Consider the following 68723-nt stretch of genomic DNA (forward strand, 5'->3'; position numbering starts at 1 on the left):
CGGCCTGGCAGCTAGAGCGCTACCAAGCAGACGACGACACCCTGTTGGCCCCAAAGATTGGCGCCCCTTTCGGTATTTCTTTATTCTTATTATACTTGAGACAAACCTGTAAACTTCTACAAGCTGTCTCACTTTTATCGGGCTGAAATTCCTCTACTCCAACCCAATTTCGGCAACATAACCACAGTAGGAGTCTCCACAGACAAAATCCCAAGCAAACATTGACTTTCCACGCACTTAAAAGCTCTTTGCAAAACCTCGCGAGAAATTGCAGCTCGCTGAATTCTCTATTTTGCGCTCCGATCCACGTGCCGATCACTTTTCTGGGTGGCCCTCGAGCTCTCGCACCTATAGGGTCACTTGCCCCTTGAATTAGACGAGATTCCTCGCAGAAACTCTCTATAAATTGTCATGTACAAGCACCCAATGTTTCCCGAGGCTCCCCTAGCAATTAAACGATCCGAACACCTGCACCTAACCGTCACCAAGCTGTCCAAACCTGTCCATGGCTGTAATTGCAGGTTTTTGACCCAATTTCGCTAACATAACGGCGCAAATATCCCTGTAGGTCAAAAGTACACGTCAAGGACACTTTCCCTTGCGGAATGGAAGCTTTCCAGTGAGCTGTAGGTCAATTTTAGCATGCTGTAATTTTCTGTTTTGCCACTGTTTGGTGCCTACTGCCCTATACAGGCATCCCAAGGCCTTTCCGAGGCTCCCTTGGCAATTCCCTGCAGTTTAGGTGCAAAACCCTAAACCTGCAAAAAAACGCAGCAGGCTGTAATTCTCTGTTTTGGACCGTTTCGGGCGGAGCGAGCACGCCTACGCGTGTGTCAGGTGCTCCCGCACGCAATGGTACAGTTCCCCTGTAAATCGGACGAGTTTTCACACGAGAAAACTCTCCGTTCTCGCATTCCTTCGCGATGGAACTATGCGTACTTGAAGGGGATTAGCAATTAGCTAATCCGGTTCCTATACAGAAGGCTCTTGCCTTGGCAAACGCGCATAAACCCCCCGAACTGTACATGGTCATCTTAGAAGCCCAACTAGTGGGGCATTACCATACGTGCAAAAGGGGAGAAAGAGATGCGCGAGAGCAAATCGTCGCGCTACATAGAGCAAGGGAGAAGGCGAGCTTTCCATAAAAGCTGTGATCACCTACACCCACTACTCACACACACTATAGCACTCCCTTACGAGGTCAAATCAGCCCCCTCTCCTGAAAAGGGCGCCCCCTCTTCATGCAAATCTGGCAAATCAGCCTAGAGCCGCCATATGTCCCTTATGCCTCTTCTGAGTTAATTTCCTAGTACCCACCAACTTATAAGTGTCGCAAGGGGCTTAAATGACTTTGAATTGGGCCTAGACACCCTTTTACTGCTCAGATTCCAGTGTCGATTAGCCCGACCAACTCGTGGTGACCTGCCCTTCCCGACAGCGGGTGAAACTCTCGGCCATCGGCCGTTTCACACTGGCCACGCAATGTCCAGTCATTTGCAACTTCAAAAAGAGGGTCCCAAAAAGTAAACAAAAATTGTTGCTAAATTGGCTTTATCTGACAGAAAATTAATTCTAAATGAATTATTGGATTTATAAGTGAGAGGGTTTTCTCGCTTGGTTACACCAAGGAAAAATAATTCTAAATGAATTATTGGAATTTTAAGTGAGAGGGAGGAACGGGTACTTCTGATGCGTCACATCGGATGGGTGACAGAGAGCATCAAGAAGAAGTATCCGACCATCCAGGAACGGACATCTCTGATGCGTCATAGGATGGGTGACATAGAGCATTGCGAAGGAGATTGTACCGTAAGTTCAGTAGGAAAGGACTAGGTGATGGGTATTCTTGATGCGTCACAAGGTGGGTGACGGGTGCATCCAAAAGGGAAATTTCATAGTCAAGAGGAAATTCCGAACTGTGTTAGAATTGTGCACAAGGAAAAGCAAGCACTTGAATGAAGATGTGTTCAAAGGAAACTTTGAGGAAAAAACAAATGCTTTCTAAGAAAGCGGAATTGCTTTTCGGGAAAGCAAATGCTTTCCCGCGAGGAAGTCTGTGTCTGCATTGCAATTGTGCATGTGATTGGATCCAGGACGCCTGGGAAGTGCTGTGAAAGCATTGTTTTTAACTTATAAGGTTTTATTAAGTTTTTAGGCAGATTCAAACTATTTTAAAATACGCCAGCAGCACACTTAATAAGTGGGCAGCCATCTGATAAATAAGGTAGCTAATCAGCCAACGTTTTCTCTCTCTTTTTCTGGCAGAACAGCGCAAAGAAGGGGGGGCGAAAAAAAAATGGCCGCGATCTCTACATGAGCAAGCAGCTATTCGTGCCCGTGGCCAAGAGCTATAAAAGCATCAAATGCCCTCACTCAGAGAGGAGGATCAGTTTTTGCAAGAAGGAGATGCTGCTGCAGAGTTCACCCGCAAAGAAGACGTTTGCCGGTGATGCCCATGACTGTCCCAAGTGTACCCGATGTCGCCAAGACACAATGCGCGAGTTCCCTCGCTAAGAAGTGCCTACGGAGCGTGTTTCCATCACGACAAGTTGCTGTTTTTCTCTGTTTTCAGCCCATAAACGTTGTAAACGGGGCTGATTTACGAGAAGAAACCCGAGAACACACCTCTTTTGTGTGTAGAATTGGAAGAGAGGATTTTCTATGAAGAGATCTCTTCCGGAGAATTGCTTTTCGAGAACTGAGCTGCGTTTCGAGCGTCGAGATTGTGAAGGTAACGATTTTCATGTTATGATCTCTGAGTATTTGATTGCAGGTGTACTTCCTCTTCGTGAGGGAGTAGGAGCAGAGGAAGGCACGAGCCTCAGCAATATAAAAGCGCTCTGAGGAACTAGAGCCAGATCAGCCCAAGGGTTTCGTACCCGAGTTTGGGAAGTAGATCCACGGATCCGAGAGTGGTAGACCCTCAAGATGTGATCCGGAAGTTGAAATTCCCAAGGGAAGGACTTCATGTCCGGGAAAGCAGAGTTATTCTACAGGAACAGGTCTCTGGGAACAGAGTCAGAAAAGAGTTGCAGGGATGCCATGCCCCGAGTCTAGAAGGTGAGATCCAGAGGCGAGAACCTTGATTCTCGAGGAATTGGAATAAGGAACGGAAGTTCCTTGGAATAGGGTTTTGCCCTAGGAATCGGAAGCTGAGGCTTCCAGGAACCATCGTCTTATTCTAGAACGAACGTGGTAATACGTTCGGTTCAAGTGCTTGCATAGGCTTCTCCTCAATAATAAAGATACTATTACGGGAGGGGGGACCAAACCATCTTCTGGTCCCTAGTACTATGTCGATCTTTTCTCTCTCTCTCTCTCTCTCTCTCTCTCTCTCTCTCTCTCTCTCTCTCTCTCTCTCTCTCTTTATCTATTTCTCTCTATATACTCTGGCTTCAGTATTAAGTGATAAATTCTATTTATCCGGATGTATTTTATATTGTTATGCGCTCCCGTTTGTGACAGTGGTATCAAAGCATGGTCTCCTCTCTTTCTCTGTAAAGGACGACAACTCTGGGAAGATACGCGAAGAAGCCATGACAAGCCAAGAGAGAAGTAAGCAGGCGGAAACCTAAGTCCTGCAGGAAAAGCTTGCAAAGTTGGGGGAAAAAAAAATCTCTCTGCAAGAAGTCGACACAAGACTTGGGATTCTTTGAAAAGGCGACAAGAGCATGATTCTCAAGAACCTAGAGAATCCAAGGAGTGGAATTCTCAAGTTCGTTCAGAACCCAGAAGATATCCATGAACATCAATCCAGAACCATAGCCAAGAAATCCCGTCATCTCGGGAAGGATATGAAGAAGGTCTCTAGACCTAAGAACACTCCAGTCAAGTTTGATACTTTTGACGGAAGGGAACATGTCCTGAAAGCTACTGCTTTCATTCGACAGTTTGAAGTTGCCTTTGCAAACAGCAATTTCTGAGAAGTGTCGAAGGTGAGGCATGTGACCAAACACCTCAAGGGGGATTGCAAGTACTGGGTGGTATACGAAAGCTCTGCAAGGAACTTAACAATTCAAGGCTGAATTTTCCGACAAATTTTTTTCCTCTACGCTTTGAGGAAGGCATTCAAGAAGATTGGGATTGGTTTGCCCAATAGGAACACGAGCGAGTCAAAGCAAGTAGTCACTCTTGCCAAGGTAGCTCCATTCTTGATCCTCTCTGAGGAAGGAAAGATGAACAAATTTAACGAAGGACTTTTGCCCGAATTTTGTAAACGCATCTGCAAGATACTTTGCAGCAGATGGTGGAGTCAGCAATAAAAGTTGAAAGTGTACACCTTAGTGTACATAGAATACAATCCCCCCAGTGGGACAAGAACCATTGAACACAGAAACAACCAATTTTTGTTACCTCTCCTCAAAGGATACATTGCTATCCGGAGAAAGTTTGGAGTAAGGGAATTCAATCTAACTCCTGAGTTTTTGAATAGAAGAACCTCAAACTTTAAGTGAGAGGGCAGGTCTTTGATCAAAGTTAAATCTTTGAGGAACTCATCAATTGCGTATTGCTTTTTTGCACGAGATATGCACGTGTCTAACCAGGACAATCACTCTCGAGTGTTTATGAGAGTAAGGTTGAGTCAGAACATTGTTTTATACGATGAACTGCTTTGCTTAACCATCCAGAAGGTCCATGATTGATCTAGTATCCGATAGTTCTCCAACAAATTACCTGCTATTGCGGGTAGGAAATTATGAAGGAACCATTCTGAGCTTTCAAGCAAAGAAAAGCTTTCATGAAGCTTGAGTACTCTTTAAGCCCACACCCCCTACCCGGTAAGGGAAGATATGGTAGTGCTTTTCGCACAATTGAAGGAATACTCTCTTTACGAGGGAAGGAACAAGCGACGACTACAGCCTGTGATTGAGGAATCCAAGGATTGAAATCCTAGTTTATTTGATGGGCGGGTTTTGCTCTAAGATTGAGCCAAGGGATCGTCAGGTTGTGCGTCTTCGCTCTAAGGATCTTACGAAGGGAAGTTAATTTTCCAGGCTCACTGAAACTTATGTACACCTTTAAATACATGGATAACACACGAAGATGCAAACCTATGCTAAGGAGGGTCATCTACCGATCGAATTTTTTCTGCTGAACGGAATGAGATGAACCAACTTCCTTTTTAAGATCTCGACGGGAGTTTGTTATACTCTCTTGAGCGCCTTTTTGCGTGCAAGGATATTCCGACACGAGAATCTCTATTTGAGATGTGTTCGGTAGAAGGAATTTGAGTTTCTCTACGGAGAAGAGGTTTTCTGATGGTCGTTGATCATTGAGTACGCTATGTGCCTTTACCATTACAGTAGCAACTTTTGGTTGCGGTATATGTTTCTCCACGAAGAGGTCAAGTAGCATTTACACACTGCTGGAATAAATTCGAACTATTATGTTCGTAAGAATATAGTTCACCAACTGTTTCAAAATGGTAAGAATTCCATATGGGAGAACATCCTTGAGAATCAAAGAGGGTTCGCTCTATTGTGAACCAAGTTTGAACGTACGTTCAAAAAATGCTATAGCTAGAATCCTATCTGCCTGAGATTTTGCAAGTCGTCATTGATGCTCGCAAGGTGAATCATTTTTTATGATTTTGTAAAGAAGAGACGCTAATGGGCGTCGGGAACACACTGCTGGTAGTAATAACTCGCAAGAGGAAAAGATTGGAAGGAAGTGCCGCCGTGCACAAAGAATCTTTTGATGGGAACCGTCCGCCTACGTTGAGCGACGGCCCGGAACAAGAACCTTCTTTAAGGTGAGCAAACTTTGTTTGTGAAAGAAAGACATTGAGCTTAATGCTCTATGACTTGGGCATTCCCTATGTGGGAGGACACAAGAGGTTTAATATCCTCTGGGCTAATAGCGCAAGATTATGCGCAAGGACAGATACCTAGATTGATTTCTAGGAAGATTATTCTTCTCGAATTTAAAAAGACGGAATCAAGTTAACAGATTCTCGGAAAGACGTGAATGATGAGTTCTTACGTGGCTCGTTAGTTTGATGAATGGTGAAGGATATCCTCGAAGTACTAGAGGAACGACATAAACCGGTAAGGTAAGTATTGAATTACTAAATTTTTGTTTAATTTAATTTTTAAGTTCTCTTTTAAGAAAGGACTAGCTCAACTCACCATTGAGCAAGATTTGGAATTTTTCCGGTCTCTCCTCGGCAGTTCAGTTGGACCTCTACAATTGAGGACAACTATTTATAAGTGAGAAGGATGTTGCTAAATTGGCTGTATCTGACAGAAAAATAATTCTAAATGAATTATTGGATTTATAAGTGAGAGGGTTTTCTCGCTTGGTTACACCAAGGAAAAATAATTATAAATGAACTATTGGAATTTTAAGTGAGAGGGTTTTTCTCACTTGAAACATCTGAGTACAAAGTATTCCTAGTACGTCGTTCAAAGTAATGACGGGAGCGGGAGCACTGAGAACGGGAATATCTGTAAGGCCACCAGGAACGGGTACTTCTGGAACAGGAACATCGGGAAGAAGTATCCGACCATCCGAGAACGGACATCTTTGATGCCTCATAGGATGGGTGACATAAAGCATCGCAAAGGAGATTGTACCGTAAGTTCGGTAGGAAAGGACTAGGTGATGGGTATTCCTGCTGCGTCACAAGGTGGGTGACAGGTGCATCCGAAAGGGAATATCCATAGTCAAGAGGAAATTCCGAATTGTATTAGAATTGTGCACAAGGAAAAGCAAGCACTTGAATGAAGATGGATTCAAAGGAAACTTTGAGGAAAAAACAGATGCTTTCTAAGGAAGCGGAATTGCTTTTCCGGAATGCAGATGATTTCCCGCAAGGAGATCTATGTCTGCATTGCAACTGAGCATGTGATTGCATCCAAGGACGCCTGGGAAGTGCTGTGAAAGCATTGTTTTTAACTTATAAGGTTTTATTGAGTTTTTGGGCAGCTTCAGACTATTTTTAAAAACGTCGGCCGCCCACTTAATAAGTGGGCAGCCATCTGATAAATAAAGCAACAGATCAGCTTGCGTTTTCTCTCTCTTTTTCTGGCAGAACAGCGCAAAGAAGGGGGGGCCCAAAAAAAAAATGGCCGCGATCTCTACGCGAGCGAGCAACTATTCGTACCCATGGCCAGGAGCTATAAAAGCATCACATGCCCTCACTCAGAGAGGAGGATCAGTTTTTGCAAGAAGGAGATGCTACTGCATAGTTCACCCGCAAAGAAGGCGTTTGCCGGCGATGCCCATGACGGTCCCAAGTGTACCCGATGTCACCAAGACCCAGTGCGCGAGTTCCCTCGCGAAGAAGTGCCTACGGAGCGTGTTTCCATCACGACAAGTTGCTGTTTTTCTCTGTTTTCAGCCCATAAACGTTGTAAACGGGGCTGATTTACGAGAAGGAACCCAATAACACACCTCTTTTGTGTGTAGGATTGGAAGAGAGGATTTTCTATGTAGAGATCTCTTCCGGGGAATTGCTTTTCGAGAACTGAGCTGCGTTTCGAGCGTCAAGATTGTGAAGGTAACGATTTTCATGTTATGATCTCTGAGTATTTGATTGCAGGTGTACTTCCTCTTCGTGAGGGAGTAGGAGCAGAGGAAGGCACGAGCCTCTGCAGTAGAAAAGCGCTCTGAGGAACTAGAGCCAGATCAGCCCAAGGGTTTCGTACTCGAGTTTGGGAAGTAGATCCACGGATCCGAGAGTGGTAGACCCTCAAGATGTGATCCGGAAGTTGAAATTCCCAAGGGAAGGACTTCATGTCCGGGAAAGCAGAGTTATTCTGCAGGAACAGGTCTCTGGGAACAGAGTCGGAAAAGAGTTGCAGGGATGCCATGCCCCGAGTCTGGAAGGTGAGATCCAAAGGCGAGAACCTTGATTCTCTAGGAATTGGAATAAGGAACGGAAGTTCCTTGGAATAGGGTTTTACCCTAGGAATCGGAAGCTGAGGCTTCCAGGAACCATCAAGTCTTATTCTAGAACGAACGTGGTAATACGTTCGGTTCAAGTGCTTGTATAGACTTCTCCTAAATAATAAAGATACTATTACGGGGGGGGGACCAGCCCATCTTCTGGTCCCCAATACTGTGTCGATCTTCTCTCTCTCTCTCTCTCTCCCTTTATCTATTTCTCTCTATATACTCTGGCTTCAGTATTAAGCGATAAATTCTATTTATCCGAATGTATTTTATCTTGTTATGCGCTCTCGTTTGTGACAAAAATCATCGGAAAGAAACCAACAACTCAAGTTAGCAATTGCCACGTCCTCGTGACATACCACCCTCTTAAAATCGCAAACGTCCTCAATTGTGTGCCATATATACATGCCATAGATGATCTTGTGTGGTAAGCACCCTTTTATCACCGCATGTATCCGCAAGAAAGACTGTCAAAACATGTGTACAAATGACTTAATGAGACCCTCATACTTTTGTCAAACTGTACACTGCTATTGATAATTGCACTGAATCCATGAGTACATTTAATGTGCTAGCTCTATCATTACCCCTCCTAAGCAGACGTTGCGTTGGGGCATACATAGGTTGTAACCCAAAGGCCTCAAGGTAAAGCTGCAATACATTTGGTGACTCTGATAGTTCATGCTCTTCCATCCACTTTGCATCCACAGGTGGATAGTTCTTGAACTTTACCAAGTAGCATCTTTGCAACCTATCCCTTAACTTTTACGTGTGCAAAAGGCTCTTGCCTCTGCAAACGAGCATAAGTCCACAACCTGTGACCTACCACCCACGACCAAGTAAGCTCAAATTTCAAGATGATTTACTAATGCGTCATAGAATCCAAGCAATCGCCTCAGAGAATCGGCGAGCAGCATGCCACCTGGCAGACCCACATGGAGGAGATCTAGTGGCCAATCTACCACCGTGAGACCTCTCCCTATCCCATCTTGGTTCATACTTGCATACCCTAAAAACGCAGCAAAAAATTAGCCCTAATTTGACCACTTTTTGACAGGGCGAACATGCAGAATTTCCTGTCTGTCGTGTGAAGAGGAACCCTCTTCCCTAGTGTCATATGTCTTGTCAAGCATAGTGTAATTCCAAGTTCCTGTACTCTCTGTCTTTACCCAAAACAACCGAGGCTCACTTATTGAGGAAAAAGTGATTGATATCCCAGCAATGGAACCATGAAACCGGCCCGAGGGGCGGTAGGCTTTGACTTTCACCCGAAATTCTTTACTTTAAACTTCACGACACAAAGGAACTTCACGAATAAGCCTGTGACTGGAATTCAACACTTCAAGACAAACCACAGCCTGGCAGCTAGAGCGCTACCAAGCAGACAACGACACCCTATTGGCCCCAAAGACTGGCGCCCCTTTTGGTATTTCTTTATTCTTATTATACTTGAGAAAAACATGTAAACTTCAACAAGTTGTCCCACTTTTATCGAGCTGAAATTCCTCTACTCCAACGCAATTTCGGTAACGTAACCATAGTAGAAGTCTCCACGGACAAAATCCCAAGCAAACATTGACTTTCCACGCACTTTAGAGCTCTTTGCAAAACCTGGCGAGAAATTGCAGTTCGCTGAATTATCTGTTTTGCGCTCCGATCCGCGTGCCGATCACTTTTCTGGGTGGCCCTCGAGCTCTCGCGCCTGTAGGGTCACTTGCCCCTTGAAATAGACGAGATTCCTCGCAAGAACTCTCTCTAAATTGTCTTGTACAAGCACCCAATGTTTCCCGAGGCTCCCCTAGCAATTAAACGATCCGAACACCTGCACCTAACCCTCACCAAGCTGTCCAAACCTGTCCATGGCTGTAATTGCAGGTTTTTGACCCAATTTCACCAACATAACAACGCAAATATCCCTGTAGGTCAAAAGTACACGTCAAGGACACTTTCCCTTGCGGAATGGAAGCTTTCCAGTGGCTGTAGGTCAATAATTTCAGCATGCTGTAATTTTCTGTTTTGCCACTGTTTGGTGCCTACTGCCTTGTACACGCATCCCAGTGCCTTTCCGAGGCTCTCCTGGCAACTCCCTGCAGTTTAGGTGCAAAATCCTAAACCTGCAGAAAAACACAGCAGACTGTAATTCTCTGTTTTGGACCGTTTCGGGCGGAGCGAGCACGCCTACGCATGTCTCAAGTGCTCGCGCACGCAATGGGACAGTTCCCCTATAAATCGGATGGGTTTTCACGCGAGAAAACTCTCCGTTTTCGCATTCCTTCGCGATGGAACTGTGCGTACTCGAAGAGGATTAGCAATTAGCTAATCCGGTTCCTGTACAGAAGGCTCTTGCCCTGGCAAACGCGCATAAACCCCCAGAAGTGTACATGGTCATCTAAGAAGCCCCACTAGTGGGGCATTACCATATGTGCAAAAGGGGAGAAAGAGATGCACGAGAGCAAATCATCGCGCTACATAGAGCAAGGGAGAAGGCAAGCTTTCCATTAAAGATGTGATCACCTGCACCCACTACTCACACACACTGTAGCACTCCCTTATGAGGTCAAATTAGCCCCCTCTCTTGATAAGGGGGGCCCCTCTTCATGCAGATCTGGCACATCAACATGGAGCCGCCATGTGTCCCTTATGCCTCTATTGAGTTAATTTCCTAGTACCCACCAACTTATAAGTGTCACGAGGGGCCTAAATGACTTTGAACTGAGCCTAGACGCCCTTTTACTGCTCAAATTCCAGTGCCGATTAGCCCAACCAACTCGTGGTGACCTGCCCTTCCCGACTGCGGATGAAACCCTCGGCCATCAACCATTTCAGACTGGCCATGCAATGTCCGGTCATTTGTAACTTCAAAAAGAGGGTCCCAAAAATCAAACAAAAATCATCGGAAAGAAATCAACAACTCAAGTTAGCAATTGCCACGTCCTCGTGACACCACGTGCCAATAGAAAAGAACAGACTGAACAGACTTTTAGCACTTCATTAACAGTTGAACTGAAAGAGAGAGAGAGAGAGAGAGAGAGAGAGAGAGAGACGACACGTGACACGGAGTGGCGGAATTCCACCCCAGAGAGTAATGGCCCCAAACCTTGGCACCCCTTTCGGTATTTCTTTAAATTGCATCACCATAGTACAAGTCGGTACTCCAGACTCTGCACCTTCTCCAGGAAGCATGCCAGAGAATGAGCCCTAAGCTCATATTTAAAGGCCCTTGGCCTGAAAAGCAGTTAAAGTGAAAAGCCTTCAAAACTCAAAAGCTTCTGGTCCATAAAGCAAAGCCAAAAGCTGCCAGCGTCATTTACGGAAATCCGTATAGCCTGCCACGTCATCAACCAACGCAAAATACGAAAATTCGTACAACCTGCCACGTCATCATGCCAACGCAATTTTGGAAAATTTGCCATGTCATCAACAGCTACACAATTTTCAGAAATCTGTTGCTGTCTATGCTTCTGCTTCTTCTAGGGTTTAGGCCCCTCGGCCCATATCTGCAAGTTGGCTCCATTCTTTAGGCTTTGACACGTCAACAGTTTGTGACAGTAAGAACGGTAAGAATGGTAACTCTTCTAACCAATCTTCCTCTAGTCTCTCAGAAAAGAACTCACACAATGAATCTAAGGGTAAAGCTAACACACTTGCTAAACCTAAGCTCACCCCAGATGAAAAAGCAGCACAAGGAATTTTAGGAGGATACATCACGTTAGAAGAACAAGTCATTTATTCTAAGGAAGGTCGATGTTATCATTGTCACATCAAGAGTCATATAAAGAAAACATGTCCTAAGATTGAATCTAACGAATCTAAAGAACCCACATCCTCGGTCAATGCCATAAATGAGCACACTAGTTTGTCCCAAGTTTCTCATGATCCTCCCATTGATGAGTCTCTCATTAAGTGTTATGGTCATGTGAAGGGTCAACGTTTTGTCATATTGTTTGATCCAGGTAGTATGCATGATGTGATTAGTGAATCTCTTGTCGAAAGAGCCCGCTTAAAGATTAGCAAGACATCTCTTTCGAAGTGTCGTGCTTCGCTCCCGGTATGGACTCTCTCATCACAGGAGAGTGCCTTTTTCTTTGCAATCTTGTGCTCTTAGTGTTGTCTCAGTATGAAATTTGCAAAGAACTAGTGTTTTTAAAGCACGTCCCCTGTCGCGTCCCCCGTCCACTGTTTTGCCAGGTCCCCGTCCCCGTCTTCATCCATGAGACCCATCCCCGTCCCCATGTGACTATGATTGGGGTACTGACGATACTAATGGTTACTGGGTCAACGACGAGGTATTGATGGGGTCTATGTCGATGACGATGATGTCGACAACGAGGTACTTATGGGGTCTATGTTTACGACGATGATGTCCGCGACGAGGTATTGATGGGTCTATGTCGACAACGACAAGGTACTGTTGAGGTCTATGTCGACGACGATGATGTTGACGACTAGGTACTGTTGGATTCTATATCGACGATGATGATGTCGACGACAGGGTACTGATGGGTTCTATGTCTAACGACGATGATGTGGACGAGGGGTACTGATGGGTCTATGTCAACGACGATGATGTGGACGAGGGGGTACTATTGGGTTCTATGTCGACGACGGTGTGCTGATGGATTCTATGTCGACGACGATGAGGTTCAAGATGCTGACGACGATGACGACGACAATGAGGTTCTATGGATCCCTATGCTGAGCCAAGACACAAGGGGTATTAGGTGTTGGGGTACTATGTCGACAACGACAACGCTATGACTGAATGCCGGAATTTGCTAGCGGTGTCGATGGTAAGGGGTCTGCAACCACGATGAGGCTAGACTGAGGTCTGTTGGCGCTTCACAACTGAAAACGCTGGCTATCTTGGCTGAAAACGATGTTCATGCTGGCTGAAAACGCTTGTCATCATGCTTGAGAAAATGCTAGAGAGGCTGAGGTGACTGCAAGTCTGCTTGTGCTTCTGGCTCCCTCTAGGTCTTCTGCCTTCTCTAAGCGCCCAAAGCTACCCTTTATAGGTGACTTAGTCTGGGTCGAGCACGGACAAATGAGACCCCACGATCATGCAAAAAATAGGCTGAAATGACTTATTAATAAATAACGTGATAAGAGGTGGTTCACACGCGGTAGAAAATGCTCGTGCTGAAATGACTATACTGTGCAAGAGAGGGTATGCAACTATGACCGGCCTGGACATGCACATCTTGCTAGAGGCTCACAAAGGTGCCCAGCTCAGTCCTAAGCTAATGACTTATGCTAGATTGTAGCAGAAGCATATCCACATAGAGCAAGTGAAGTGCGCAAGTGACACAAGGACACTTTGCAACCTAACCACAATGCGATGCATGGGTGGCCAGCGGGTAGCACGCCAGCCAATACAAGTTTTCCCTAATCCTAGATGAAGGAGCAAAGTGGTGAAACTCTACCAGAAGGCGTAAGCCAATCCTTGCTCCTCCCTTTGAAGTGAGATAATAGGATCATCCAATCAAGGAGGGCCCCCCTTGTACATACTCTACGTGATGGGCCTTTGAGCATCGAAGGGGTTTAAATCCACTTATAAGCACTTTTAGATAAAAGTGCTTGCAGGCAGGGACTGAGCACCGAACATCTTTTGGCTTAGTGGTTGAGCATTCGAGTTTGACCTGCGTTCAATCTCTTGCATGCTTAATCACCTTTTGGTTTAAGCATTTCCCCCACCCAAAGTTGACCGGCAACCGGGGACTCTAGATAGTGCAACATCCCCTAGCGTCCGATATTTGGAAAGAACCGATTAGGTTGAACCATACTTCAAATCTGACAGAAATTGCGGTTTTGAGAAATGCAAAGATCACAAAATAAACAGCTTACCGTCGAACAAGATGATGGGGTGCGAGTCTGTAACAAAGTAAGCATCGGCTCGCTCTCTTTGTGAAAGCTCGACGCTGCTGCACAACACTCGGCACCTCTGAGTCCCTCTGCTTAGCACGGCGACGTGGCGCCGATTGTTAAGGCCGAGGGAGCATCTGTGTAAGGTGGGCACCACTTTCGGGGAAACAAGGGAGCTGGCCACCAGCATGCTCGCCATCCCTGCTAATAAGCACTGAGTGAAGCATAAGGCCGCATAAGGCGCTTTCAGTCGTGGTTTGGCGGCATAAGGCCGCTCGGCGCTTTCATACACGCGCGCCCGGACAGGCCTAAGGGCTATTTAGTGCAAGCTTTGCATGGACAATGTGTCCAATCCAATGATGAACTCTCGTGCGCCAATGGGGTAACTTTTGTTGTCACGTACAAACATTATGACTAATCGTTTTGCACGAGCTCAAACTCACATAGGTCTGAGCGCAAGTGTGTGGCAGGGGCCTAAGCTTTGTGGTATCAGCAACACTAGTGGTCTAGATTGGCCTACCCCTCAACAAATTGTTGATAGAAAGGAAAAACAGGAGAGAAGCATGAGCTTGCACCCCCCACCCCTCCCCCTCACCCACCCCTGAAAAGACATCCACACACATGGATTCCCCTCATCGTTTCCTTCCTTCTTCTTGGCTAAGCTACTATCGGTATGTTCAGCAGGTGACACACTTTTATTGAAGCTACCACTACACTCCCTAAGAATTATCAATTCGAGCCATGACCACATATATTCCATTGAAGAATGATAGTTAACTCTTAAAATGTCGTGGACCTGACGGTAAGAGTTATCCACTTCCATTCGTTAGAGGTTCTGTTTTTTCCAATCCCTTGGATAATTACCTTGCTAGCTGGATGATCTCTGCATAGATGGCTCCCGAGAGATCCTGGGTGAACACACGGCCATTCCTGGCCTTCCAAATATGGTGAAAATAGAAGAATCTAACCACCTGAGTACATAAGAGGATCGGCGAGCTTTCAATCTCGTTCCCTTCAAAGAGCAGATCATTCTTGGAGAACCCAATCTTCCAAGTCCTTTGGGTCATTTTGTATACCTTCCCTGTCAGCCCTCTAACTCCCGGACATTCCAATAACAAGTGGGGTTGGTCCTCCTTAGCAGTTCTGTAGCCCAAACACCTATCGGGCCGATACCTCGAGCTAATACCTTGACACATGTTGGCAGGGCCCCCCATAAAACCTTCCACAAAAAGATCTTCATGGACAAGGGAAGCTGAGGGTTCCATATGTTCTTGATAGACGCCAGCCACCGAGCCTTTGGCCACTGCTTGCCCCACTGTTTATTAAGGGACTCAAACTAGTCGGCCCTATGCATTAGGCCTAAGTAAATGCCCTTGGTGTGTGGTTTAAGAAAGTGGTTCCTATGTGGCCATCCCCATGCTTTCCACTCAAAGTTAGGAGCGCTTATGGGCTTTATTAGACTACCCAAGGTATCCAAAACTTTGTTAATCAGCAGCCTCTTCGTGCCATTAAGGTGGAGCTGAGTAGCCACCAGGTCTACCTTTGTCTAGTTCAAACTGATGTCGTCCCATAAGTAGGTAAGATGTTGAACTCCTTTGTTGTTCACCTTTCTAGTGATTTTCCTCCAATAAGGGTTCAAAAGTAGCCCAGCTACCTGTGAGAGCCAAGGGAATCATAGTGATATAGAGTTCTGGAAGTATCTAGTATTCTCTCCCCACTCCAAGACCTTCATTGCCCTGTTGCACTTGTGCACCATCTCTCCCGTAGTGCCACTCATCTTCAAGTGAGTCCACTATGAATCTTAATAATTCCTTTTGTTATCTATTGTCTACTCAATTCATACTCCAAAAAAAGCTATCATACTTATTAGTATCGACGACATCGTAAATGGAAAACATGGAATCTCTCTCTCTCTCTCTCTCTCTCTCTCTCACACACACACACACACACACACACACACACACGACATCATTCCCTCTAAAGGAGGTGCCGTGGATATAAAGTCTCCAACAAAATTTTCGCTAGCTCGTTTCAAGTAACGAAAAAAGCCCCTTACAAAAGGTGCATTGTGCTTAAAGTTCTAGCAAAATGTAAAGGAATCAAAAGAGAGGGCATAACCATTTCATTTCAAGTGGTCCCTTTCTATGTTGAATTTCTCCAACTCTGAAAATGCCACTAAAATAACAACGCTTTAATAACCTTACTAGATGCATTTACTTGCAAAACAACTCAAGCACCCGCAATGTGTAAAGGCAGCATCAAGGAACAATCTAAAAGTTAAAAGAGTCTAAATCAAAGCTAAAGAGGAAGAAATTTGAGAATGCAATCTAAAAGTTAAAAGAGTCTAAATCAAAGCTAAAGAGTGCCCAATGTGAGAAGCTCCTTCAAAGGACAAAGCAAGAATTGAGAGCACAAAGAAGGAGAAGATAGAAAGATTGTGTTGTTGTTAGCCATGGCGAGTGACTACGCCTGATGTGAAAACTGCTCCAAAAGAGAAAAAAAAAAAAAGGACTAACATGTGCTATGTAGCACAACCCAAAGAGTAATGTGAGAGACCCGTTCTGTAGAAATTGCATTGACACAAAATCTGCAAAAAAGGACAAAATTGCATGCACAGTACTGCATGCAGTGGAAATAGAGGCCGATATGAGTCCGAATCAAAATTCTAAGCACACGAGGTTCTGCAAGATCTCTCAAAGTACTACTCGACTTGCTAACGCTCACCCAATTTAGAGAAATCCAGCTAGGGGGGGGGGGGGGGGGGATGAGTATGCTTGGGAGGACGCAGCCTACTTTGATACCAACTGTTGGAATTAGGGTTGTAGGGATGCACACACAACTTGGAGAAGAAACTCAATGTACACAACAAAAAGTGTATTGCTTAGTGTGCAAAATAGAAAGATAAGTTAGCCCTAGAATGATGAGCGTATATACAATACACAGGGGAAAAACCTATGTTTTCAAGATGTTTTTTGATGAGGACAAGCTGGCTGGGGATAACTACCCAATGTGGGCTTTTACACGATGACGTATGTTCTTGTGTCAAAGGGCGTCTTGAATGTTTTGCAGGGCATTGATGTATGGCTGCCTTTTATGGATAGAGACTCCGTTGAGGATGGTGCAAGTTCTAACATGTCTGTTGCTGTCAGAGTTGTTTTGCCTATGGCTAAGAAGTCTTGTCGGGATGTTAGAGATGTGCAAGCTCTTGCTCGATTGCATTATATGTGAAGTGCACTATATCTTCTCTCATTCACTCATGAAAACCAGCAAAACGGGACTGGGATACTCTAGCTAGTCTTTATGCAAACCGCAATGAGGCTAAAATTGCATCACTACATAAAGAGTTGGAGTCCAAGATTATGCAAGAGGAAGATGACATAGACACTTTCCTTGCTGGTATAAAGGATATTAATGAGCAACTCATTTTTGCAGGTGAATTCATTTATAACAGCCCAATTGTGTAGATTGTTTTTGATGCATTGCTAGAAGACTCTTACCAAACTTTTGCTAGTACTTGGAGACTTATGACCCAAGGAAACCCTCGAGCTATCAAGTTTGATGTATTATGCACATTGTTGTTATGAGAGTCAATTTCAAGAAAGAACATGGCTAAATAGAGTGCAATTGAACATGCTTTTGTTGTTGCTCAAAGAAAACGTGGTAATAGTAATGCAACCACTTCTCATGGTTCAGTGAGTAGCACATCACATTTCTACTGCTTCTGTTGGTAGCAACTCGTCTAGGAATTCTGGTGAAAAAGGTAAGAAGAAGATGTGTTGCCATTATTGCAAGGCTAATGATCACTTGATAAAGCAATGTGCTAAGTTGAAGGCATAAGACGCCAAGAAGAAAGAGGCTGGTTGTACTACCAATCAAGCTATTGTAGAATCTTTTGGAAATGGAGTTTGTGTTCAGTAAGGACGGTTCAATAAGGGCTCCATGCAATTTGTAACTTGTGTATAGTGATGTTTGTGGGCCTATGCAAACTCCATCCTTGGGCAATTACATGTACTTAGTGACTTTCATTGATGATTACTCAAAGCATGCATCAGTGTATCCGCTTAACTTTTTGGTTATGGGTGAAAATGTTCTGTAAATGTACTATGGCCACCCTCCATTGAGATAAAGGGAGGGAGTATATGTCTCACGAATTTTATTAGAGGATCCAATGCTTACTTTTAGATTCATGGGAATTTAACTATGAAAGGAGAGAGTTTTCCTTGAGAGAAAGATAGCAAAGAGATTATAGGTTGTGCATTATTTCTTTACATAATTACACATTAAAAACACTAGAATCATGCACATAATTCAAAGAGAATACACAATTAAGATTGAAAACTCGATGAGGACCGGATTTACTTGGAGTTGATCCCCCCTCCAAAAAGGCTTCTATTATAATCCTCTCAAACCAGAGCTTTGTTATAATACATGTTTGTGCTCTTGTGGAGCCTCTCTTGTATCAATAAATGGTTTTCTTCAAGATTCCATGGTATAACCCTCCTTCCCAAACCCTAAACACCCCAGTGGGGAGAAAGGGACCACGGAGAAAGAGGAAAATGAGGGTGAAAAGAAGTATTTTTCAAGCAAGAGAAATTATAATGTGTGTACACTTGCTCACGGGCAAGCTCTTAGCATAGCTTAGTAATAGAATAGTAGAGATGGAGAAGAAGAAACTTTCATTGGCTTGATTTTGCATTGATAGCCAAGAGCTTGAGCATAGAGTCCATCTCTAGAGCTCCCATCAGAGAGAGAGAGAGAGAGAGAGAGAGAGAGAGAGAGAGAGAGAGAGAGAGAGAGCTTGCTTTGCCAGCTTGGGCACTTGAAAGAGTGTGTGAGAGGAGTAAGAGAGCCAAAAATCCAACGAGCCCCTCCTTATCTGCTCATGCATGTGTGAAACTAGTCTTCAATTATAATACATACAACTTGACCAATGAGGCAGGAACACCTCATAATGCAACTCAATCTTATTCTATACTTTTCCTAGCTGACCTTGCATGAAGAACTCCCCTCCCCCCTTCTTTCGGCTCTTTTTGGCAAGTAGAGACACCACACACACTCACACACACTTGTTAAGTTCACACAAACCAAGTGTCTGCTACTTTGGACATGTGGCCTAGCCAAGCTTAGTAAACAAAGACTAGAGCTTAATCAATTTCACTTGTTCTCTTTTTATTTTCCCTGGATTTAAGTGGTCACTTTAACTTGGAAAATACTTTTAGAAAGTTGGAAATTAATATTCATGACATTACCTCTCTCTTGAAATCATAGTCATCCTCGACTATGGGGTAGGAAAAATAAAGTCACAGCTAGTCATGTTGCTTTAAGTAGAGGATCCCTTTTTACCGTCAACATTCTTCCATAGTGGTAACTAATTCCCCTTGGTGCTTGGAAGACTTAGCATGTCTTTACTTAGCACTAATTATCTTTCATAGTAGATTGGCAAGGTCTACTAGGAGCTTGAGAGACTAAGCTGCCGCAAGCTTGATTTATGGTATGCATGAACATTTGAAAGAAGCATTAGAGTCAAAACAAGACAAAATTATGTATAAAATATACTTGTTCATACTTGATTCTTACCTTTGATAGGAGTCATTATAAATATTTACAAGGTTTACATTATCCTTTAGCTAGAAGCCTTGTATCCACTGTGCATCTTCAAAAGGATAGTCCTTAAATGACAAGATATCGTCGGATAGTCTTAACACTTTGTAAAACCTTTTTTACATGTTGTAGGATGCTCTCTAGCTGCAAAATCTCTTTTCGACCCTCAAACTGAGGTGGTTCTTCAATTACTAGTTCTTTGGGTGTTTTTCCCTTATAAGGTTTCAAGAAGCTCACATGAAAAGCATTATGAATGAGCTAGGTACTTGGTAACCTTAACTTATAAAATGTGTCATTGATAGGCTTAAGAATTTGAAATGAGCCATAATTTTCTTTTGCTACCTTAGCATAATATTTTTGGTGACCCGTTGGGTGTCCTTGTATTCCCTTGCCCGTAGTGTGTCTTAGTTGTGCTTTTGGAAATTTGAGCAATACTCAATCATTTTTTTTGAAGTTCAAGGCTCGTCTATACTTATTAGTAGCAGCCTTGTGTTTCTGTTGCGTGATGGAGCGGAATATTTTTTGGTGAGCATTTTTTGGCAAGCGCTTTTTTGGAATCAGGCGAGTAGATTCCAAAAAGATTATTTTCCTCTCTCAACCCTTCATAATTGAAGATCCGCTCCTTTTTTCTCTCTCCTGATCCTTTGTTGGCCTTGTCCTCTCTCTCTCTCTCTCTCTCTCTCTCTCTCTCTCTCTCTCTCTCTCTCTCTCTCTCACACACACACACACACACACACACACACACACAAGGACAAGTATACACCTAAACCATCAAACACAAAGATTAACGCTAACAAGTGGAGAGACAGAATGATTTTTAGTCTAAGATAATCCAAAACCACCTTTCCCTTATGAAGGCTCCATCCACCAACGCATAATTCGGTGCATGCTGGCAAATACACATAACATCATGGCAATCCGGATAGAAATATAGAGTGAGAGAGAGAAGATGTGTGTGCACGGTTTAGGATGAGAGAGAGAGAGGCGATGATCTGCCAACTTTCAAAGTGCTTCAAAGACATAAAAAACAAAGCTATTTGAAAGACGAACATCCAATACTGATAGAGAACATTACATTTATATTGCTTACAGTACATAAGGCAACAGTTTATATGGTGCGACCACATTCATTTTTTGAAAGCCTCAGGGTTTGTAGGATTGATGCCCTCTATAGGCAATAGATGATTCGCCACGCACCCTAGATGTGCCTTAAATCTCCCCCCGTCCTCATTTGTGATGATTCCAACTCTTTTCTAGCAAGAGAATGCAAATTGCCCCTTCTCATTCAAGGTCAGCAACGAGCGCACATGAGGCATAGATAAAGACGATAGACCTCTAATGTGGTCTTGTGAGCCTCCTTAAGCCATTCGGCTCCATATGTTGCCCCTGCATTGGGGATGGCCTCCATGACATCCCAAGTAGACTTGATGCTATTGTCAAGATTGTTGGACATTATAGCGAGATAGCAAAGCTCTATAGGATAGCTATTGAATGGTTACTCAAGATAACTGAAGGCATTGACAATTTTATAGCATTTGGGAGATTATTAGTTTATTATTCATTACTTTTTTACTGATTTGACACCTCAATAGCCTCATACCCTATCGCACAATCTCTCTCTCTCTCTCTCTCTCTCTCACACACACACACACACACACACACACACATACTTACACACAGAAGGAGAAGTATACACCTAATTTAGATTACACCAAGATTAATGTTGGTGGACTGCCACGATTGGACGATGTAGCCTAACCAGAACTCAAACCAACATAAATATGTCAATCTGAGGATGTAGTCGACCCGACTATTGCATGGAAATGGTGAATGCAATGTCCCAATGGCAATGCACTGAGGAGAGAGGTGTCAATCTCAAGCAAGGAAGCAAATAAGTGGAAAATTCCTAAGTCTCCCGTACAGTCTAACTAACACTCAAATGGTCTAGCCTCTTCATTAAGTACAAAATGATTTGGAAATAATCAGACTCTTTAAAGTTCATGATTTACAACGTTGGCTTAAACAAAAAATAAATGAGTAAGGGAAGAAGGTTTTGTAGGCCTGTTCAAATTGACGTGATTAAGCTCCTTGCAGAGAGAGAGAGAGAGAGAGAGAGAGAGAGAGAGAGAGAGAGGGCTTGGTGGGGGAGGAGAAAGAGGAAAGAGAGAGAGAAAGAGAGGAAAGCAGAGAGAAAGTGAGAGTGGAGAGATAGAGAGAGAGAGAGAGAGAGAGAGAGAGAGAGAGGGCTTGGTGGGGGGGGAGAAAGAGGAAAGAGAGAGAGAAAGAGAGGAAAGCAGAGAGAAAGTGAGAGTGGAGAGATAGATAGAGAGAGAGAGAGAGAGAGAGAGAGAGAGAGAGAGAGAGAGGGGAGGATGTGGGTGTTGAGAGGAGGAGAGGGTATACAATTTTCAAGAAATTAATTTAATTTGGATTTCAAAAAAGTATAAAATAGTGCTAGTAACTATTTCGATTAATATAAAATACTCTTAAACTCTTCTAAACACAATTAGGCACTTCCACTCTCATTTTTCACTCTATTGCTTTTTTTTTCAACTCTGCTATCATGTCGTGCACTGTAGTCTTCCCTTCTTTCAAAAGAGCTTTTTTCTTTACCAATGGGAATATTATTTTTGGGGTTAGATATCTGCAATAGCATGTTGCATCGCAAACATTTAGTGCTCTACATGCCATTGTCATGGTTGGGAGTGAAGGGTTGACAATGCCACTAGAGAAAACAAGCAATCACTTAGGAGAGGAGTTTTATGTTGTGGACGAATCTCTCTCTACAAAGTTAGTGGTGCTAGTCGAAGATTACATAGTCTCAAATTTGAGTGGCATGGCTACTCTTTTGGTGACATTCCCTACATAGACCTTACTAGCCCAAGCAAGGAACAACTCTATGAAGAGAAAGCATTGCAAAACTCTCCCGAGGTAAGGAGAAAAAATAGTATTTTGTCCTCTTTTAACTCAATGACAAAGCTCAACACCCTGTTTGAAGCTTCTTTCCAAGATGGTGGACCAAACAAGTGTCAAAAATTTCAATGGTGTACAATGGTACACGGTGTTTGAGTTTCGATCGACCTTAGGAAAGGTTCATCCAATGGATGCTAAAAGGAACATAAGTATGACCCACACCACTGGACCAAACTGCAAACCTCGAACATCACATTTCCTAGAGTGTGTCACAAAAGTCATTGTGTAGGTACCCTAAAGCATCTCAATGAAAGTTGTCCCAAATTGGTTAATTTTGGGAAGTCAAACACGACACATTTCAATGGTAGTATGCTAAAATTACCTTGTATGGATGAGTTTTGTGATGGACTTGGAGGCAACCTTAGTGGAAAGCCACCCATTGTTTGTGTACATGTGATTGTTTCATTTATTATGTCACACGCCACCCAAGGAATGAAAGCGTGAGAAGATTGATGGTACATCAAGAAACTCATCGGCATGACATGAGGGATGGTACGTTCAAGGGACTCACTGATAAAACCAAAGAAATGGTTGCATGGGTACTCGGTGTAGATAGACATGCAGGTGCATGAAAGATACAAATGTGTGTGGCAAAGGAAATTGTGACAAAAAATTTGATGCAAGAGGGGGGCTCTAACCATGTACTTGGCGAGCAAGAATTTCTAAATGTTGTTGAAGCAATGGTCCCCTTAGTGGAGGACAATTGGTGAGGATGATTACTTGTTTCTCTTGTTTGTGCATATTATATCAAAATAACTAAATTATGTATGTGGCAGCAACAAGAAATGGGCCAACAAAGGAGAGATTTGATGTAGACTCTTTGTTGTGGCTAAAAAGGGATTGCACATATGATTTTTGTTCATAAAAGCAGGTTTCCCAAGCAAGGAGCGGTGCTTTGTGTTCAAGATGTCTACGGTTGGCATCTGGAATGGATTTGGTTAATTGAATGCAATAAAGTGGAACTAGAGATCTTCGACACATGGGTGCAATTTGATCACACTCACCGAGTGGCGGATTGGGTGACCATGGCATGCCATGTTTACAATCCAAGGTTGGTTATTCTAAGAATATTTATCAAGTTTGGCATATCTTAAGATATTACTAACAATATATATACTAATATGAATGCCTTACGTTATAGTGCAAGATCTCCTCACTATTACAACCTGTGAAATGAAAGAGGAAGACATGGAAGCACAAATTCTTTTCTGGCTGTGCTTAAATAAAGTTATGGAGGGGATAGATGTGAGAGAGTGGATTTCCATGGATTCATGGCCAACGAATCTCAAGCCAGCTAGAATGTAGTTCACATCGTGTTCAATGGTGGAAAAGACAATGTTCTATAGCATTGAGAGCGATATTGCCTTTTTCATTGGAAGCAAAGCATGGTAGCGCACACAAAAAAGTACATTGTTTCTTAATCTCAAAAAACTCATAGATACATGTGGGAATAGTGGCGTTTTGTCCCCTCTAGAGAGGTAGCTGCAATAGAGTCTCATCTCCTTCGACAATGGTGACACAATGGAAATTGCATGGACAGAAACATCACCACAATGGACTCTTGGTTGAGTTGGTGGGAGGTGTGTATTGCACATTGGGGGAGCATCATGACAGCATTAGAGAGAAGTACTGATGGGGCAAACACTCCAAGAACCAACTTGACTGAGAGTAAGCAGGGGAGCTGGCTTGCAGGCGAGGGATTCAAAAAAAAAAACTCATTGTATGACGCATGTACTTCAGATATGGTGAATGCAATACTACAAAGCACGATGGCAGTTTCTTACTCTCAAGGTAAATATATTGGAAAGGTTCCTTCATTACAGAGACTCAAGGAGAGAGTTTTCTCCAGTCTAGCACAAGTGATAAGAGTAGTAAATGAGGCGACATTTGGAACACCCACGTATACACCCCAGTTGAAGGAGACAAAGAAACCGTCCGGCAAAAGTGAGGGCAATCGATTGTGATTGATGTTGAAAATGAACCAACACATAGGCAAGAGTACAATGCAAGAACACGTGACCGCACATCACATGGAGGGCCTAGAAATATCATTTTCATAGATGATTTAGGGGTAGCAGATGGGAGTGAGAATTTCAAAGAGAAGACAAAGTTCTGTGTTTTGGAACAAAAGGTCAACGAAGCTATGTGGGCAATCAGAGTAACCCCTCTTGGCAGTAGTGTAACATGTAGCGGCACCCCAGTGGTGGTAAAAGAAGAGGACAAAATATAGTGGCGTGTAGTAAAGGGACTCCTACAACATACTTTGAGGGGTATAGAAAACATCCAAATGGGCTACTCAGGCAACGGTTTTGGTTATGTCCTAAACATGTTATTCATTGTTATGTAATGGATCATAACATAGATCCAAGTCTAGCTCCTCCTCCAACAATTTGGCCAGTTGATCTAGGAACAAATCTCACTGATGAAGAAGTTGAGATATTGCTTGAGGGAGGATTTCAATTGGAGATAGTTGGAAAAGAACCAATGAGTGCAACCACAATGCAGACTCCTCCTAGGGGTGGAGGTGATTCTTCTTTCGCTTCAACAAAAGCAAGTAACAACGGTTCAATACTAAGAATTGGCATAAGAGTCAAATTTTGTACTTGCATTTCAGAGGAGGCATTGGTTTGCCTCTTTGTTTAAAGGCTAAGAGAAATGCATCGTAGACAAAGTACAAAGTCTTCAAGGCTGAGTCTCACACTGGAGACAAACATGTGGGGGTGTATGAGGTGCACATCAAGGATGAACCCTACTGCACATACCCCAATTTCACTAACAAGGAGGCCAAGAAAAAATCTTATTTGACTTGCAAGCACTTGTACTTCATTTTATTGAGAGGGCTTGGATTGAGCCAAAATGAAAACATGTTCATACATCAGCCTATGTTAGGCAAAGTAGATGTCTATAATTCTCTTAGCCGTGAACACACATATCCAAACTTAGAGTAAAGCACCATAATTGGATAATTTTGTGACGCATTTTTTGCAATGTATTGAAGCTGACAGTTGGGTAGGTATTGGACCTTTGGCAAAGATGTTTTGGATTATCTTTGTTTATAAATAATTTTGTCTCTCTTTTTGTTAGCACTAATTGTTGGCGGACCGTCGCGATCGGACAATGCAGCCTAGCAAGAACGCAAATCAACATAAATATGTCAATCCAAGGACGTAGCCGATTGGATTAGTGCATGGAAACATCAAATGCAACACCCCAACGGCAATGCACTGAGGAGAGAGGTGTCATTCTCAAGCAAGGAAGCAACTAAGTGGAAAATGCCTAAGTCTCCCATGCGGTCTAACTAACACTCAAATGGTCATAGGTGTGTCAAATAGGCTTGTCCGAATTGGCGTGATATGGTTCCTTGCTTCAATCCTCCCCCCTCTCGGCTTCTTGTCATCCCTGACAAGACTTCAATCTTTGAGTAGGGGCTTTCTTTGCTTTTGTTCATTGACAAGCTGCTGGAATGCCAGTATCATTTGTTGTACTTGTTCTTCTTCTTGTGGCTTGTAGATCCTAGTTAAGGGGTTTTCTCGTCATGGAGGGTGTATGCCACAAACCTGAGTCTAAGATCTTTGCAAATGGGCATGAGCATTGTATAGTCCATCTCAAAGTAGGCCTCCTCAAAGGTTTGCATGAGTGGTTGGGCAAGAATATGATTCTAGAGAATAGGCCATAAATTAACCTCATCTTGGGGGTATAAATCAAGTTGTATATTAATTCTTTGTAGCCCTCCAAGAATGAAGTCCATTTGTATTTGGTTTCCTTTGTATTTCTGAAAGTGTTGATGCATGCGGAGAGCATGTAGCATATCTTTAGCATCATCTTGCATGTTATATCTAGCTTCCCTTGAACTAGGTTGATCATTTGTTTGATGGCCTTCCTCAAGTAAGAAAGAGAACGTGCCTCTCTAGGTTCAAGGAAAACTGGGTAATTTATTCATGTGGGGTGAGAGACAAGCAATTGCTTAAAATCAGCCCACCTTCTCCTCTTGATGATTGGGCAGTATGTCGGGTTGAATTGAAGGTGGGTTGGAGCAGAGAAAGTTAGTGTGATTGCCCGCTTGTTATCCCTCATGAAGACACAACCTATGTTCTCCTTGCTCTCTCTCTCTCTCTCTCTCTCTCTCTCTCTCTCTCTCTCTCTCTCTCTCTCTCTCAAAAATCTATCCTTTCATAGTTGATTTCCAATGAATCTTAAAATATGTATTAGATTCACTGACATTGGTATCAGAGTTGAGGTTTTTCTTTTCTTGACTAAGAAGAGAGGTCCTTGAGTAATCTATGAAAGGTTGGAGTTGCTCATTGCAATAGGGTAAGTGGAATTTCCATTTATTAACTTGGTTGGTATGCCTATTTATAGGGTATGAGGGACACGATTGGGATCTATGTTCTTAATGATGGAGTCTTTCAAGACTTGCCTACAACTTGACGATTATTGAGCTACTAGTTGCCCAATAAGAACCGGTGTCAACCTGACAATGTTCAACCCACTCCACTACTCTTTGCAGTGAACAATATTCTAAACCACAAGTGTAACTACTCAAGTGCTAATTCTCAAGGGAGAAGAGGAGTGGTAGCCAAAGTTGTGGAAGTACCAAGGAAATAGTTAGCATACACATATAAGAAAATTTAGTCATGGACCAACATAATCAAGAGAATGTTTATGGATGACATTCCCAGGGAGCTACCTCCCAAAGGGGGACAAGATTATCATTCCATTGAGCTTCTACATGGTAGTTCACCTCCTAATAAGCCTCCTTATCGAGTCTCATTGGCTCACCAAGAGGAGAATATGAGGCAAGTGACCAAGCTTGTGGAAAAAGGAATGGTCAAGCCTAGTTCATCTCCATTTTGTTCACCCGTTCTATTAGTACAAAAGAAAGATGATACTTATAGAATGTCTATGGACTAACGGATGCTTAGTCGGATAACCATAAAGAATAGATTTCCTATTTTTAGGATAGAAGATATATTTGATAAGCTACAAGGGTCTACCTACTTTAGTAACATAGATCTCAAAAGTCGCTATATCACTAGAAAAGGATAGTGCCTAAAGATATTCATAAGATGTCATTTCGAACAACTTTTGGCCTATATGAATTCTTGGTACTCCCTTTTAGACTTACCAATGCACCAGCTACCTTTAATCATGATGGAAAGGCTCTTTAGACCTCATCAAAGTTTCACAGGAGTGTTCTTTGATGACATTATCATCTACTCAAAGACTATTGAGGAACATAAGCAACATCTTCATGTAATGTTTTAGGTTTTGAGAGACAATAATCTATTAATAAAAAGAAAATTGATTTTTTCTTAAAAGAGATTCAATATTTAGGTCATATTATCTCTCAAGCAGGGATCCGAATGGACCCTGGAAAGTTGGAGGTAATAAAAGAATGGCCTCTACCAGGGTGAAAGCACATATTGATGGTACCACTATTCCACTTTTAGGGGGTACCTCTAGAGACTATTTTGGAAGGAGAAATGTGATTCACTAAAAAGGTAATTTTAAAAGGTTAATGGTCCACTAGTTTGAATACTAAATTGTAAACCACTCATTGTATGGGAGGGGTGGGTCACTTATTGTACGTAATAATAGGACGTGCTATCCTTCTCATATGTCCTTTTTTTGCATTCCTATTCCCACTCAAAAATTCCCGTGTGAGTGTGCTTGACGAGCAGCTCTGCTTTAGACTTTCTTCATCCTAGGATTGCTTTCTTCCTCGAGGAGCTCTGCTACACTTAAAAGGTAAACCTTGATCTCTATTTGAGATGCTCTACATGTGGCTCATTCAGATTGCATGTTGTGTTTTGCATGTCTTGTTTTTGCATTCCCACCTTGTATGTACTCGAGCTACTCTATAGGCATTTGCCCTTCTCTTCCTTCTTTGCACAGGTCGTACTATGAAGTCACCTACCCGTGGTTTACGAAGCCATAGAAACTTGAAGAACACGATGTAAGAACCTGCATTTGAAGATCATACCCCTCCACCTAATGATCTAGCAAAGCGAAGCAAACCCTTGCGTAGTCCATCAAAACTGGAGGTAAAGGGAGTTCCTAGCAGTCTCATCGAGTATTTTGCATCCAACTCAAAGGTGTCAAAAAAGTCATCAAAAGGTATGCATGTGTCTATTTTGTATTGTGTTTTCCATTGTTGCAAGGGCTGCAAAGCTGGTCTTTCAACAAGCTCTATTTTTTGGTGCTTGCAATGTTTGAGTACCCGTGCCTATCCAAATTCTACTACTCGACCGACGAACTACATGAGGAGCACGGCCTCAGTCTAGATGGAAGGCTACCTAAAGAGCTCAAAGAAGAAGATATCCCTGAGGAGGAGTGGCTAAGTGTTTTCAAGTGCTTGCACAAGAAAAACAAGCTATTTCTTCACCATGTGAGGGATGAGTTTGTCAATGAGTGCATGCTTTTGTACCAGAAGGTATATCAGGTGGCCCCATCCAATGGTGAGCAACTAGTAAAATTTGTACGGGGATTTGTGTATGAGAGGTGTCAAGCAGCATTGACTGATTTGATGACACATTGGATTGCATGGGCAAGGTTCGGTGGAGCCGTCCTTGAAACTTGCAAGATGCGGAAAGGGGGGTTAGAGAGGAAGATCAACAAGTTTCGTGCTAATTATGAATTCATATGTAGAGAACCATTTGTCTCTGATGGTGCCTTATCATCAATACCGACAATGTCGGCAAGCAAGCAACAAGCACGCAAGGCAGTAGAGAAGTCGATGTACATTCATGGACACAACAAAGGAATCAATGCCAAGGAGGATGACTTGCAAAAGGAGTTGGATGGGGTGAAAGTGATAATGCATGAGAAGAGGGACCTGTGGCTCAAAAATGAAGGGTTGTTCTCTGCTTACAGTGGCTTCTACACTGAGTTGGAGCAACTAAACAAGGAGCTAGAGATGCTCAAGAGCTCACCGAGTCCAATCGAAGAGAGGTTGACTGCAAGGAGGCAAAGGTCAAATCCATCACCAAAATGTTGTCCAGAGCAAGTACCAACAAGGATTTGGCCCAGATTAAAGAAGAGTTGGACTCCTTGCAAGTGAGCTTATTGCTCAAAGTGCAAGATAAGTGCTTGTACTGCTCTGAAATTACTGAGAAACTACTTGAACTATGCATAAGTGGTTATCATGCTAAATAAGGTGCATAGAAAGTGCTTAGAGACAACTTAATAGTGCTTATGAGGTGCTTAGACAGTAATGAGAAGTGCCTCATACTGCTCAATGGAGCTTTAAAAATGCCCAAAGGTGCTTAGGGTAAAGGGGCCAATATAAGGCCATGTAAGAAAAAAATAGTATTTTTGGGGGGGATTTTTCATATCCGGCCAGATTTGAAATTTGAAGAGTGCATTCAATTCCTCATGAAAAGACGCATTAGATGATATCAAGATTGATATTTTTTTGATTTTGCCTCAGCACTCTATTTGAAAAAGCGTAATTCTGAGGGCTTTTTAGAAAACAGAGACACTCAAGCTCCAATAGTAGTACACTTTTTAGCAAATCAGATGTGGACACCTAAGCAAGATTCCAAGCATATTCCTTTTTTTTGTCTCTCTTTTGGGGGTGGAGCCATCTTCCTTTTGGGGGGTGGTTCCTTATTGGCCCCTTTACCCTAGACATAGCTTAAAAGTGCCAAAAGGTGATGTAACACCTTAGATGTGCTTCACAGTGAAGCACCTCCTTAGAGTGCTCAATGGTGCTTAGAAAGTGCTTAGAAGTGCATAGAAAGAGCTTCAAAGTGCTTACATGGGTCATTGGAAACTGCCTAGCAAGTGGTTAGAAACTACTTAGCAAATGGTAAGTAAATGCTTAGAAGAGCTTTATAGTGCTCAATGGTGCTTAGAAGTGCATAGAAAGAGCTTCAAAGTGCTTAGAAGGTCATTGGAAACTGCTTAGCAAGTGGCTAGCATCTACTTAGAAGTCCTTCATAGTGCTCAATGGTGCTAAGAAAGTGCTTAGAAATAGCCTCAAAGTGCTATGGGGGAGTAGAAAGTGCTTAGCAAAGGTACAGAAAGCCGTGTAGAAACTACTAAGAAGTGCTTTACATTTATCAATGGTGCTAAGGAATTACTTCAACGTGCTTAGAAAGAGCTACAAAAAGTGCTTGCAAGGTCATTGGAAACTGCTTAGCAAGTGGTTAGCAACTTTTTAGAAGTCCTTCATAGTGCTCCATGGTGCTAAAACGTGCTTAGAAGTGCTAAGCAAGTGCTAGTTAGAAGGAGCTAAAAGCACTTGGCAAACTTTCAACCACCTAAAGAGGGTTGAAAGCGGTCATCAAACTACTTGAAAGTGGTGAGAACCTATGTAAGCACTTGGCAAATTTTCAACCACCTAAAGATGGTTGAAAGTGGTCATCAAACTACTTGATAATGGTGAGAACCTATATAAGCACTTTGTAAAATTTCAAGTTCCACTTGAAGGTTGTTAAAAGTGGTCACCAAACTACTTGAAGTTGGTAGTTAAAATTAAAAGGAGCTATAAGCATTGGCTAATTTCTAGCCACCTGAAAGAGCCTCCTCATTTTTCTTTAAAGTGATTCCAACACCACCAAAACTCTTTGAGGTGGTATTTGAGGTCGCTAAAACCACTATCAAGGGTTGTAACAGTCTGACAATGGTCAATATCACCTAAGAGTGATTCAAACCATTTGTAGTCTTTTGAAGGCACTTCAAAGTGTTTGGGAGCACCTTCAGAAGATTTTCAAAATCCAACCCCTAGAAAGTGATTAACAACAGTCAAAAAAACTACTTGAAAGCGGTTTTTAAGTGTAGTTTATAGGCTTCTAGCAGTTTATGCATATCGTAATATCTTCAATATTATAACATGGAAGACAAGTACAAAGTGCAAAGTCCATTAAAGGACATTACTGAAAAGAGATGTAATGGAAATGGCCTATGAACTTTGAGAGTAGCAGAATTAGGAAATTAGATGAAGCACTTTTGTGAGATTACTTTGTTAGCATAGCGGGTGAGCTTAATTGATGATAGCAGCATAAACATGGTACTTAGTTAACTTGGCATGAACAATACTTCTGCAAAGAGAGAGAGTTTAGAGAACATGACAATAGTTGAGGACCGGATTCATATGGAGCCGGTCCCCCTCCAATAGGCATTTGTATTATAGTTTCTCCCATCAAGAGAGACTTGGTACAATACGATCTTTTTGTTCCTTGTGACCTAGGTGATGCAATGAATATGTAAAGCTTCATGCATCACAAGAATAACATAAACTTTGTAGAAAGCATTAACTATCCCAAGCCTCAGTCCCAAGGCCTCAAACACCTTCGAAGGTGGAGAGAGCTAGCGGGGAATGAGGGTAGGGAAGAGGAAGAAGAAACATTCCATAGGAGAAAGAAATAGTTCCTCACTTATCATCACTCTTCTTGCTAGCATACATAATAGCATAGTAATGAAGATGGAGAAGATGGCAACCTTAAGCATTGAAGCATGGCTCTTGGTTGGATTTTCATTCCATACCCAAGAGTGTTGGTGTAGGCTCTCACTTCTCACAAGCTTGGAGAAGGAGGTGGAGTTTCTCAACTTTTACCAAGTGAGAATGAATCCACAAAACGAGTGTGTGTGTGTGTGTGTGTGTGTGTGTGTGTGTGTGTGTGTGTGTGTGTGGTGTATATCCGCTCAACACCCCCCTTTCTTGCATGGGGCGAGTTATAGTTTTTACACATGTTTCAAGCTCATTGGACCCCTCTCCCCCTTAGCCAATCACACGCAACATGCATTCAAGTACATGGGTAGTCTTTGGACAAGTGTCCTCCTTACCCCTTAGAGAGAGAGACCTTGAAAATATCTAGATATTTGTTGGATGGAACTAGAAGCTCATTGGACCCCTCTTTAGCCCAACCAATAGCATTCAAACACACCATGTGGTTAAGCATAGGGAGAGTCTGACATGTGTCCCATGTGCCCTTTGAGAAAAGGGGTGCCCTTTGAGAAAAGGGGTGCCCTTTGGATGAGTGGAAGGTTAAGTCAAAGATTCCCCTAACTTTGAGACTTTCATGCATAGGAAGCTTCTCAAGCACCATCCTCATGAAGTTTGTAGGGTCTCTTTTTGACTCAAGCACCTTACCCCCCCCCCCCCCCCCCCCCCCATGCATGGGAAGCTTCTCAACCACCTTCCTCATTAAGTTGGTAGGGTCTCTTTTTGACTCAAGCACCTTATCGCCCATGCATGGGAAGCTTCTCAAGCACCTTCCTCTCATTAAGTATGACAAGCACCTCAAGTACCTTAGCTATCAAGCATGACAAGCACCTCAAGCACCTTAGTCATCAAGCACGACAAGCACCTCAAGCTTAGGTTGGGTTCCCACCTCAAGGTCAGCCCTAGCTTGCCTAAGGTCAAATTACTTTTAACACTAACCATTGGAGGTTTTTAATGAAGCTAACCCTAAGGTCTTTTAAACTCCATTAGATGCACATTGCTCTTTGATAGACTACCTCCTTCTGGACCCCTATTGAGATGTAAACATCTCTCTTCTTGGTCCCCTGTTGAGGTAAGTCTAGAAGCACTTATTGCACATTGCTCTTTGATAGACCATCTCCTTTTGGACCCCTATTGAGATGTAACCATCTCTCCTTTTGGTCCCATGTTGAGATAGGTCTAGAAGCACACGTCTCTATTCTAACTCTTGTTCCCATTTATTCTCCCACATTAAATGATCAGTTTAATATGAGAAAATAATTTGGTAAAGTTAGATATTATATTTTATGACATTACGTCTCTCTTGAAATCATAGTCGTCCTCGACTATGAGGTAGAGAAGATAAAGCCTAGTCATTAGTCCATGTTACTTAGCGGGTAGAGAATCCCTTTTTGCCCTTCGACATCATTCCAAGATGGATGACTAATCCATTTGGTGCTTGGGAGACGTAGCTGCCGCAAGCATGTCTGCTCTTTAGTCCATATCATACTTCCAAAGTAGAGTGACAAGTTCTACTTGGTGTTTGTGAGACGTCGTCACAACAAACATGATCCTAAGCATGCATACTATTTAAATTTGTGCACAATAAAAAGAGAACTAGTCTTATAAGTCAAAGACATTCTTCATTTGAAATGCATTTTCATATGCTTACTCTAGTGCGGCATTGTAAGCATTGATAAAGTTCATATTATCCTTAAGATAGGTTCCTTGCATCCATCTAGCATCTTTAAAAGAATAATTCTTAAACTTAATAAGATATCATCAAATAATCTTACCGTTTCTTAATACCTTGTTTTCATGTCATACGATGGACTCAGATTGAAGTACTTCTTCTTGATCTTCGAATTTTGGAGGGTCTGCAAGTATTGCTTCTTGTGATGGTGCTCCTTTGTAAGGCTTATGTAGGTTCTCATGGAAAAAATTATGCATGAGCCAATGGTTGGGCAACCTCAATTGATAAGCCATCTCATTGACTGGCTTAAGAATTTTAAGGACCATAGTATCTTTTTGCTAGTTTAGTATCATACTCTTGGTGGTCCGTAGGACTCTTGCTTGTAGTATGCCTCAGATGAGCCTTGAGAAACTTTAGCAAGACCCAATAATTTTTCTTAAAGGCCAAGACTCTTTTGTGCTTATTAGCAACATCCCTTTTGCCTTTCCTGTGAGATAGATATAACCCCTTTAATCTTTGTGAAAGATTCTTGTAGGTCTCGGCTATATTCATCAGTAGCGAAGATCTTCCCATGTACTTTAAGTCGTAAGGGATCTTCCTTCTTTAACCTCAAAAGGTCCTTTCCCCACAGAAGTATGTACAATATCATTGTACGCATACTCTATAAGAGGTAGGTACTTCTATCATTGAGAATATTGATCTACTTCCATGACATAGGCTTTTAGTAGATCAAGAATCATTAGATTAGTTATTTAATTTTGGTCATCCGTTTGTGGATGATAGGCCAAAAGTAAATTTAATCTACCTCCTAGATTCTCAAAAAGACCCTTCTAGAAATTACTGGTCATTCTAGGATCTTTGTCCGACACTATGGGTGTTGGAAAGCCATGATGCTTGAAAATTTTAGATCTGAAGAGGGTTGCCATTTGATGTGTCTTAATAGTCTTTTTGACAGCCATAGAGCGTGTTTTCTTGTTAAGCCTGTCGATTGAAACAATCCAAGTTGCTTCCCTCGATCAAATTTCAACTTTTGGTATACCACGCATTTTGAAACATACTCTTGTATGTTTACTTTTCATGGTAGACCAACAGAAATACATTTCTACTCCTTGAAGAGTAGACTATGGAATCCCTCTTTGCCCCGCATAAGGAGAAGTATGGGATTCAAACATGAATTTCTTATTGTATGCGTGAGTTGAACCAGGGTCAACCAGGGTCAAACAAAATAAAGGCATCATGCTCTTGCATCTTTCCCCAAGCATAGGAAAGGAGAAATCCTTGGCAATGAGCATCCTCTTTTGGAGCTTCAACATATAGGCTCTAGGAGTCTCATTGCAGACAATTCTCTTGGTGCAAGAACGATAACCATGGCCTTGCCCTCCACACTTAAAAACATTTGTGGTCCTTACGAAAAGCTTCTAGCTCTTTAGGAGAGAGTTTATATTTACCTTTGTAAACTCCCTTCTCCTTGGACCGATTGTTGTTGTTGTTGGAATAGCCTTGGTAAGAATTTTGGGCATTGGTTTTCCCCTTGGCATCACTTTTATCATTATTTTCCATGGGCTTCACATTCCGTCTAGCCCCTTGTTAGAAATTGATGCGCGAAGCAACCATGGTGTGGTAGATTACTTCGATGATAGAACTAGGCCATTGGGATTTGACATACTCGGCCATTTCTTTCAGGTAATCCCACACATAATTGTTGCTTTTGCTCGACAAATTTTATTTTTTGAAAGACAGTAGCCTTGAGATGTAAATCCCAAAACTTGTCCACATATTTGTGGATAGACTCATGTGAGAGAAGCCTCAAACTCTGCCATTCCGTGGGCACTTTGTCCTTTGCATCGCTTGCAAGGAATTGCTTCATGATGGAAACTTGTAGAGTTTTCCATGTCTTTGGGGCTTCACCGTTGCCACGAAGGCTAGCCCACCATTGACGAGTTGATTTTTGGAGGTGCATAGCTACATGGCATCGCTTGGAGGACTTCATGAAGCCCTCGTCTCCAAAAGCCGCATCAAATTGTTGGATGAATGCCAATACTTTGTCGGTAGCACCAAAGGTGCCATCACAGGTGAGAAAAGAGATACTCTTTCCTTCCTCTTTAAACTTCTTGAGCTTTTGTGACCTTCGCCATGCAGAGTTAGCTTTGCAATGTCCTCCCTCTTGTATTCTCTAGGAGAATAGCCATAGATTTCATCAGTAGAGGAGGAAGGTGAAGAAGAAGGCGAAGAGGGTGACCTCTTTCTTGCCCTTTTCTTCCTTTGTTTCCTCTCTTCCCTTTTGGAGTGACGAGGAGAAGGACTATGGGTTAATCGTTTCCTCTTGGGAGGAGTTGGCGATCTTTTAGTCCGCCTTCTTCGTGGAGCCATATCTTCGGAGGAATTTAGGGATTCATTACTTTCTTGATCTTTGGATTCCTCCTCTCGTATGGGAGAGAGTCTTCTTTTGGGGGTCTCATCAAGAGGCCTCCTAAGCTCTCTCTCCTCTTGGAGAGAAAAGGAAATCCCATAAGAACAAAGTTGTTGAGTAACTTCGGCTTGCAAAGCGGGGTTGCCCATAGCTTGTTGCAACCTAGTGACAAGATAATTAACAAACATGGTGGCATCATCATTGGCACCTTCATGTGCAAAATCAAAGTTATCAATGTTCATTCTACTCTCTTGGTTATTGTCAGCCATGTTAATTAAACTTATGTGTTTACTTAGTATATGCTTTGGCAATTCAAAACCTTAGTTGCTACTCCTCTTAGACTTTGAAACTAGGCACTTAAGTATCTACACCCACGGCTTGAATTGATTATTGAGAGTAGTGGAGTGAGTCTAACATAGCCAAGTTGTCGAGGGATAGCTCCTTTCGGACTTCTTATGGCTCAACAATGGTAAAGCCGTAGGCAAGTCTAAAAAGACTCCATTCTTAATACCAAAGCTCCTGAGGTGTGCACCATATCCCACACAGTGAGTTCAACAAAACCGATAATAGATCCCACTCCCATTTACCCTAATATAATTAACAAAATCAACCATTAATAGGCTACTTAAGGACTTCTCTTCTTAAGAAGGAAAGGAGAAACCAAATGCTCTGATACCAATGTAATGGAACTGGCCTATGAACTTTAAGAGTAGCGAAATTAGGAAATTAGATGAATCACTTTTGTGAGATTACTTTGTGAGCATATCGGAAAAACTTAATTGATGGTAGCAACATAAACATGGTACTTAGTTAACTTGGCATGAATAATACTTTTGCAAAAGAGAGAGTTTAGAGAACATGACAATAGTTGAGGACCGGATTCATACGGAGCCGGTCCCCCCTCCAATAGGCATTTATATTATAGTTTCTCCCATCAACAGAGACTTGGTACAATACAATCTTTCTGTTCCTTGTGACCTAGGTGATGCAATGAAGATGGAAAGCTTCATGCATCACAAGCATAACATAAACTTTGTAGAAAGCATTAACTATCCCAAGCCTCAGTCCCAAGGCCTCAAACACCTTCGAAGGTGGAGAGAGCTGGCGGGGAATGAGGGTAAGGAAGAGGAAGAAGAAACATTCCATAGGAGAAAGAAATAGTTCCTCACTTATCATCACTCTTCTTGCTAGCATACATAATAGCATAGTAATGAAGATGGAGAAGATGGCAAGCTTAAGCATTGAAGCATGGCTCTTGGTTGGATTTGCATTCCATAGCCAAGATTGTTGGTGTAGGCTCTCACCTCTCACAAGCTTGGAGAAGGAGATGGAGTTCCTCAACTTTCACCAAGTGAGAATGAATCCACAACATGAGTGTGTGTGTGTTTGGTGTATATCCCCCCAGCACCCCCCTTGCTTGCTTGGGGTGAGTTGTAGCTTTTACACATGTTTCAAGCTCAATGGACCCCTCTCCACGTTAGCCAATCACATGTAGCATGCATTCAAGTACATGGGTAGCCTTTGGACAAGTGTCCTACTTACCCCTTAGAGAGAGAGACCTTGAAAATATCTAGATATTTGTTGGATGGAACTAGAAGCTCATTAGACCCCTCTTTAGCCCAACCAGTAGCATTCAAGCACACCATGTGGTTAAGCATAGGGAGAGTTTGACATGTGTCTCATGTGCCCTTTGAGAAAAGGGGTGTCCTTTGGGTGAGTGGAAGGTTAAGTCAAAGATTCCCGTAACTTTGGGACTTTCATGCATAGGAAGCTTCTCAAGCACCCTTCTCATTAAGTTTGTAGGGTCTCTTTTTGACTCAAGCACCTTACCCCCCCATGCATGGGAAGCTTCTCAACCACCTTCCTCATTAAGTTTGTAGGGTCTCTTTTTGACTCAAGCACCTTATCGCCCATGCATGGGAAGATTCTCAAGCACCTTCCTCTCATTAAGTATGACAAGCACCTCAAGTACCTTAGCCATCAAGCATGACAAGCACCTCAAGCACCTTAGTCATCAAGCACGACAAGCACCTTAGTCATCAAGCACGAGAAGCACCTCAAGCTTAGGTTGGGTTCCCACCTTAAGCTCAGCCCTAGCTTGCCTAAGGTCAAAGGAATTTTAACACTAACCATTGAAGGTCTTTAATGAAGCTAACCCTAAGGTCTTTTGAGCCCCATTAGATGCACATTTCTCTTTGATAGACTACCTCCTTTTGGACCCCTGTTGAGATGTTAACATCTCTCCTCTTGGTCCCCTTATGAGGTATGTTTAGAAGCACTTATTGCACATTGCTCTTTGATTAGACCATCTCCTTTTGGACCCCTATTGAGATGTAACCATCTCTCCTTTTGGTCCCGTGTTGAGATAGGTCTAGAAGCACATGTCTTTATTCTAACTCTTGTTCTCGTTTATTCTCCCACATTAAATGATCAATTTAATATGAGAAAATCATTGGGTACAGTTAGATATTATATTTTATGACAAGAGATAATTATAAAATGTTGTTGCTTGTTTTATCAGTAGGGAATTGCTCGCATAGCTATATGAGAATTCTAATAAAAATGGCAAGACGGTTAAGGTAAACTTGTATTAAACCGTGGTTATCACGGGATGTTCAGTACGTGTTATGTGTTGCTACATAAAAATAAATATGTTTATTGGTTGTAAGTGGGTGTCATATGAAATGCGTTGGCTTCTACTTGTGTGAGCTAAGCACATTAGGTGCTACAACGTGATAATCCTGAGTGGGATTTGATTTACAAAGACGAGTTAGATCATCATAGTGCAGCTTGCGAAGTGAAACAATTACAGGTTATGTGTGTATTTATAGAGTGATGTGATTACGTATATGGCATGGACATGATAGCAAACTACAAGCATACCAATTTGTAGTAACCGTCTTCAAAATGCGAAAATTACTTACGCAAACAAAGTGAGAGAATCCTTGTGGATCTAATACAATGTCTGGGTACAAAAATAGACTAAAATCATTGTCGTCGTTGTCAAGTCCCGTGGATGCCTGGCCTTGGGCGTCGTCGCACAAAGTATTGCATTAGTCATGGAAGAGTGTTGTGGATGTCCGCTTCTATAAGTAGTCTTGGGCGGGGGGGGGGCACTGTTGTGGAGGTGTCAAATGCAACAGACTAGGGGGAAGAGAGAGAAATGAAATAAAATGTTACATTAAACGGCTTGAAAGGCCAAAATTATATTTTGAGTCAAAACTGATGCAATCAGTGTGAATCTAAACCAATGTTTGGGTACTAAAATAAAATGAAGTAAAGTGAAAGACTAAAATTAAAACCCTAAAAGCATCAATCTAAAATTCTCAGCATCGTCATCGATTTTCTTGGATGCCTGGCGGCAGGCGTTTATATTAGAAAGTATTGCAATGGTTGCTGAAGAGCTTCCTCAATGTCCGTCGCGATAAGGAACTCTAGTGGGAGGGGGAAGAGAGAAATGAAATGAATTGTTGTATTAAACGTCTTCAAAAGGCCAAAATTAAAGATGAGGCCAAATTGATACAATCCATGTGAATCTAATAATCTAATCCAATGTTTGGGTACAAATGAAAATGAAGTAAAGTAAAAAAAAAAGAAAAAAAAATCGTTGTCAGCATCATCAATACCCGCCTCTGTAAGTAGGCGTACTGGGAGGGGGGAGAGAGAAGAGAGGTGCAAGGCGTTTTGCTGGTTGGAGGTGTCTGCTGGCTTCTTGCCTCTTGACAATGCCACTATCGATTGTTGCTTACCATCTACAACACCCGCTTATCTCGCCACTAGGTTGCCATGCACGCCATGATCAGCTGCTTCACTCCGTAGAACGAGTCGAAGTTGTTGCGTAGCTCAAGGTGTTGGAGCATGGGCGAGGCACGCTCAAGGTCTTCCCACCCACTAGGTGGGGTTGCAATATGGTGGGTGAGGACTGAGAGCGAGAGAGAGAGAAACAGGGTTGGTCTACTAAGACCGGAGAGAGAAGAGAGATATAGGGAGATAAAGAGACAGCGAACGCTGCTCTGTACATCGAAGGTGTGTGTGTGTGTGTGTGTGGGGGCGGTTGATGAGAGTCGAGAGAGAAAAACATGGATAATTTCAGCATGCGCAAAAAAAAAAAAGATATTGGATGGCCGATATCACAGAGAGGGAGAGAAACATTGATCGACATGGATCAAAGAGAGAGGGGTGTGTGTGAGGGACCACCAGTGGGCCAAAGAGAGAGAGAGAAAGAGAACCGCTGCATGGAGTTGGAGGAGTCAGGGAATAAGAGAGAGATTTGGTTCGCCACTCGAAAGAGAGAGAGTTGTCAAGGTTGGTGTGCGCCAGTGATTTGCAGAGGGAGAGAGAGAATATTTGATGGCTGTCAAGAAAGAGTAAAATAATGCAATGGTGAATTTTGGGGTGGCAAATATGGATGCCTATGCATGGGAGAAGGGGTAGATGGGTGGTCGAAATGCAAAGGGTAGCAACTGCTGCATGGGACAAGCAACAAACGCCAGGCATATCGCAAAACGCTAAGGGCCGTTCGTTTGAGAGTGTGCATGGTGGTTGGGTGGTTGCAGTAGGGCTTCTCGGCACTCGTTATGAGCCTCGTTAGTGTGCTATGCAAAGTTTTTTTAAAAATAAAAAACGATGATTATTGCCATAGGTACGCAATGCCACCATGCAAAGTATAAATAAATAAAACCAAAAAAAGTGTAACTGTTGTAGGTGCTACATCTATCGCCCGTGGGTTGCATGATTCTACACTCCGTGTGATAATCTTCTTCAATACCACGGGAATCAGCATCTGAGAACTCAGAGTGGGTGTTCTACTGAGGATGGCTAGGCCACGTCAAGGAGGTTGTTGGTAGGTAGTAGCTCTGCTGACGATGTGCCCTTGTGTTTGTTGTGTGTGTTGTTTGCTACAACACGAATTGGCGGTGAATTGGCTATCGATGTAGCATGCAATCTGATAGTTGAGGTCCTGAGTTCAAAATGTTGTGCTGTGTTGTTTGCTACCACACCAATGCTATTTGCACCATCGTGAACTCCCCTTCATTTTGTGTTTTTCTTCTTGCTTTCAACTTAACCATATGCTCTTAGCCATTTCCTTGATTCTCCTGCTACCATTTCAAGGGAGAGAAATCCAATGAAAACACACATCCTAATCTCTTTGAATTCTTAGTAATCTCTATTTAATAATGTCCAATCTTTTATGATAAGTCTCTAATTGATCCAAATCAATACAGTACCACAAGAATATGAAAATCAACACATGATGATCTCTTTAATGCTAGAAATCGAAGCATATAGATCAAATTTTGAATAACTTAGCTCTTCGTGATCGCATGTCTTTGCAAAACATCATCATGGTTTTGTTTTATATATTAGGTCTCCATTAATATGGATGCCACGTCTCCAAGAGCGTAGCCCTTTGCTCTGGTACCACTGCTACAGACGGAGGCGCGATGTGTCTGCAAATTACATTAAATAGTAACACGTTATAGACAATAAAACAATAAATCTGCATACCTACACAATCGTGTGCGCATACGCAATAGCAAATCTGATATGAGAGAGGTAGAGAGCGGGAGGGAGCGAAAGAGCACGTGCAAACGCTACCTCCTAGACCGGAGTGCTACGCCGGCACGGCGAGAGAGAAGAGAGGAGAAGGAGAAGAAAATACACAGACACTGGGTGCAGTCTCCGTCCGTGCAAGAGTGACCATTTCCCTCTTGCACGTATTTAATTTATAGATTTCTTGAATGGTCAAAGTGAGTACAAACTGGCCGGCCGGTCATAAATGGCCAAAGCTCGTAAAAGAGCATTTGAATAATAAAATGTACAATATATATATTTGTTCACATAGGCGTAGATCGATCAAGCCTTTTCCACCGCAATAAATAATAAAATATGAATTCCATAACAATTCACCTCATGTTACTAAGGAAGGGGGAAGCAGACCCTCCCATCGTGTGTGTATGTATGTGTATATTGCATGCACATACACACAAAAAGCAAGATCATGGATTGAGGAGATGAGCAAGAGAAAAAGTTTCATACTGTTTTTGCTTGTTGAAAGGGTATGCACATTACAATGAGGCTTGAAGGAAAGCTCTATATCCGAAAAGATAGGAAGCTACCCAAGCCTCCTCTTACATAAGTGCAAGCTCTCAGCGTAGAAACACTCTCTTTCTATTTGCTTTGCACTCGTATATAGGTATAGCTTCATTTAACTACGTCACAAGCCCTACTTTTGTACATTCGATGTAGTGAAAGGAATCTTCCTTCCACATTAGATTTCTTTGTTGCTTCATTGCTTTCTGTATTCTATGTGTGTGGTCATGATATCCATTCTCTTATCGGTGCTGTGGGGTAGAATGATGTGGACAAAATACAAAACAATCCAACTAATGATTCTACAAATGTATGCGTAGGTGAACCGATGTTTGTAGAAAACCTTTAGTGTATTTTCAACTAGATAAAGTTGTTGAGTCATGGCTAGATTCCAAGCTTGCCCAGAAGAAAACTAGTAAAATTTTATAATCATGCCGCTTCGAATTTCAGAAATGTTGGTTGAGAGGGATGAGAAAAGGAAACATCTTGCCTAGATTTTGGGGAAAATAGTGTGCAATTGGTAAAGATATGAAAATTTCCTTTTGGAAAATTCATAAAAGGGAATAATGTATGTTTGCAAAAACGAGTTTTTCCCGATGTGTGTTCTTTTTCTCTCTGATAGAAACAAGTTATTGGTGAGCCCTATGAACGGAGAGAGAGAGAGAACCCAGTGTCGCTCGCACGACAGACAGAGCAGTTGCCCAGAGAGAGAGAGAGGCCACGACTTCTACCAAAAGCAACCGGCCCCTTCACACTTTTTTATCATAAGAGAGAGAGAGAGAGAATCTAGGAGGGAATCTCAATTTTCCTTTTTTCCTTCGTTAGCGTAGAAGGCAAATTTTCAGTTCTAGCTCCACGTTCGTCCACCTGGCATCCAAAAGCTCTAAAAAAAACAGCGCTCCTCCTCCACGCGCAGCTTACGTGCATTGTCACCGGCCAACATGGCCGCCGTCAGACCCTTGCATCGCAAGAGCACTGACTCGGCACCATCGCATCCGCAGTCCGTGCTCACCTCCACGTGAAACGTCCATGTCCCCGGCCCTCTCTGCTCCTTCGTCTTGGCTGTCGTCAGACCCTCGCATCGCAGGAGCACTGACTCGGCACCACCGCAGCTGGTGAGCACGAAGCTCTAAAAAAAATAGCGCTCCTCCTCCACGCGCAGCTTATGTGCATCGTCACCGGCCACCATGGCCGCCGTCAGACCCTCGCATCGCAGGAGCACTAACTCAGCACCACTGCAGCCGCAGTCCGTGCTCACCTCCACGTGAAACGTCCATGTCCCCGGCCCGCTCTGCTCCTTCGTCTTGGCCGCCGTCAGACCCTCGCATCGCAGGAGCACTGACTCGGCACCACCGCAGCCGCAGTCCGTGCTCACCTCCACGTGAAACGTCCATGTCCCCGGCCCGCTCTGCTCCTTCGTCTCCGTTACCATTCTTTTTTCCACACAAAGAGCGATGCAGTAGTCGCAACTGATGGGCAAGCAACTCCTCCTATATCCGCATGCACCAGAAAGCTCTATTGTGTTTTCAGTCCTCTCTAGATGAAATCGCCTATGCATGCATCTTAAAGGCATGTGACTCTACGCAACCGGATGCGAAGGCAAGTCTCCAGATGCATCTTGCACCTTGAAGGCCTATACCCTTCCACAAGACGTTGACATGGATGAAAGTTTCCCCCTGGATGAGATAATTCATGATGAGAGTGCTATAGTCAAGGGTTGTTCAAAAAGTACAAGATACAATGCCTGGCATTGTCTTGGTCAATATGTATGCCACTTGTGGTGTGCTTGAGAAAGCACGAAAACTACTTGAGAAGCTTCTTGTCCAGAATATCGTCTCTTGGAATCCACTGATTGAGGGATATGCCCAACAACGGCGGAGCCAGCAAGCTCTGGATTGTTTTCAATAGGTGCAAAGAGAAGTCCTCCCTCCAGATGCAACCACATAAGCGTCCATCTTGAAAGCACACAAGAGGCTGGTTTGGGCTTAAAAGTTCACTTTGATATTGTTAGTAAGAGGCCGTTGCAAAAAATTGCCATGCTTGGCAATGCCTTGGTCGATATGTATGCCAGATGTGGTGCCCTGTGCGGGATGTCGTCTTTTGGAACGCACTGATTGCAGGATATGCCCAACAATGGCCAGGCCAGCAAGCTCTGGATTGTTTTCAGCATGTGCAAAGCGAAGGCCTTTGTCCAGACGCTATCACCTACGTGTCCATCTTGGAGACATGTCACTCTATGCAAATTGCTTTGGAAAAGAGATGGCGTGCTTGGCAGTGCCTTGGTCAATATGTATGGCAAATGTGGGACACTTCAGCAAGGGTTGTTTATAAAACTTGTCGTGCTTGGGAATGCCTTGGTCGATACGTGAATGTGGTGCACTTCAGAAAGCACAAAATGAGCTTGAGGAGCTTATTGCCCCAGTGCATTGATTGCGGGATAAGCGCATCAGGAGCTGGGCCAGAAATCTGTTGGCTGTTTTCAATGGATCCGAAGCGAGGGCCTCTCTCCAGAAACAATCACATAAGCGTGCATCTTGAAGCCATGTGTGTGTACGCAAGATGCCGATATGGGCTTAAAATTTCGCTTTGATATTGTTAGTGGCAGAAACCTGCTGGGCCTGCCAATGCCTTGGTTGATATGTACGCCAAATGTGGTGCTCCTGTGCGGGATGTCGTCTTCTGGAATGCACTAATCGCAGGATATGCCCGACAGCAGCCGGGCCAGGAAGCTATGCATTGTTTTGAACAGGTGCGAAGCGAGGGCCTTTCTCCAGATGCTATCACCTACGTATGCATCTTGCAGGCATGTGGCTCGATGCAAGATGCTATGTAAAAGAGATGGCATGCTCGGCACCGCCGTCATTGATACATACGCAAAATGTGGGACACTTCAGCTAGGACTTTTTCAAAAAGTTGTAGTGCTTGGCAATGCGTTGGCTGATACGTATGCTGAATGTAGTGCACTTCAGAAAGCACAAAACGTGCTTGCAGAGCTTCTACTCTCGAATTCCGTCCCCTGCAGTGCATTGATTGCGGGAATATACGCCAACTATGGGGCACTTCAAATACGGCTTGAGAAAGCACGAAAACTACTTGAGAAGCTTCCTGTCCGGAATGTCATCTCTTGGAATGCGCTGATTGAGGGATATGCCCAACAATGGCCGAGCCAGCAAGCTCTGGACTGTTTTCAGCAGGTGCAAAGAGAAGGCCTCCCTCTAGATGCAACCACATAAGCGTGTATCTTGAAAGCACACAAGACGGTGGTTTGGGCTTAAAAGTTCACTCTGATATTGTTAGTAAGAGGCTGTTGCAAAAAACTACCATGCTTGGCAATGCCTTGGTTGATATGTATGCCAGATGTGGTGCTCCTGTGCGGGATATCGTCTTCTGGAACGCACTGACTGCAAGATATGCCCAACAACGACTGGGCCAGCAAGCTTTGGACTGTTTTCAGCATGTGCAAAGCGAAGGCCTTTGTCCAGACGCTGTCACCTACGTGTGCATCTTGCAGGCATGTCACTCTATGCAAATTGCTCTGGAAAAGAGATGGTGTGCTTGGCACTGCCTTGGTCAATATGTATGGCAAATGTGGGACACTTCAGCAAGGGCTGTTTATAAAACTTGTCATGCTTGATATTGCCTTGGTCGATACGTGAGTGTGGTACACTTCAAAAAGCACAAAATGAGCTTGAGGAGCTTATCGCCCCAGTGCATTGATTGCGGGATAAGCGCATCAGGAGCTGGGCCAGAAATCTCTTGGCTATTTTCAATGGATCCGAAGCCCTCACCTCTTTCTAGAAGCAATCACATATGCGTGCATCTTGAAGCCATGTGTGTGTACACAAGATGCCGATATGGGCTTAAACTTTCATTCTGATATTGTTAGTGGTAGAAACCTGCTGGGCCTGCCAATGCCTTGGTTGATATGTACGCCAAATGTGGTGCTCGTGCGCGGGATGTCGTCTTTTGGAATGCACTAATCGTAGGATATGCCCGCCGACAACAATCGGGCCAGGAAGCTATGCATTGTTTTGAACAGGTGCGGAGCGAGGGCCTTTCTCCATATGCTATCACCTACGTATGCATCTTGCAGGCATGTGGCTCGATGCAAGATGCTCTGTAAAATAGATGGCGTGCTTGGCACTGCCTTCGTTGATACGTACGCAAAATGTGGGACACTTTAGCTAGGACTTTTTCAAAAAGTTGTAGTGCTTGGCAATGTGTTGGCTGATACGTATGCTGAATGTAGTGCACTTCAGAAAGCACAAAACGTGCTTGCAGAGCTTCTACTCCCGAATGCCGTCTCCTGCAGTGCATTGATTGCGGGAATATACGCCAACTATGGGGCACTTCAGATACGGCTTGAGAAAGCACGAAAACTACTTGAGAAGCTTCCTGTCCGGAATGTCGTCTCTTGGAATGCGCTGATTGAGGGATATGCCCAACAACGGCCGAGCTAGCAAGCTCTGGACTGTTTTCAGCAGGTGCAAAGAGAAGGCCTCCCTCGAGATGCAACCACATAAGCGTGCATCTTGAAAGCACACAAGACAGTGGTTTGGGCTTAAAAATTCACTCTGATATTGTTAGTAAGAGGCCGTTGCAAAAAACTGCTATGCTTGGCAATGCCTTGGTCGATATGTATGCCAAATGTGGTGCTCCTGTGCGGGATATCGTCTTCTGGAACGCACAAACTGCATGATATACCCAACAACGGCCGGGCCAGCAAGCTCTGGACTATTTTCAGCATGTGCAAAACGAAGGCCTTTGTCCAGACGTTGTCACCTACGTGTGCATCTTGCAGGCATGTCAGTCTATGCAAATTGCTCTCGAAAAGAGATGGCGTGCTTGGCACTGCCTTGGTCAATATGTATGACAAATGTGGGACACTTCAACAAGGGTTGTTTATAAACCTTTTCGTGCTTGGGAATGCCTTGGTCGATACGTGAATGTGGTGCACTTCAAAAAGCACAAAATGAGCTTGAGGAGCTTATTGCCCCAGTGCATTGATTGCGGGATAAGCGCATCAAGAGCTGGGTAGAAATCTCTTGGCTGTTTTCAATAGATCCGAAGCGAGGGCCTCTCTCCAGAAGCAATCACATATGCGTGCATCTTGAATCCATGTGTGTGTACGCAAGATGCCGATATGGGCTTAAAATTTCACTCTGATGTTGTTGGTCATGGGTTGCTGCAGAAAACCGTTGTGCCTGGCAACGCCTTTGTTGGTATGTATGCCAAATGTGGTGCTCTTGTGCGATATGCCCAACACGATTGTGCCAAAGATGCACATTGGATGCAAAGGGAAGGCATGTTTCCATATGCAAAATGACATGCTTGGTGGCGCTTTGGTTGACTTATTTTACGAGAGGCGAAGTGAGGGATGCTCACCATACAAAGTCTCTTGGAGTGCTCTTATGGCCCTAGGTTGCTTTAAACAAATGCAAAGAGAGGGTTTCTCACATTGAGATTGTTGATAGCAGATTGGTGGTGAAAAAATATTGTACTTGGCTATGCTTTGGTCTACTTGTATGTCAAATGTGGTTCTCTCATGAAAGGAAAAAAAAGTCTTGATGGGCTTTCCCTGCAGAATGTCATAACCTCAAACGCATTGATTGCTGGATATGCCCAACCTCATTGTGCTAGGGTAGCTCAGGAAGCAGCTGCAAACGGAAGGCTTTTCTCCAAATCCATTATCTATGCTTGCATCTTGAAGGCCAATGTCCTTATGCAAGCCATTGACATGGGTGACAAAATCAATGAGAAGTTACGACAAAATCAATGAGAAGATACCTGGTACGGCGCCGTTCATGAAGGATGTCATGCTTGGTTGATATGTGTGGTACTATCACGAAAGCATAAAAAGATGAAAAGTTCTTGATTGGCATTCTGTCTGGAATGTCATCACCTACAACATATTGGGTGCTAATATGCATGTCGCAAGAAATCTCTTGATTGTTTTTACGGAACCTAATACATTCACCTATGCTTGCACCTAACTTGAAGGCTTGTGGCCTTATGGAATACTTTCACATGGGTATTAGAATTCATGATGTGATTGCTAGTCAGGGGTTGTTGGGAGTACTATGTCATGCTTGGCAGTGGTTTGATCAATATGTATACCAAATATGGTGTCCTCACAATAGCACAAAAACTTCTTGAAGGACATCCTCCCTGGGATGTCATCTTTTGTAGCAGGTTAAGTGCAAAAGATGTCCAACATTGTTGATGTAAGGAAGTCCATCGATGATAGACATTCAATTGTGCGGTGAGTAAGCAGTATCATTTTTTTATTCTTGACACTGAGAACGCAGTTAATGAATGCACTGAGAATTGCACGCTGTGGTGGGAATGGCACATTCCCTCATATTATAAAAATTGGGGAGGACTGTGCAAACTCCCCCATGCAAGGAGACTTGCATGTTTTCTTTTCTCCGAAACATAAAAATGGAACAACAAACAATTAATAACATTGACATCTTATATGATCGTAAACATTGAGGTTGACAAGACTCTAACCCTCCTTGTGGTTTTCTGCGAGGTACCCCTCTGAAACACTACGATTAGTATCCGATTTTTATGAGGTGCACCTCTGAACCACGACGATCGATATCCCAAACACGCTTTCAGGTAAAAAAATCTAACACGCTTTGATGAAAAATCTCTCTCTCTCTCTCTCTCTCACTCTCTGTTTTCTCTAAAAAAAATTAACACCTCGAAGGCTTGTGGCCTTATATGAGATCTTCAAACACAATTCATTTTATCAGTTTTTGACTAACAAAATCTAGGCAACAAGCAATATTTGGAACACAAGTCAAGCAGAGCATGACGAGGAGTTAAAAGAAATGGGTTTTTCTTTTCTAACCGGATTGATTCCAAGATATATCCAATCTGCTTGTGGCAAGAAAGCTTTGGGTTGTTTTTACTAGATGTGAAGGAAAGGCTTGTCTCTAATTTCAATCACGTACACTTCCACCTTGAAAGCTTGTGACCTTATATGAGATCTTCAAACACAATTTGTTTTCTCGATTTTTAGTTAGTAAAATCTAGAGAACAAGCAATATTCAAAACACGTCATCCATAGACAAGCGGGGTGTGATGAGGGGTTAAAGGCAATGGGTTATGCTTTTTACACCAGAATGATTACAATATATACTCAGCATGGTTGTGGCAAGCCTAGCTCTGAGCTGATTTTACCAGATGTGAAGGGAACGCCTCTCTCTAATTGCAATCACCTATGATCCACCTCGAAGGCTTGTGGCCTTACGCAAGACCTTTACATGTATGATTTCTTAATTCACGATAAGATTGCTAGCCAGGGGCTATAGGAGCAAGATACCATGCTTGATGGTGTTTTGATCTATATGTATGTAGTCATGTAGGCGAGGTTGAGGACGCATGATGCCATTTCAAGTCCATACGATAGGACCATAACTTAGAACCTATCTTACGCCACTATAATTCTATGGTGGATTTCCTTAGTAAAGTAGGACTTTTAAAGTAGACAGAGGAGCTAATGAAAAGTATACCATTTTTTTGGATATTATCAAATGCCTCTTGTAATACACATAACAGTGTGACATTAGGAGAACGTTGCTTTGATTGAGTGCTCGATAAAGGCGGTTGGGAGGTGGTTGTTCAACTTCTGATATATTAATGTCTGGCATCTATGCCACTGTAGGCATGGAAAAAGGATGTGGCAAGAATACAAGACATGAGAAGGTTCTCAAAAGTATGGAAAAATGATACTACAAGATTTATGTGAATGGTGTATCACCATCAAGATGAATATTGTCTGACCTCCTGTACATGAGAGACATTTCAGATCAGCAAGTGAGATGAAGGCTTCTCTTTCGACAAAGTCCCTTGTTGAATCTTCAAATGACACAACCATACCCACACAAATGACAAGAATGAAGACAATAGAGTGAGATTGAATCAAAAAATTAATACAATCTAAAAGGTAAGAACATATTTAGACATATCAACATTGGGACATGAACATCATGGAGCTGTCAAAATAGGATTATGTCAACTCAAGGTAATAGGATTTGTGAAAAACAAAGCACAAGCTCTCTCTCTCTCTCTCTCTCTCATATTCTGTTGTTTTCTCTTGCCCTCGACTCACTAGTTCAATTCAATACAAACGCGGCTCACGAAAATGCGGCTAACGAAGCACTCTAGTTTTTCTTAGTGTGGTGCACACATAGAGTGGGAACAATTATTGCTACATTAATCCGACCAAGAACTTACTACGGAGAAATCTTCGGCTTGCTATAAAATTGCGTGGTGCAAAATTTTAACCAGGTGGTGATCATAGAACGATGAAGATCGAACGAATAGCGAGGCGGCTGGTGAGGCCAGCGAGAGCTGCAGAGGAAGAAGCGGAGTGGGTGACGCTGAGCAGTGCAGACTTTCTGGTGCCGTCCGTGCACGTTGAGTTGTTGCTGGCCTATGCGACTAGTGTCGAGCTCGAGGAGGGGCTGCGCAAGGCGCTGTCTGCATACCGCGAGTGGGCGGGCCGCATCGAGCATGTTCATCCCACCGCTGGCCGCCCCGCCATCGTCCTCAACGACGCAGGTGCTGCCTTCATCGAGGCCCGGGCTGATGGGCCTCTCCAGCTCATGCAGCCGTTCTTCCAAAATCCTTCTCCGCTGCTGCGCGACCTCATTCCCCCGCACTTTGGCGCTTCTGAGCTCCTCCTGATCCAGGTTACCCCCTTGTCACTGCATTCAGATTGTGTTTTCTTTGAACTTGCGTTTAGTCAAGCTGCGAGCGAGAGAGAGAGAGAGAGAGAGAGAGAGAGAGAGAGAAGAACAAGAGAAATTTTAACATCGACCTCAAAGATCTATCCGACGAGTCTGTGTGTGTGAGAGAGAGAGAGAGAGAGAGAGAGAGACGGGAAGTTTTTGATGTCGTAGGAAGATCTATGCGACTAGTTACTTGTTACTTCGTTAGCGTAGAAGGCAAAATAAAAAATCTTGCAAGACGTTTGTCCACCTAGCATCTCTTTTCAAAGTTTTGTTTTTGCTAGGCTCGCCTATCTTTATCGTATGCGCGCTTACAGCTTTTGCTTGCTCATTGTGTATCATTTTTCGTGGTTGATGAAAATCGTTTGGCAATGAAGCATTGATTGCAAGGTTGCACAACAATAGCATCTATGAGAGGCAACACCCGGGAGGGAGAGGGGTCGTACACAAAGTCGTTGGATTAGCGAGAGCATGCTATGTTGTCAGAAGGGCAAGCGGGGGAGGAATTAGTTTTGCAAGGGTACACCTGGCTCTTAATTGATACCTCCACGATCCACACTATCCTCCTCTCTCATGATTCTCTCTCTCACTCTACATACTGGATGCCTTTCATAATGCCAATTCTCAACCTTTTGTTAGTGTTGTTTAACAGGCAGCCCACTGAAGCCCATCCAAGAAGGCAAGAGCACACGATGCTTTGTGCATACAGTAGAGCAATATGCTACAATAATTCATTACTAGTCCGAGCTTGAAGGGTCGCACCGTTCCAAGCCAAGTGGAGGATGAGAAGGAAAGTGTGTTGAGACGCTCCTGGGAATGGTGCTGGCAGAACTCTCCAGATGCTATCACCTATATAAGCATCTTGAAGGCATGTGGCTCTACGCAAGATGTTGATATGGGCACAAAAATTCACAATTATATTGTTATAAAAATATTTTGTGCTTGGCACTGTCTTGGTCGATATGTATGATAAATGTGGTGCGCTTGAGAAAGCACAAAAATTGCTTCAAGAGCTTCCTGTCTGGAATGTCGGCAGTGATTGCAGGATGTTCGCAACGAGAGTTCTAGGCTATTTTCAACAGATTCAAAGCGAGGGCCTCTCTCCATGTGCAATCACCTAGGCCTGCATCTAGAATGCATGTCGCTCTACTTAAGATGTTGATATGGGCAGAAAACTTTACAATTAGTCGAAGACTATTGAAAAAAGATGTCATGCTTGGACACTGTCTTGATGGATGTGTATGTCAAATGTGGTGCGCTTGAGAAGGCACAAAAGGTGCTTGAGGAGATTCCTGTCCGGAATGTCGCCTCTTGGAATGCACTAATTGCGGGATTATATTGTTAGTCAAAGGCTGTAGAGAAAAGATGTTGTGCTTATCATTGTCTTGGTCGATATGTATGTCAAATGTGGTGCGCTTGAGAAAGCACAAAAAGTGCTCGAGGAGATCCCTGTCCGGAATGTCACCACTTCCAATGAATGCAGTGATTGCGGGATATGCACAACGAGAGCAGGGCCAGAAATCTCTAGGTTCTTTTCAACAGATGCTTAGCAAGGGCCTCTCTCCGGCTAAGCAATCACCTATGTCGCAAATTTTATTAATTGCAGGATAATTGCATTATGTAGCTACCTCTGCTAAACTCCTTGCTATGGAGAAGTGCTTTCAGCCGGGATTCAACGATATCAGCATGGATCTTGCTGCCTAAGCAAATAAGCAAAGGTCCTTAGGCACAAAACTACGGAACATGCTAAAATGGGCACAAAAATTCACAATTACATTGTTGAAAAAAGATGTCGTACTTGGCATTGTCTTGGTCCATATGTATACCAAATGTGGTGCACTTGAGAGAGCACAAAAATTGCTTCAAGAGCTTCCTGTCTGAAATGTTAGCATTGATTGCAAGATGTGTGCAAGAAGAGCAGGGCCAGAAAGCTCTTGGTTGTTTTCAACGGATGCAAAGCGAGGGCCTCTCTCCAAATGCAATCATGTAAGCGTGCATCTTGAAGGCATGTGGTTGTATGCAAGATGCTGATATGGGCTTAAAAATTCACTATGATATTGTTAGTCAAGGGTTGTTGCAAAAAGTTACCATGCTTGGCAATGTCTTGGTAGATATGTATGCCAAATGTGGTGCGGGATGTTGTCTTTTGGAATGCACTGATTTCAGGATATGCCCAACAAGGGCGAGCCCACAACAGGCGCTTGAGGAGCTTACTATTCGGAACGGTGTTAGCTGATTGCGGGATACACACAATAGGAGCAGGGACAAGAAGCTCTAGGCTATTTTTAGCGGATGCAAAGTGAGGGCCTATATCAAGATGCAATCACCTATGCATGCATCTTGAAGGCATGTGGCTCTATGTAAGATGTTGATATGCGCTTAAAAATTCACTTTTATATTGTTAGTGAGGGCCGTCACAAAAAAGTTCGTGCTTGGCAATGCCTTGGTCGATTGGTGCGGGATGTCGTTTTTTGGAACGCACGAACTGCAGGGTATGCCCACCAACAAGGCCCAGACCAGGAAGCTTTGGGCCATTTTCAGCAAGTTCTTGAGGAGCTTACTATGCACAACATGAGCAGGGACAGAAGCCCTAGGCTATTTTCAACGGATGCAAAGCGAGGGCCTCTATCCAAATGCAATCACCTACGCATACATCTTGAAGGCATGTGGCTCTACACAAGATGTTGATATGGGCTTAAAAATTCACTCTAATATTGTTACTCAGGGGCTATTGCAAAAAAAAAAATTGTGCTTGGCAATGCCTTTGTTGATACATATGCCAAATGTGGTGCGAGATGTCGTCTTTTAGAACACATTGATTGCAGAATAAGCCCGTAGGGCCAAGCCAGGAAGCTCTGAGCCATTTTCAGCAAGTGTTTGAGGAGCTTCCCATTCAAAACGGCATTAATAAATTGCGGGATATGCATGCTAGGAGCAGGGACAAAAGCTCTAGGGTGTTCAACGGATGCAAAGCGAGGGCCTCTGTCCAGATGCAATCACCTACGCATGCATCTTGAAGGCATGTGGCTCTATGCAAGATGTTGATATGGGCTTAAAATTTCACTCCGATATTGTTAGTCAGGGGCTATTGCAAAAAATTGACGTGCTTGGCAATGCCTTGGTCGATATGTATGCCAAATGTGGTGCGGGATGTTGCCTTTTGAAACGCATGATTTGTAGGATATGCCTGACAATGGCTGGACTAGCAAGCTCTTGGCTATTTTCAAGAGGTGCTTGAGGAGCTTATTATTGGTAAATGTGTTAATTGATTGCGAGATATGCACAACAGGAGCAGGGAGAGAAAGCTCTAGGCTGTTTTCATCAAATGCAAAGGGGCCTCTGTCCAGATGCAATCATTGACACGTGCATCTTCAAGGCATGTGGCTCTACGCAAGATGTTCATATGGGCTTAGAAATTCACTATGATATTGTTAGTCAAAAGTATTGCAAAAAATTGTCGTGCTTGAAAATGCCTCGGTTGATACATATGCCAAATGTGGTGCACTTTAGAAAGCACAAAACATGCCTAAGGAGCTTCCTGTCCCGAATGCCATCTCTTGGAGTGCATTGATTGCGAGATATGCACAAGAAGAGCAGGTCCAAAAAGCTCTAGCTAATTTTCAGCAGCTGCAAAGCGAAGGGCCTCTCTCGAGATGCAATCACATACGCGTGCATTTTGAAGGCATGTGGTTGTATGCAAGATGCAGATATGGGCTTGAAAAGTCACTTTAATATTGCTAGTAGTCAGGGGCTATTGCAAAAAATTGCTGTGCTTGGCAATGCCTTGGTCGATATGTATGCCAAATGTGGTGCGGATGTTGTCATTTGGAACGCTATTATTGTAGAATATGCCCGACAAGGGCCGGGGGCGAGGAGCCTTGGAATATTTTGAACAGGTGCTTGAGGAGCTTACTATTTGGAACAGCGTTAACTAATTGCAAGATACGCACAATAGGAGTAGGGATAGAAATCTCTAGGCTGTTTTTAATGGATGCGAAGTGAGGGCCTTTATCCAGGTGCAATCACCTACGCGTGCATCTTCAAGGCATGTGGCTCTACGCAAGATGTTGATATGGGTTTAAAAATTCACTTTGATATTGTTAGTCAAGGGCTATTGCAATTTTTTTTTGTGCTTGGCCATGCCTTGGTCGATACGTATGCTAAATCTGGTGCATTTCATAAAGCACATGACGTGCATTAGGAGCTTCCTATCTCGAATGCCGTCTCTTGGAGTGCATTGATTGTGGGATACGCGCAACAAGAGAAGGGCCAGAAAGCTATTGTCTATTTTCAGCGGATGCAAAGGGAGGGCCTCTCTCTAGATTCAATCACATAAGCTTGCATCTTGAAGGCATGTGGTTGTACGCAACATGATGATATGGGCTTAAAAATTCACGCTGATATTGTTAGTCAAGTGTTGTTGCAAAAAAATGTTGTGCTTGGCAATGCCTTGGTTGATATGTATGCCAAATGTGGTGGAGATCTTGTCTTTTGAAACGCATTGATTGCAAGATATGCCCAACAAGGGCCAAGAAGCTCTGGGCCGTTTTCAACAGGTGCTTGAGGAGCCTACTATTCGGAAAGGCATTAATTGATTGCGGGATACACACCACAAGAGCAGGGATAGAAAGCTCTAGGCTATTTTTAGCGGATGGAAAGTGAGGGCCTTTGTCCAAATGAAATCACCTACATATGCATCTTGAAGGGATGTGGCTCTACGCAACATGTTGATATGGGCTTAAAAATTCACTCTGACATTGTTAGTCAAGGGCTATTGCAAAAAATTGTCGTGCTTGGCCATGCCTTGATCGATATGTATGCTAAATGTGGTGCACTTCAGAAAGCACAAAACATGGTTGAGGAGCTTCATGTTCGGAATGCAGGCTCTTGGAGTGCATTGATTGCGGGATAGGTGCAATAGGAGCAGGGCCAAAAATCTGTTGATTGTTTCAGCCAATGCAAAGCGAGGGCCTCTCTCCAGATGCAATCACATATGCATGCATCTTGAAGGCATGTGGTTGTATGCAGGCACATATGGGCTTAAAAATTCACTCTTATATTGTTAGTCAGGGGCTGTTGCAAAAAACCGTCATGCTTGGCAATGCTTGGGTCAATATTTATGCCAAAAAATGTGGTGTCCTATGCAGGATGTTTTCTTTTAGAACACATTGCTTGCAAGATATTCCTGAGAAGGGCCAGGCAAAAAGGCTCTGGGTTGTTTTGAGCAGGTGAAAAGCGAGGGCATTTCTCTAGATGCTATCACTAACGTGTCCATCTTGAATGCAAATGGCTCTATGTAAGATGCTCTTGAAAAGAGATGTCGTGCTTGGTGTGCTTGGCATTGCCTTGTTCGATATGTATGCCAGATGTGGTGCACTTCAAAAAGCACAAAAATTGTTTGAGTCCTCATGATGGTCTTCATGCATTTGAACTTGAAGCAGGTGCTCAAAAGAAGGATTTGTTTCAAGTTAACAATGAGCTGTGTTGCTTCACATCAGAAAGTTGCATATTTAGAATCAGAATGGTGAGTGTACGTTGGTTGATATGTATGCCAATTGTGGTGCCAACAAATATCCATAGAGAGGCAAAAAATCCACTAATAACAACTCGGGAAGTAGCAATATTCTCGACACAAATCAAGAGTAGACATGAAGAGCATGATGTGGAGTCAAAAACATGGCAATGGCAAGGAAGTTATGAGATGTGTTCACCAAATACGAAGGGAAAGCCTTTCTTCTATTCAAATGCATTCACACATGCTTGCACCTTGAAGAGCCCTCTTGGCTCTTCCATACTAAAACTTGGTAACAGAGCTTTAGGCTTTGCAATGTCCACTCAGCCTCCTCATGTTTGTTTCGAGGTGTGCTCGTGTGGACATGTAAATTTGAAACCTCGTCTCTTAGAAAACGGGTTGATTGTAGGATGCTCGTTATGGCTGTGGCAAGGATACATTGTACTTCTTCACTGGTGGATGGGAAGGGAAGATCTGTCTTCAAATTCAAATCACCTATACTTGCACCTTTCAACTATGTGGCCTTACTTATAAGGAAATCAACATGGGTGAGAGAAATCGTGACGAGATCACCAGTCAAGTCTATTGGAGAAAGATGGCATACAATGGTTCTTGATTAATTTCTGGATAATAGTTGCAGACTCCACCCAAAGTTGCTTCAAATGATACTACAATGTTTATGTGAATGGTGTTTCACCACCAAGATGAAGATTTCTTGACCGTCTTGCCCATGAGAGATATTTTATATCAGTAAGAGATATTTCATCTTGGTGTTTCACCACCAAGATGAAGATTGCTTGACCGTCTTGCCCATGAGAGATATTTTCGATCAGTAAGGGAGGTGAGAGTTTCTCTTCCGACAAAGTCTATTGGGTTGTTGCGATGAACTTTTGGGCTAGTTTAAGAGAACGTCTCTCTCAAACACTTCCTCTAGTTTAGTCAGCTCCTAGCTCCTTGAAAGTATGTGGCCTTACACAACACCTTCAGAAATGAGAATCCATGAAGAGATTGCAAGATATACCAATGGGAGCAAACAAGCATCATGTCGGAAAAGCTTTAGCCCAACATCATCATGTTTGTTTACGACAATCAACAAATGGATGTTGAGATAGAAGGATACATAAATACTCTGAATTCTACACTCATTACTACCGACGTAGTGAAACAAACGCACTAAAAATTACATGCTGCCATGGGAATGAAATGTTCCCTCGTATTATGGAAATTGAAACTCAAGACGTAATTTGAGAAGGAATTGGGATAACCACTCTACCAAACCTCCCTCTCTCCCTCTCTCTCTCTCTCTCTCTCAGAATATTGGCGACCGTAGAGGATAAGGAGAAAGAAGTACAACTTATATTTGATTATTTATCTCTCTCTCTTTACACACACACACACACACACACACATATAATGGCTTCATGTGAAGCAATTCAAAGTTTTATATTTTGGAAGGCCCACGTGAGTTTAGACTCACCTTGTTTTAATTGTCTCAGTCAAACAATGATATCCAATGAGTCTTGAACTCAAGAAGATGGAAAAACTGATCCATCCAAAAAAAACAATCGCACCACAAAATGTACTCAAAATTAAGCAATACAAAGTTCTCAATAGAAATTGGTCCCTAGCCACTTATGAGTAGAGAGTTTTAGAAAACCCTCTTTATGACTCAGCTGAAGTAAAAATGATCCCACTTTTTACACTTGTACAACATGATATGACTAAAATTATTATGTCCCTAACTTATATATAATTTTGGGTATAGTTTCTCACCTTAAGAATAAAAAAACCAAACTTGGCTTCCTATAAGTACTTATATCTTTAAAGTCGCAATCAAAATGGCTTGTTTTCTCTTATATAAGGGCATATAAAGGAGTAGCCACATGTAATTCATTAGCAATAGGTGGCTTGTTTATATATATATATATATATATATATATATATATATATATATATATATATATATATATATATATATATATATATATATATATATATATATATATATATATATATATATATATATATATATATATATATATATATGTATGTATGTATGTATGTGTGTGTGTGTGTGTTTTTTTTTTTTTTTTTTTAAAGTACACCTATTGCAGAGAGTTTCTACTTCCTCCTTTCTATACACTTTTATCTCTTCCACCACCCCTCCATTCCCCCTTGAATTTTATATCACACCTCCTCCTTATGTTTAGTAAAGCCCTAGTAAAGAAGGAGAAATTATTGGGAGCCTAACCTAAATTATATGATCATGTAGACTCCCAAAGTACCGCCTTCCCTTGCACTTACATGATGCAATAAGCTTCCCATGGTGAATTCCTCAGGCTCCCTATCCATAAAATAGATACACTCACTAAGGGTACCTAAACGCATAATTTCAAGTTAAATCTCAAATAAATAATGAACTAAACCTAATTGGCTTTTAGAAAAATAAATTCCATTAACCGTTTTTCATGAAATTGTGTATCTACTCCTATTTTTCTATCTCCAAATTTAACTTAATTCTCTCCCCAAACATCTGGTTTTGAAAGCCCTAAATGTGGGACTTTCGTTAGAGAAAATAGTAGTTGTATATTCTTATGCAATACTCAAAAGTGCTCCTAACCACCTACTAGAGACAAAGTAACCATATAACTATTGCTGCTAAAATTGGTTGAGGGATCAACATTTTAATATGCTCTATCTTATCTGCTTCATATCGTACACACAAAGCTAAGGTTAAGCACAAATGTTCAACCTTTATTTTGGGAGAGCTTCGTGGTGAGCAGTATAGTTCAAATTTATCTTGGTTATGGAAGTTTACATTTTCTTAATTTGTACCATCAGTAAATTTTCAATTGTGATACACTTTTTGAGCAAGGTAAATATCAATCAATGCATACTATTGGTTGGAAGGTCTTAAGAGCTTCAAAGCTTGTGTTTCCTCTTCTTTACAGGTGACTAGGTTTACATGTGGAGGCATGACAATAGGTCTGGCATGGCATCATCAAGTAGCTGATGCAGAAGCAATGATGAGCTTTATGCATGCATGGAAACTTACTGTAAAGGGCATCGATCCACCTTCTTATTCTTCCCATGACCGTTCTCTGATGATGGCAAAGCATCCCCCACAACCAGCCTATGAGCATAAAGAGTTTAAGATGCCACAACAAGGAAAGAAGGACACAAAGTCAATACCATCAAAAAAGCAAGAACTAGTGGTAAAGAAGCTCCATTTTAGTGCACAGCTTTTGCAACAAATAAGAGAGGAGGCCAAAAGAGGAGGTGGGGAAGAGTACACAAGATTTGAGAGCGTGATGGGGCATCTATGGAGGTGCATAACAAAAGCAAGGGGGTTGGAAGAGGAGGACACAATTGAGGAAGGAGCAGGGGTGACAAGGCTGTCAGTAGCAGTTAATGCAAGGAAAAGGATGAATCCAAAGATAGAAAGCAATTACTTTGGCAATGTGGTATGTCCAATATGTGCAACTTCAAACTTTACCAAGTTAATAAGAGAGCCATTGGGTTATGCGTCAAACCTAGTCAAAGAATCCATAAAGCAAGTTAGTGAGGAGTATGTTAGATCAAGCTTGGATTACGTGGAACTAAAGGAAAGATGTCCATATGAAGGCAAACGGACTGATGGGAGTGTTTTGACCCCTAATTTGAGTGTCACTAGCTGGGCCACCTTGCCTCTCTATGAGCTTGATTTTGGTAGAGGATGTCCATTATTTGCAGGTAATGCTTTCATACCCTTTGAAGGACTTGTCATCATTCTCCCTCCTCCCCCTCCTAATGATGGTAGCCTTCATGTTGTTCTTGGACTCTTTGCCTCTGCCATGGATAACCTCTTATCCATGTATGACTCTATCTTTTAAGGAAGAGCCTCGACCTCTTATCCGTGTATGACACTATCTTTTAAGGAAGACCCTCTAGTGTTTTATATACACTTTGAGATCTTTGAGACTTTCTTATGATTTTGTGGCTAAATTTTGAAATAAATGACCAGTTATGTCAAGAAAGTACTTTTTCTTTGTTTTTAATGCCGACATTTTTGTTCTAGTTATAGATTGTTTTTTAGATGGTTTGTAGCTTCTTTGATAGGAAGTCCACAATGGGTGTTATGTATGTACACATGCAAACAATTGAGTGGTTTGTAATTTGAATGGGATTTGTGTGAAATAGATAAAATAGAATGCTAATTCGCTCCATTACACAGAAATAAAGAGTGACAATATTTCTTTAATGAAAATTGTATATCTTGACCTAAAACAGAGATGCATTTTAATCAAATTTTAGCAGTAACAATCCAGTTAACTTACTTGGTCTATCAAAGCAAAGTATTCTCAAACCCAAATTACTTCTCTTTTCTCCTAATCCTTGATTATTTCCAACTCTTACTTTAAAGATCTATAGAGGGTTCACACTAGTCTCATACGACCGACACTAGTAGCCTTAAGCTCAAAAAGGGGGAGTCGAGACTCCTACATGAGTCATCAAGCCTTGCTAAGTGTATACATCATGCTTTACATGAATCATTAAGCCTTGCTAAGTGTAAACAAGCACCCTTTGTATCAAGCTTTATTTTAATGCATTATCATCGTCATTTTCCTGCTCCATGGTGCCATAATCTTGTGTTCTTGCTTGGCGTGTTAATTAGTGATTAAGTCGAGTGTCATGTTAATCACCTATGAATTCCACTAGCCAATATACTAAATAGCATATCTCATCATGTAGCATCAGAGCTATAATTAGGGCAAGTATCTCTTAGCTCTAGATTAGATCCTAAGCATCGATAATTTTTTCCATGCTAGATCAAGTGATCCCCTCTCTTTCATCACTTGATTGATTCATAACTGTGTGCATTTGCATTTAGAGGAATAATTACATAGCCCTTATCTACCCACAACTACTTGAGAATCTACCCACAACTACTTAAGAAGAACTCCTAAGTACCTCAAGATGCAAGCCCCCATAGCAAAATTCATTGTTGCACCCAAATTAAGCTACCTTGCACAAACCCAAGCACCCAATACAATGCTTCTTTAAGCTTGGATTCAATGCAAGGATTGTTGCCCACCTCTAGGAAAACCCCTCTGCTTAATCAATTGCTCAAATCAGTCCGTAGAATGCTCAATTTCTATGCATCTATGCTACCACCTAAAATCATACGAGAAGACAAAATTTATGCACACACTTTGAATTGTCACAATTATTCTTGAAGGTAGCTACTCCATTCTAACTTGAAGGCATGTACAAATTTTGGCCTCGATTGGATACACGGAGAGCGCATAGCCTCTATTTAGCATAAGTCTACACAGCGCGCCATTTTTCAAATTTTTGAGCTCCCATTAAAAATTTAAGGATGTGTTTTCTCTTCAAGTTCACCTTGGTAATCCTTAGCTCAAGGTGGAGATTTTTTCCCTCTTCCCATTCATTATAAACCTGAGAGTGCTTTGTCATTTTTTAAACCTTTTTTTTTGGAAACTAGACAATGTGGGCACAATGTCCAGCACTCTAATTCAATGCAAGATCTTTCCCCTCATCACTACTTGTGACTTGCACTAAGAGAGCCTAGATAAGTTTGATAGGAATGGATTTCACCCTTGGCGAGCCAAGGTGAAAGTCTACCTCATGAAAAAGAATTTGTAAAACCACTAGGAGAGAATGGGGGAATAGAGACTAGGGCTAGCCAAGCCCAATTTCAAGAGAAGGATGAGTAGGCTTATAGCATACTATCTCGTACTCCTCACTTCCCTTGACAAAACTACATCCACTATCTTGATGAATGCAAGAACTCTAATGAAGATTGGGTCACCTTGGACAGGCACTTTGGAGCAAACGGTAATTGGTCTGAAATTGCACTCAAAATGCAATTCTATGGACTTACAATGGAACCAAGAGAGGGCATAGCATCCGTCATCAAGAGGATGAAGGGCATTTGTACTCAAATCACATACTTCCAATGCTCTATTGTGTCTATACTTCTCAAAGCTATACTTGACAATACCTTTGAGCAAATAGTGATAGTTCTCAGGGAGAAGGACCCTGTACCAATGTTGCACCCTTGTAATTCCGCTACGGGAAACTATCAAGGAGAGGGTCAGTTCTATTGTTCACCACCCAGTCATGTGAAGAATGAGTCTTGCCCCTCATTCTTGGACCTTTCATAGTGTGGCTTGCATGTCCACATTGGTCTGCCTGCCTAGGCACTACGACTGGGTGGTCTCCCCTTGAACCCCGCGTTCTCGGCTCTATGATCGATTGACCTAGACGTAGCCATTACAGGCTATGTGGCATTACCCCCTCCTTATAACGATTTTTTATCCTTGAAAACAACATGGGGACATCTCTTGGAAATCACACTTCGGCATTCCCAAGTTGCAGCTTCCTCGTCTAAGTCTGTCCACTTCACTATAGTACCTCTTGGTATACTTTATGACATGTTTGTTTATCTCGATACCCTAGATTCCTTTTTTATTCATGTGATACCTTTGGTGGATCTATCAAGTCAACCAAAACTTTAGAGAAACTACATTGTCCAAACCATGAATTGATCTCTTTAATTTACTAACATGGAAGATAGGGTGAACTTGAGAACTCTCCAGTAACTCAAGTTTATATGCTACGTCCCCAATTTTTTTAATGACTTTAAAGGTACCATGGTATCTAAGGGAAAGTTTATTGCACTTTCCCATTTTCATGGTTTTCAACTTTGCAGGAATCTTTAGGAAAACAAAGTCACCTTTTGCAAAGGTAACTTTTCTTCTTCCTTTATCAACATACGTCTTAGCACAATCTTGTGCACTATGAATGTTTTCCTTTGCTACTTGCAGCATATCATTCATATCTTCAAGGAAATCCTTGGCAAATTGAATTCTCTCGCTCTCTAGGCCTTCATCCATAGGAGATCTTGGGGCTGGAAACCTTACATCAACATGAATTGTATAGATCCAGTTGCTACATGTTTGGAACTTTTATAAGAAAATTCCAAAATAGGTAAATACTCTTTTGAGTTAGACTGCTTCTTACTTACATAAGAAAGCAAGTTCTAACATTTGGTTAACCTTTTTGTTTTGATCATCGGACCATGGATGATCTGTTGTGCTCAAACTCAAAGTAGTGTCTAGCTTCTTGAAGACTTCCCTCCAAAAATGACTATTGAACTTTCTATCTCTATTGGATGCTATATCTATGAGCACTCCATATAGCTTGTAGAGATGTTCAATAAAGATATTTTCCAACTCTGGCATTTTGATTGTTTTCTTCGTGGCAATAAAATTTCTCGTTTTGGTTAACATATCCACCACCAAAGTGAGTCATTTCCTCGACTAGTCTGGGGTAAACTAGCTATAAAAATCCATGAAAATGCTTTCACATTTCCCTTGAGGAATCTCCAAGGGGTGGAGTAGTCCCCCCAACCTTGAGATGCTCATGTTTGTTGACCTGACACTCATTGCATTTTATCACATAAGTCTGGACATCTTTGAACAAACTAGGCTAGTCAAATTGTCTTTTAACCAGTGAATAGGTCCTTTGAATCCCGGGATGATCAACACTTGGACTATTGTGACTTTCTTTTAGAATACACGCTTGAAATTCACCAATAGTTGGTACACACACTCTATCCTTGTAAAGTAAGTTCCCATTGTCAATGGAATAGTTAGCATAGTTTTCCCCTTGCCAAAGTTGTCAAATGTGATGATGAAGGGTCTACGTCAAAGCTCTCTGACCCCAAACTATACCCAAAGGTCTTGGTTACTCTCTCTGTACTAACTCTCGCTTTCCTACTAGTCGCACCTGCAGCTTGTCTCTCCAGACTAGCACTATGTGTTGACGAGAGAGGTGATCACATCTGTGAAGCCTGTGTGATCTCGTACAATGTGCCAGACTTTTGTGAAGGATGGATAGTGCTCATACAAGCCATGTAGTGACTCCAAGAACTCATTCTTGAAGAATTTGAAGCTTATTTCATTAATATGCGACATGCGATTCAGTGCATCTGTTGCTTTATATTTACCTCTCTAGTAACATATTTGAAGGTCATACTCTTGTGGGATCTCCGCCCACCGAGAATTTCTACCCTTCAATTTGTTTCAACTTAAAAGCCATTTCAAACTAACATGGTCGATTTGGACCTTAAAAGTGGCACCATATTAATAGTATCTCCTATTTTTAAGTGCATGTAATATAGCCAGAAACTCTCACTCATAGGCCAAGTAGTTATGTTGAGCACGATCTAACTTTTTGATTTCAAATGCAATTGGGCATCCCCTTTGCATAAGCACGGCTCCTACGGCCTGATTAGTTGTGTTTGTCTCCAAGACAAACCGTTCATTTGGATCCAGTATAGTCAATATAGGTGTAGCTACTATAGCCACCTTAATCTTTTCAAAGCTTTTATATTGGGCTTCCCCCCAACTTATATTTACTATAGACTAGTATATCATGTAGGAAAACTACTACAAATTTTGCTAAGTATGGACCTAAAATGTGTGCATGTCAACATGAAGAAGTTGTTCTCTGTTTTCAAACTTGAGCTCTCTCTATCTGTTGTCTAGAGAGTTGTAGTGTCACTCTCTCATGCTCCAAAAGCAACCACTCTCTCTCTCTCTCTCTCTCTCTCTCTCTCTCTCTCTCTCTCAGTGTGTGTGTGTGTGTGTGATAGGTTGCACCCAATCTCTCTATATGTGCATGGGAGTGTGTGTGTGCCCAGAGGGGTGCTCTGCACCCTCTCTCTCCTCCTTGCTCACTTGTGTTGGCAAGTCTTCCAATGCTGGGTTACTTTTATTGTAACGATATGATTATGTGTGCCTTGCATAGCTTTTGTCTTACGTTGGTAAATCCTTGGAGTAGGCTTTAGATAGCCTTACTCCAAGGATACATAAAAACTCTTATTGAGTTTTAGAGCTCCCAAGGCCTACTCTACAAATGCTAAACAACTTAATGGGAAATCTATCCCAAAAAAAAACTCTCCACAAAGCCCTATCCAAGTCCCTTTAAACCTTGAGATCTCGTAGGAGAGTTGCACACAATGGGAAAAGGGATGATGCCACCACCATGCTATTATACCAGTTGAAGAGTGCACATGCGTGGATGCATGAGTGTAGTGTTGTGTGAGGATGGAGAGCATGGAGTGGGTGAAGCACAGAGAGTAACTTATCCTCTCATGATATGTAGTCTATATTCAAGTAGAGAATAAGTGAGTAAGTAATGATGGGTTAGTAACGGGCGTTCGGTCAATTGGCATGAACCCCATCAATAACTCTTCCATATAATCTCCTTGTGGGATGGCTCTTGTCGTAATGCACACTCCTAGGATACACATATAGGGAATTGCATTCAGAGGGATTTGAGAGCTTTTTGGCCTTGCCCATGCCAAGCGTGTCTTGCAATCCGTGCACTACAAGAGTGACTAGAAAAGCCCCAAAAACAATGACTTGAAATCTCATGATGTAAATATTTTACATTGTCAATAGGTACAACTTACAATGCAAGGTTGGAGGATCACTAGTTTATCTCAGAGCATTCTAAGAGACAGTATTGTGAGAAGGAAGCTTCTTTGAGACATTAACCATTGTATTGAAATGTAGTGATGAATTTTATTTCCATTATCAATTAATCCAATCACAATAGATGGCATGCGTGTATCTAAGATTATTGTCTAGCATAGTATCCAACAATTGATACCCTAAAATCTACTAGTAAATGTCCCCTCTTTCACCTATGGCTACAATTGCAACACATGCTCTTAGAACATGCACATAGGTACATTTGAAGGTATCCCCTCTTGTTGCAAAACATTCTAGCACATGCTCAAAATGAGCAAATTTGTATGCTCTGCAATAAGGGATTTTGAAGTGAATATATCTCGAGAAGAAAGCTCTTGAAGAACATGTTTAGAGCGCCACATGTGGCATAAATACTATCTGAAAGAGCATTGCCAAGCATAATATGATTTCCCACAATCTTTGTCTAGCAACACCTTCATAAGCATTAATTCATAGATCACCAACTTCAATGGATGCACATGCTTTCAAATCCAAGCATAGAAGCCCATGTGTTGCATTGAATTACAACAAGCTAGACCTTTTGATCCTACCCTTATTGTCAATTTGAAGTGATCTTCAAAGCTAGATAGAGCCACATTACGCTTTTGCATGTTTCATGCAGTTACAAATGTTCACATATTTGTTGGGGGGAATTGAAGCATCCATAAATTAGCCAAATTTGTGCAAAACCACAAGGTCTTGAACTTAAATGTCTCCATTGGGTCTCCCAAAACCTTTCCACTAATTTTGAAAAGGTATTTTTCACAATGACGAAGCTTAGTTGACCCTATGACAAGTTTAGGTTGGATACACACTCCCTCTATGTCTGCTTGTCATTGTAGGGGATGTGTTGTAGCTCAATGCCTGGTAGAGCTTGAGTAGGGGTAGTTGCTGCTCAAAACTTTGTCCATTGTCTTTTTTTTTTAGTGAATATTCTTTTGCCAGTTGGCTACGTGGCTAAGCTTTGGTTGCTGGTGTCTAAGAAATTATAGCAACAAAGACACAAAGTGCATCCTTAATATTGCCACATTGCATCTACCCAAAACAGTTTAGAATAAGAAGATCATCAACAATTCGAATAAGAAGATTATCAACAAGCATTTTGAGCTTTTGTATATACACCACACTTGGTGTAGGATAACATTTCTTGCCAAGAAACTCCATTGAAATCTCTTCATGAATCTATTTACCCATGTCAACTTTTACAATATGCAACATGCCTTCAATATGCAAGGGTAGATGATTGCATTTTGAGAGAGGCCTTCGCTGTTATTTATCCCAAAGAAGTGCAATTTTCCTATTTTTTGAAGTACATCCATATTCCATTGTCTTGGGTTGCGGGCTCGTAGACTTTCAATTGCATGGATGTGTGAAGAAACAATGGGGTAAGGCCATAGGTGACATGCCATTGAATGAGCATGCAAGTAATTTTTGGTGGCACCTTTGCCCTTCAAATTTTGGTTGACAGCAATGCAGCCACGTGGAAGTATAAATCCTTTGGATATAAACTGTAGATATACTCAAGCACTAGGTGTACTACCTCAAAATGAAATGCATCTTCAAAAGTCTCATACTGGCAGTCCTCAATTCTTCTCTATCTTCTCCCAACAAAGGATGTAGGAAGCACATATAAAATTTTCAAAACATTTACCTGGCCATTTACCACTTTTGTAGAGAGAGAGTCCAAAATGGGGTGGCCAAAGAGGAGAGAGAGGGAGGGGGAAGGAGTTTTTTTCCCAAATTAAAAAATATTGCACTTTGTACCCACTATTATTACTGTGTACATTACACGACTAATTTTATCGCTATCTTTATCTCTCCCTGTTTTGACACTATAGTGTTCAAATTTGGGTACTTCTTTCTATTTAACATTTAAAAAAATTAAAATAAAGAGCATGATACTTTTCTTTCAAAAAATGGACATGAACAATGGTTATTTGAATAGATTAGCTTGCGCAAGATATATGGTCGCTCCGTCACAAATGATGGACCGCAAGTAGGACACTCATTGTGGCCCACCGACAATCAAAGATGCTCTTGAAGAAGCAGAACCCTTTGACATTCCAGCAGAAACCCTCAAGCCAACCAAAACTTGGGTGCAGGAAGCAGTACTGGAACAAGAGGGAATAAAGATCTACCAGGGGACTTTCAGAGATCCCCAAGAGCAAGCGGTGGATATACCGATGATCCCACAAGAATTGGTGGATTATAGCAGGTCAGAGAACATCAGCAGGTACCTGGAAAGGGCAGACTTGCACAAATTCTTCACCTCGAGACCATCAGGTGTAGATACAAGAAGAGTGTATGAGTTGGCAACCTCCATTCAGAAGGATGGGAAAGCCACATTGACAGCAATAGATGGAGAGAAAGTAGAGGTACAGATCACTCCACAGCTCATTGCAGATGCATTGAAGCTGCACAACAAAGGGAGCTCTGTCAGGGAAAGAAGGGAGGCTATAGAGGTTTATGGGTCCAAGAAACAGAATGCAACCTATGGAGATATGGCAGACCAAAGAGCGGCAACCCTTTGCCGACTGTACAACCAGTTTCTCCATATTTGCAGTAAAAGACCGCAAAAGTATACGACACCACCCCATGCCATTGCAACTACCATCACATGGGCATTGAAGAGCAATATTCCAAAAGAGGTGAATTACGCTCAACACATCCACGAGCAAGTAATTGCCATGCACAACGAGAAGCCAAAGTATATAGGAGGAGCTGAAGTTCTGACAAGAATAGCTTATGAAGCTATTAGAGCCAGAGATCAATGGCCAAAGGTTCCCTCCCAGAATGAGTGGCTTAGAGAAGCCGATGAGGAGGAAGAACAACGAAGTATCCAAGAGGCCGTCCACAAGAGCACGCAGGAAACTAGAAATAGTTTCAGAACCTGAAGAGGATGTGGATGACCACTTATGAAGAAAGCAAAGAAGAAGGTTGCTCCCAAGCAAAAACCAAAAGTCAGAA

General features: G+C 42.4%; 1 protein-coding gene across 1 annotated transcript; it reads left to right on the forward strand.

Moving 5' to 3' along the window:
- The first annotated feature begins 50651 nt into the window (after positions 1-50651).
- Positions 50652-60083, forward strand: LOC147417228 (agmatine hydroxycinnamoyltransferase 1-like). The gene is made up of 2 exons (XM_086507789.1): positions 50652-50660; positions 59163-60083. Exon 2 carries the CDS (start codon positions 59187-59189, stop codon positions 60081-60083), a length of 897 nt encoding a protein of 298 aa, XP_086363915.1. The 5' UTR covers positions 50652-50660; positions 59163-59186.
- Positions 60084-68723: the final 8640 nt, after the last annotated feature.

The sequence above is a fragment of the Adiantum capillus-veneris genome, unplaced genomic scaffold, assembly GCF_014529385.1.
Source record: "Adiantum capillus-veneris isolate H3 unplaced genomic scaffold, ASM1452938v2 Hic_scaffold_319, whole genome shotgun sequence".
Taxonomy (NCBI): domain Eukaryota; kingdom Viridiplantae; phylum Streptophyta; class Polypodiopsida; order Polypodiales; family Pteridaceae; genus Adiantum; species Adiantum capillus-veneris.

Coding starts and splice junctions, on each gene's coding strand:
- LOC147417228 (XM_086507789.1), top strand. CDS start 59,187: ATGACAATAGGTCTGGCATGGCATCATCAAGTAGCTGATGCAGAAGCA.